This window comes from Dermacentor variabilis, chromosome 2 (genome assembly GCF_050947875.1).
Source record: "Dermacentor variabilis isolate Ectoservices chromosome 2, ASM5094787v1, whole genome shotgun sequence".
Lineage (NCBI taxonomy): Eukaryota > Metazoa > Arthropoda > Arachnida > Ixodida > Ixodidae > Dermacentor > Dermacentor variabilis.
This window is the reverse complement of record NC_134569.1, coordinates 219,149,341-219,221,429: the sequence shown is the minus strand read 5'-3', so window position 1 is coordinate 219,221,429 and position 72,089 is coordinate 219,149,341.

The following is a 72,089-nucleotide window of genomic DNA, read 5'->3' as shown; positions in this document are numbered from 1 at the left end:
TTTGGTGTGCCCACTTATGAAAGTTTTAGTGAGTTAGGTTGTTTGAAGAAAAGCGCATGGCAGTGGCACCTATGATGTGACCGACATTCACGTCAAAGATGTACATTGAATCTCGCACTAGCCTGCTTTCAGCTATTCAGTCATGCAAGTCTGGCGGAACCCGTTTTGTTGAAGAAAACCACATGAAAACTGTCTCCTTTTCAGTTACACTGATTCCCGTTATATACTTTCATTGAAATGTGGCGCACACCCAGCCTCGGCAACGCATTTAAAGCGCGGTTACATTGATTTTACGAAAGGTCCACATGTAATCAGCGAAATATAGCTAGTAAAACAGGTTCGCGTCAAATGGGTCAGCTGAGGAGAGCTGCACATGTGATGCCACATACCTAGGACACAACTTGTTCAGCCTATCGGCTAGTAATGCCGTTTCGCCATAAAAACAGCTCCTCATCATTGATATAGTGAGGGGATAGTGGACGACCCGATGGTACATGTAGGCGAGAAAGTTGACAAAGACCTCAAACTGCCATAATGATGTCAAACCGTCGCTATCATTACGACCCTCATATATCCAGCTACTAGCTCGACAACCTGGGTCAAATACACTTTCAACCTGCAGTGCTGGAGAATCGCAGCACACCTACCTGGACTCATCACATTCATATGCCTGTATAACCTTACTCTTATCACCCTTCGGGGTAGCCGAGTAGCTAAGGCGCTAGTATACTCGGCTCGAAATTGCGGGCTAATCCCCGGCTCCGGAGATTTGAGTTTGAATGGAGGCAACCTGCGAAGGCGCCCGTTTGCATCGTAGCGCACGTTAAAGATCCCCAGTTGGGCAAAATTCTCCGTAGACCTCCACTACGGCGTCCTTGGGACGTAACCCACTCCCCCAATTGGCTATAAAACTATCTTTAGTTTACCGCGTCTGTTCCTAGAAAATTCTTTTCCCGAACTTGTTAAAAAGACGCCTATTTTTTGCCACACCGATCGGCCCATGTGGCTAACAATTATCTTACGTACCAGTGAGAGCAGACAGAATAGTCAAATTATCAAGTTTGAACGAATGCCTTTCTCTTTTGTATAACTGACTACTTGACTGATCTTCCAATTTCACTACATTGAAGTGCTGCTCGTACGTAGCGGTACATGTTGGGGCCAGCAAGCTTTATTGAAGAGGGCCACATACCTCTTGGCCCATCTCCAGTGACGCAAATGCTCGTCACGGAAGTTCCTTGCAGATTGGTACACAACTAGTTTGGTATGCCCACTTATGCAAGTTTTAGTGAGTTAGGTTGTTTGAAGAAAAGCACATGGCAGTGGCACCTATGATGTGACCGACATTCCCGTCAAAGATGTACATTGAATCTCGCACTAGCCTGCTTTCAGCTATTCAGTCATGCAAGTCTGGCGGAACCCGTTTTGTTGAAGAAAACCACATGAAAACTGTCTCCTTTTCAGTTACACTGATTCCCGTTATATACTTTCATTGAAATGTGGCGCACACCCAGCCTCGGCAACGCATTTAAAGTGCGGTTACATTGATTTTACGAAAGGTCCACATGTATTAAGCGAAATATAGCCAGTAAAACAGGTTCGCGTCAAATGGGTCAGCTGAGGAGAGCTGTACATGTAATGCCACATACCTAGGACACAACCTGTTCAGCCTATCGGCTAGTAATGCCGTTTCGCCATAAAAACAGCCCCTCATCATTGATATAGTGAGGGGATAGTGGACGACGCGATGGTACATGTAGGCGAGAAAGTTGACAAAGTCCTGAAACTGCCATAATGATGTGAAACCGTCGCTATCATTACGACCCCCAGATATCCAGCTACTAGCTCGACAACCTGGGTCAAATACACTTTCAACCTGCAGTGCTGGAGAATCGCAGCACACCTACCTGGACTCATCACATTCATATGCCTGTATAACCTTACTCTTATCACCCTTCGGGGTAGCCGAGTAGCTAAGGCGCTAGTATACACGGCTCGAAATTGCGGGCTAATCCCCGGCTCCGGAGATTTCAGTTTGAATGGAGGCAAGCTGCGAAGGCGCCCGTGTGCATCCTAGCGCACGTTAAAGATCCCCAGTTGGGCAAAATTCTCCGTAGACCTCCACTACGGCGTCCTTGGGACGTAACCCACTCCCCCAATTGGCTATAAAACTATCTTTAGTTTACCGCGTCTGTTCCTAGAAAATTCTTTTCCCGAACTTGTTAAAAAGACGCCTATTTTTTGCCACACCGATCGGCCCATGTGGCTAACAATTATCTTACGTACCAGTGAGAGCAGACAGAATAGTCAAATTGTCAAGGTTGCACGAATGCCTTTCTTTTTTGTATAACTGACTACTTGACTGATCTTCCAATTTCACTACATTGAAGTGCGGCTCGTACGTAGCGGTACATGTTGGGGCCAGCAAGCTTTATTGAAGAGGGCCACATACCTCTTGGCCCATCTCCAGTGACGCAAATGCTCGTCACGGAAGTTCCTTGCACATTGGTACACAACTAGTTTGGTGTGCCCACTTATGAAAGTTTTAGTGAGTTAGGTTGTTTGAAGAAAAGCGCATGGCAGTGGCACCTATGATGTGACCGACATTCACGTCAAAGATGTACATTGAATCTTGCACTAGCCTGCTTTCAGCTATTCAGTCATGCAAGTCTGGCGGAACCCGTTTTGTTGAAGAAAACCACATGAAAACTGTCTCCTTTTCAGTTACACTGATTCCCGTTATATACTTTCATTGAAATGTGGCGCACACCCAGCCTCGGCAACGCATTTAAAGCGCGGTTACATTGATTTTACGAAAGGTCCACATGAAATCAGCGAAATATAGCTAGTAAAACAGGTTCGCGTCATATGGGTCAGCTGAGGAGAGCTGCACATGTAATGCCACATACCTAGGACACAACCTGTTCAGCCTATCGGCTAGTAATGCCGTTTCGCCACAAAAACAGCCCCTCATCATTGATATAGTGAGGGGATAGTGGACGACCCGATGGTACATGTAGGCGAGAAAGTTGACAAAGACCTCAAACTGCCATAATGATGTCAAATCGTCGCTATCATTACGACCCCCATATATCCAGCTACTAGCTCGACAACCTGGGTCAAATACACTTTCAACCTGCAGTACTGGAGAATCGCAGCACACCTACCTGGACTCATCACATTCATATGCCTGTATAACCTTACTCTTATCACCCTTCGGGGTAGCCGAGTAGCTAAGGCGCTAGTATACACGGCTCGAAATTGCGGGCTAATCCCCGGCTCCGGAGATTTCAGTTTGAATGGAGGCAAGCTGCGAAGGCGCCCGTGTGCATCCTAGCGCACGTTAAAGATCCCCAGTTGGGCAAAATTCTCCGTAGACCTCCACTACGGCGTCCTTGGGACGTAACCCACTCCCCCAATTGGCTATAAAACTATCGTTACTTTACCGCGTCTGTTCCTAGAAAATTCTTTTCCTGAACTTGTTAAAAAGACGCCTATTTTTTGCCACACCGATCGGCCCATGTGGCTAACAATTATCTTAGGTACCAGTGAGAGCAGACAGAATAGTCAAATTATCAAGTTTGAACGAATGCCTTTCTTTTTTGTATAACTGACTACTTGACTGATCTTCCAATTTCACTACATTGAAGTGCTGCTCGTACGTAGCGGTACATGTTGGGGCCAGCAAGCTTTATTGAAGAGGGCCACATACCTCTTGGCCCATCTCCAGTGACGCAAATGCTCGTCACGGAAGTTCCTTGCAGATTGGTACACAACTAGTTTGGTATGCCCACTTATGCAAGTTTTAGTGAGTTAGGTTGTTTGAAGAAAAGCACATGGCAGTGGCACCTATGATGTGACCGACATTCCCGTCAAAGATGTACATTGAATCTCGCACTAGCCTGCTTTCAGCTATTCAGTCATGCAAGTCTGGCGGAACCCGTTTTGTTGAAGAAAACCACATGAAAACTGTCTCCTTTTCAGTTACACTGATTCCCGTTATATACTTTCATTGAAATGTGGCGCACACCCAGCCTCGGCAACGCATTTAAAGTGCGGTTACATTGATTTTACGAAAGGTCCACATGTATTAAGCGAAATATAGCCAGTAAAACAGGTTCGCGTCAAATGGGTCAGCTGAGGAGAGCTGTACATGTAATGCCACATACCTAGGACACAACCTGTTCAGCCTATCGGCTAGTAATGCCGTTTCGCCATAAAAACAGCCCCTCATCATTGATATAGTGAGGGGATAGTGGACGACGCGATGGTACATGTAGGCGAGAAAGTTGACAAAGTCCTGAAACTGCCATAATGATGTGAAACCGTCGCTATCATTACGACCCCCAGATATCCAGCTACTAGCTCGACAACCTGGGTCAAATACACTTTCAACCTGCAGTGCTGGAGAATCGCAGCACACCTACCTGGACTCATCACATTCATATGCCTATATAACCTTACTCTTATCACCCTTCGGGGTAGCCGAGTAGCTAAGGCGCTAGTATACACGGCTCGAAATTGCGGGCTAATCCCCGGCTCCGGAGATTTCAGTTTGAATGGAGGCAAGCTGCGAAGGCGCCCGTGTGCATCCTAGCGCACGTTAAAGATCCCCAGTTGGGCAAAATTCTCCGTAGACCTCCACTACGGCGTCCTTGGGACGTAACCCACTCCCCCAATTGGCTATAAAACTATCTTTAGTTTACCGCGTCTGTTCCTAGAAAATTCTTTTCCCGAACTTGTTAAAAAGACGCCTATTTTTTGCCACACCGATCGGCCCATGTGGCTAACAATTATCTTACGTACCAGTGAGAGCAGACAGAATAGTCAAATTGTCAAGGTTGCACGAATGCCTTTCTTTTTTGTATAACTGACTACTTGACTGATCTTCCAATTTCACTACATTGAAGTGCGGCTCGTACGTAGCGGTACATGTTGGGGCCAGCAAGCTTTATTGAAGAGGGCCACATACCTCTTGGCCCATCTCCAGTGACGCAAATGCTCGTCACGGAGGTTCCTTGCACATTGGTACACAACTAGTTTGGTGTGCCCACTTATGAAAGTTTTAGTGAGTTAGGTTGTTTGAAGAAAAGCGCATGGCAGTGGCACCTATGATGTGACCGACATTCACGTCAAAGATGTACATTGAATCTCGCACTAGCCTGCTTTCAGCTATTCAGTCATGCAAGTCTGGCGGAACCCGTTTTGTTGAAGAAAACCACATGAAAACTGTCTCCTTTTCAGTTACACTGATTCCCGTTATATACTTTCATTGAAATGTGGCGCACACCCAGCCTCGGCAACGCATTTAAAGCGCGGTTACATTGATTTTACGAAAGGTCCACATGTAATCAGCGAAATATAGCTAGTAAAACAGGTTCGCGTCAAATGGGTCAGCTGAGGAGAGCTGCACATGTGATGCCACATACCTAGGACACAACTTGTTCAGCCTATCGGCTAGTAATGCCGTTTCGCCATAAAAACAGCTCCTCATCATTGATATAGTGAGGGGATAGTGGACGACCCGATGGTACATGTAGGCGAGAAAGTTGACAAAGACCTCAAACTGCCATAATGATGTCAAACCGTCGCTATCATTACGACCCTCATATATCCAGCTACTAGCTCGACAACCTGGGTCAAATACACTTTCAACCTGCAGTGCTGGAGAATCGCAGCACACCTACCTGGACTCATCACATTCATATGCCTGTATAACCTTACTCTTATCACCCTTCGGGGTAGCCGAGTAGCTAAGGCGCTAGTATACTCGGCTCGAAATTGCGGGCTAATCCCCGGCTCCGGAGATTTGAGTTTGAATGGAGGCAACCTGCGAAGGCGCCCGTTTGCATCGTAGCGCACGTTAAAGATCCCCAGTTGGGCAAAATTCTCCGTAGACCTCCACTACGGCGTCCTTGGGACGTAACCCACTCCCCCAATTGGCTATAAAACTATCTTTAGTTTACCGCGTCTGTTCCTAGAAAATTCTTTTCCCGAACTTGTTAAAAAGACGCCTATTTTTTGCCACACCGATCGGCCCATGTGGCTAACAATTATCTTACGTACCAGTGAGAGCAGACAGAATAGTCAAATTATCAAGTTTGAACGAATGCCTTTCTTTTTTGTATAACTGACTACTTGACTGATCTTCCAATTTCACTACATTGAAGTGCTGCTCGTACGTAGCGGTACATGTTGGGGCCAGCAAGCTTTATTGAAGAGGGCCACATACCTCTTGGCCCATCTCCAGTGACGCAAATGCTCGTCACGGAAGTTCCTTGCAGATTGGTACACAACTAGTTTGGTATGCCCACTTATGCAAGTTTTAGTGAGTTAGGTTGTTTGAAGAAAAGCACATGGCAGTGGCACCTATGATGTGACCGACATTCCCGTCAAAGATGTACATTGAATCTCGCACTAGCCTGCTTTCAGCTATTCAGTCATGCAAGTCTGGCGGAACCCGTTTTGTTGAAGAAAACCACATGAAAACTGTCTCCTTTTCAGTTACACTGATTCCCGTTATATACTTTCATTGAAATGTGGCGCACACCCAGCCTCGGCAACGCATTTAAAGTGCGGTTACATTGATTTTACGAAAGGTCCACATGTATTAAGCGAAATATAGCCAGTAAAACAGGTTCGCGTCAAATGGGTCAGCTGAGGAGAGCTGTACATGTAATGCCACATACCTAGGACACAACCTGTTCAGCCTATCGGCTAGTAATGCCGTTTCGCCATAAAAACAGCCCCTCATCATTGATATAGTGAGGGGATAGTGGACGACGCGATGGTACATGTAGGCGAGAAAGTTGACAAAGTCCTGAAACTGCCATAATGATGTGAAACCGTCGCTATCATTACGACCCCCAGATATCCAGCTACTAGCTCGACAACCTGGGTCAAATACACTTTCAACCTGCAGTGCTGGAGAATCGCAGCACACCTACCTGGACTCATCACATTCATATGCCTGTATAACCTTACTCTTATCACCCTTCGGGGTAGCCGAGTAGCTAAGGCGCTAGTATACACGGCTCGAAATTGCGGGCTAATCCCCGGCTCCGGAGATTTCAGTTTGAATGGAGGCAAGCTGCGAAGGCGCCCGTGTGCATCCTAGCGCACGTTAAAGATCCCCAGTTGGGCAAAATTCTCCGTAGACCTCCACTACGGCGTCCTTGGGACGTAACCCACTCCCCCAATTGGCTATAAAACTATCTTTAGTTTACCGCGTCTGTTCCTAGAAAATTCTTTTCCCGAACTTGTTAAAAAGACGCCTATTTTTTGCCACACCGATCGGCCCATGTGGCTAACAATTATCTTACGTACCAGTGAGAGCAGACAGAATAGTCAAATTGTCAAGGTTGCACGAATGCCTTTCTTTTTTGTATAACTGACTACTTGACTGATCTTCCAATTTCACTACATTGAAGTGCGGCTCGTACGTAGCGGTACATGTTGGGGCCAGCAAGCTTTATTGAAGAGGGCCACATACCTCTTGGCCCATCTCCAGTGACGCAAATGCTCGTCACGGAAGTTCCTTGCACATTGGTACACAACTAGTTTGGTGTGCCCACTTATGAAAGTTTTAGTGAGTTAGGTTGTTTGAAGAAAAGCGCATGGCAGTGGCACCTATGATGTGACCGACATTCACGTCAAAGATGTACATTGAATCTTGCACTAGCCTGCTTTCAGCTATTCAGTCATGCAAGTCTGGCGGAACCCGTTTTGTTGAAGAAAACCACATGAAAACTGTCTCCTTTTCAGTTACACTGATTCCCGTTATATACTTTCATTGAAATGTGGCGCACACCCAGCCTCGGCAACGCATTTAAAGCGCGGTTACATTGATTTTACGAAAGGTCCACATGAAATCAGCGAAATATAGCTAGTAAAACAGGTTCGCGTCATATGGGTCAGCTGAGGAGAGCTGCACATGTAATGCCACATACCTAGGACACAACCTGTTCAGCCTATCGGCTAGTAATGCCGTTTCGCCACAAAAACAGCCCCTCATCATTGATATAGTGAGGGGATAGTGGACGACCCGATGGTACATGTAGGCGAGAAAGTTGACAAAGACCTCAAACTGCCATAATGATGTCAAATCGTCGCTATCATTACGACCCCCATATATCCAGCTACTAGCTCGACAACCTGGGTCAAATACACTTTCAACCTGCAGTACTGGAGAATCGCAGCACACCTACCTGGACTCATCACATTCATATGCCTGTATAACCTTACTCTTATCACCCTTCGGGGTAGCCGAGTAGCTAAGGCGCTAGTATACACGGCTCGAAATTGCGGGCTAATCCCCGGCTCCGGAGATTTCAGTTTGAATGGAGGCAAGCTGCGAAGGCGCCCGTGTGCATCCTAGCGCACGTTAAAGATCCCCAGTTGGGCAAAATTCTCCGTAGACCTCCACTACGGCGTCCTTGGGACGTAACCCACTCCCCCAATTGGCTATAAAACTATCTTTAGTTTACCGCGTCTGTTCCTAGAAAATTCTTTTCCCGAACTTGTTAAAAAGACGCCTATTTTTTGCCACACCGATCGGCCCATGTGGCTAACAATTATCTTACGTACCAGTGAGAGCAGACAGAATAGTCAAATTGTCAAGGTTGCACGAATGCCTTTCTTTTTTGTATAACTGACTACTTGACTGATCTTCCAATTTCACTACATTGAAGTGCGGCTCGTACGTAGCGGTACATGTTGGGGCCAGCAAGCTTTATTGAAGAGGGCCACATACCTCTTGGCCCATCTCCAGTGACGCAAATGCTCGTCACGGAAGTTCCTTGCGCATTGGTACACAACTAGTTTGGTGTGCCCACTTATGAAAGTTTTAGTGAGTTAGGTTGTTTGAAGAAAAGCGCATGGCAGTGGCACCTATGATGTGACCGACATTCACGTCAAAGATGTACATTGAATCTTGCACTAGCCTGCTTTCAGCTATTCAGTCATGCAAGTCTGGCGGAACCCGTTTTGTTGAAGAAAACCACATGAAAACTGTCTCCTTTTCAGTTACACTGATTCCCGTTATATACTTTCATTGAAATGTGGCGCACACCCAGCCTCGGCAACGCATTTAAAGCGCGGTTACATTGATTTTACGAAAGGTCCACATGTAATCAGCGAAATATAGCTAGTAAAACAGGTTCGCGTCATATGGGTCAGCTGAGGAGAGCTGCACATGTAATGCCACATACCTAGGACACAACCTGTTCAGCCTATCGGCTAGTAATGCCGTTTCGCCACAAAAACAGCCCCTCATCATTGATATAGTGAGGGGATAGTGGACGACCCGATGGTACATGTAGGCGAGAAAGTTGACAAAGACCTCAAACTGCCATAATGATGTCAAATCGTCGCTATCATTACGACCCCCATATATCCAGCTACTAGCTCGACAACCTGGGTCAAATACACTTTCAACCTGCAGTACTGGAGAATCGCAGCACACCTACCTGGACTCATCACATTCATATGCCTGTATAACCTTACTCTTATCACCCTTCGGGGTAGCCGAGTAGCTAAGGCGCTAGTATACTCGGCTCGAAATTCCGGGCTAATCCCCGGCTCCGGAGATTTGAGTTTGAATGGAGGCAACCTGCGAAGGCGCCCGTTTGCATCGTAGCGCACGTTAAAGATCCCCAGTTGGGCAAAATTCTCCATAGACCTCCACTACGGCGTCCTTGGGACGTAACCCACTCCCCCAATTGGCTATAAAACTATCTTTAGTTTACCGCGTCTGTTCCTAGAAAATTCTTTTCCTGAACTTGTTAAAAAGACGCCTATTTTTTGCCACACCGATCGGCCCATGTGGCTAACAATTATCTTACGTACCAGTGAGAGCAGACAGAATAGCCAAATTATCAAGTTTGAACGAATGCCTTTCTTTTTTGTATAACTGACTACTTGACTGATCTTCCAATTTCACTACATTGAAGTGCTGCTCTTACGTAGCGGTACATGTTGGGGCCAGCAAGCTTTATTGAAGAGGGCCACATACCTCTTGGCCCATCTCCAGTGACGCAAATGCTCGTCACGGAAGTTCCTTGCAGATTGGTACACAACTAGTTTGGTATGCCCACTTATGCAAGTTTTAGTGAGTTAGGTTGTTTGAAGAAAAGCACATGGCAGTGGCACCTATGATGTGACCGACATTCACGTCAAAGATGTACATTGAATCTCGCACTAGCCTGCTTTCAGCTATTCAGTCATGCAAGTCTGGCGGAACCCGTTTTGTTGAAGAAAACCACATGAAAACTGTCTCCTTTTCAGTTACACTGATTCCCGTTATATACTTTCATTGAAATGTGGCGCACACCCAGCCTCGGCAACGCATTTAAAGCGCGGTTACATTGATTTTACGAAAGGTCCACATGTAATCAGCGAAATATAGCTAGTAAAACAGGTTCGCGTCAAATGGGTCAGCTGAGGAGAGCTGCACATGTGATGCCACATACCTAGGACACAACTTGTTCAGCCTATCGGCTAGTAATGCCGTTTCGCCATAAAAACAGCTCCTCATCATTGATATAGTGAGGGGATAGTGGACGACCCGATGGTACATGTAGGCGAGAAAGTTGACAAAGACCTCAAACTGCCATAATGATGTCAAACCGTCGCTATCATTACGACCCCCATATATCCAGCTACTAGCTCGACAACCTGGGTCAAATACACATTCAACCTGCAGTGCTGGAGAATCGCAGCACACCTACCTGGACTCATCACATTCATATGCCTGTATAACCTTACTCTTATCACCCTTCGGGGTAGCCGAGTAGCTAAGGCGCTAGTATACTCGGCTCGAAATTGCGGGCTAATCCCCGGCTCCGGAGATTTGAGTTTGAATGGAGGCAACCTGCGAAGGCGCCCGTTTGCATCGTAGCGCACGTTAAAGATCCCCAGTTGGGCAAAATTCTCCGTAGACCTCCACTACGGCGTCCTTGGGACGTAACCCACTCCCCCAATTGGCTATAAAACTATCTTTAGTTTACCGCGTCTGTTCCTAGAAAATTCTTTTCCCGAACTTGTTAAAAAGACGCCTATTTTTTGCCACACCGATCGGCCCATGTGGCTAACAATTATCTTACGTACCAGTGAGAGCAGACAGAATAGTCAAATTATCAAGTTTGAACGAATGCCTTTCTTTTTTGTATAACTGACTACTTGACTGATCTTCCAATTTCACTACATTGAAGTGCGGCTCGCTCATAACCGTACATGTTGGGGCCAGCAAGCTTTATTGAAGAGGGCAACATACCTCTTGGCCCATCTCCAGTGACGCAAATGCTCGTCGCGGAAGTTCCTTGCAGATTGGCACACAACTAGTTTGGTATGCCCACTTATGAAAGCTTTAGTGAGTTAGGTTGTTTGAAGAAAAGCACATGGCAGTGGCACCTATGATGTGACCGACATTCACGTCAAAGATGTACATTGAATCTGGCACTAGCCTGCTTTCAGCTATTCAGTCATGCAAGTCTGGCGGAACCCGTTTTGTTGAAGAAAACCACATGAAAACTGTCTTCTTTTCCGTTACACTGATTCCCGTTATATACATTCATTGAATTGTGGCGCACACCCAGCCTCGGCAAGGCATTTAAAGTGCGGTTACATTGATTTTACGAAAGGTCCACATGTAATAAGCGAAATATAGCCAGTAAAACAGGTTCGCGTCAAATGGGTCAGCTGAGGAGAGCTGCACATGTAATGCCACATACCTAGGACACAACCTGTTCAGCCTATCGGCTAGTAATGCCGTTTCGCCATAAAAACAGCCCCTCATCATTGATATAGTGAGGGGATAGTGGACGACCCGATGGTACATGTAGGCGAGAAAGTTGAGAAAGTCCTCAAACTGCCATATTGATGTCAAACCGTCGCTATCATTACGACCCCCATATATCCAGCTACTAGCTCGACAACCTGGGTCAAATACACTTTCAACCTGCAGTGCTGGAGAATCGCAGCACACCTACCTGGACTCATCACATTCATATGCCTGTATAACCTTACTCTTATCACCCTTCGGGGTAGCCGAGTAGCTAAGGCGCTAGTATACACGGCTCGAAATTGCGGGCTAATCCCCGGCTCCGGAGATTTCAGTTTGAATGGAGGCAAGCTGCGAAGGCGCCCGTGTGCATCGTAGCGCACGTTAAAGATCCCCAGTTGGGCAAAATTCTCCGTAGACCTCCACTACGGCGTCCTTGGGACGTAACCCACTCCCCCCAATTGGCTGTAAAACTATCGTTACATTAACGCGTCAGTTCCTAGAAAATTCTTTTCCCGAACTTGTTAAAAAGACGCCTATTTTTTGCCACAGCGATCGGCCCATGTGGCTAACAATTATATTACGTACCAGTGAGAGCAGACAGAATAGTCAAATTGTCAAGGTTGCACGAATGCCTTTCTTTTTTGTATAACTGACTACTTGACTGATCTTCCAATTTCACTACATTGAAGTGCGGCTCGTACGTAGCGGTACATGTTGGGGCCAGCAAGCTTTATTGAAGAGGGCCACATACCTCTTGGCCCATCTCCAGTGACGCAAATACTCGTCACGGAAGTTCCTTACAGATTTGTACACAACTAGTTTGGTGTGCCCACTTATGAAAGTTTTAGTGAGTTAGGTTGTTTGAAGAAAAGCGCATGGCAGTGGCACCTATGATGTGACCGACATTCACGTCAAAGATGTACATTGAATCTCGCACTAGCCTGCTTTCAGCTATTCAGTCGTGCAAGTCTGGCGGAACCCGTTTTGTTGAAGAAAACCACATGAAAACTGTCTCCTTTTCAGTTACACTGATTCCCGTTATATACTTTCATTGAAATGTGGCGCACACCCAGCCTCGGCAACGCATTTAAAGTGCGGTTACATTGATTTTACGAAAGGTCCACATGTAATCAGCGAAATATAGCAAGTAAAACAGGTTCGCGTCATATGGGTCAGCTGAGGAGAGCTGCACATGTAATGCCACATACCTAGGACACAACCTGTTCAGCCTATCGGCTAGTAATGCCGTGTCGCCATAAAGACAGTCCCTCATCATTGATATAGTGAGGGGAGAGTGGACGACCCGATGGTACATGTAGGCGAGAAAGTTGACAAAGTCCTCAAACTGCCATAATGATGTCAAACCGTCGCTATCATTACGACCCCCATATATCCAGCTACTAGCTCGACAACCTGGGTCAAATACACTTTCAACCTGCAGTGCTGGAGAATCGCAGAACACCTACCTGGACTCATCACATTCATATGCCTGTATAACCTTACTCTCTCACCCTTCGGGGTAGCCGAGTAGCTAAGGCGCTAGTATACTCGGCTCGAAATTGCGGGCTAATCCCCGGCTCCGGAGATTTCAGTTTGAATGGAGGCAAGCTGCGAAGGCGCCCGTGTGCATCCTAGCGCACGTTAAAGATCCCCAGTTGGGCAAAATTCTCCGTAGACCTCCACTACGGCGTCCTTGGGACGTAACCCACTCCCCCCAATTGGCTGTAAAACTATCGTTACAATACCACGTCTGTTCCTAGAAAATTCTTTTCCCGAACTTGTTAAAAAGACGCCTATTTTTTGCCACAGCGATCGGCCCATGTGGCTAACAATTATCTTACGTACCAGTGAGAGCAGACAGAATAGTCAAATTCTCAAGGTTGCACGAATGCCTTTCTTTTTTGTATAACTGACTACTTGACTGATCTTCCAATTTCACTACATTGAAGTGCGGCTCGTACGTAGCGGTACATGTTGGGGCCAGCAAGCTTTATTGAAGAGGGCCACATACCTCTTGGCCCATCTCCAGTGACGCAAATGCTCGTCACGGAAGTTCCTTGCAGATTTGTACACAACTAGTTTGGTGTGCCCACTTATGAAAGTTTTAGTGAGTTAGGTTGTTTGAAGAAAAGCGCATGGCAGTGGCACCTATGATGCGACCGACATTCACGTCAAAGATGTACATTGAATCTCGCACTAGCCTGCTTTCAGCTATTCAGTCATGCAAGTCTGGCGGAACCCGTTTTGTTGAAGAAAACCACATGAAAACTGTCTTCTTTTCCGTTACACTGATTCCCGTTATATACTTTCATTGAATTGTGGCGCACACCCAGTCTCGGCAACGCATGTAAAGTGCGGTTACATTGATTTTACGAAAGGTCCACATGTAATCAGCGAAATATAGCTAGTAAAACAGGTTCGCGTCATATGGGTCAGCTGAGGAGAGCTGCACATGTAATGCCACATACCTAGGACACAACCTGTTCAGGCTATCGGCTAGTAATGCCGTGTCGCCATAAAGACAGTCCCTCATCATTGATATAGTGAGGGGAGAGTGGACGACCCGATGGTACATGTAGGCGAGAAAGTTGACAAAGTCCTCAAACTGCCATAATGATGTCAAACCGTCGCTATCATTACGACCCCCATATATCCAGCTACTAGCTCGACAACCTGGGTCAAATACACTTTCAACCTGCAGTGCTGGAGAATCGCAGAACACCTACCTGGACTCATCACATTCATATGCCTGTATAACCTTACTCTCTCACCCTTCGGGGTAGCCGAGTAGCTAAGGCGCTAGTATACTCGGCTCGAAATTGCGGGCTAATCCCCGGCTCCGGAGATTTCAGTTTGAATGGAGGCAAGCTGCGAAGGCGCCCGTGTGCATCCTAGCGCACGTTAAAGATCCCCAGTTGGGCAAAATTCTCCGTAGACCTCCACTACGGCGTCCTTGGGACGTAACCCACTCCCCCCAATTGGCTGTAAAACTATCGTTACATTACCGCGTCTGTTCCTAGAAAATTCTTTTCCCGAACTTGTTAAACAGACGCCTACTTTTTGCCACAGCGATCGGCCCATGTGGCTAACAATTATCTTACGTACCAGTGAGAGCAGACAGAATAGTCAAATTGTCAAGGTTGCACGAATGCCTTTCTTTTTTGTATAACTGACTACTTGGCTGATCTTCCAATTTCACTACATGGAAGTGCGGCTCGTACGTAGCGGTACATGTTGGGGCCAGCAAGCTTTATTGAAGAGGGCCACATACCTCTTGGCCCATCTCCAGTGACGCAAATGCTCGTCACGGAAGTTCCTTGCAGATTTGTACACAACTAGTTTGGTGTGCCCACTTATGAAAGTTTTAGTGGGTTAGGTTGTTTGAAGAAAAGCGCATGGCAGTGGCACCTATGATGCGACCGACATTCACGTCAAAGATGTACATTGAATCTCGCACTAGCCTGCTTTCAGCTATTCAGTCATGCAAGTCTGGCGGAACCCGTTTTGTTGAAGAAAACCACATGAAAACTGTCTTCTTTTCCGTTACACTGATTCCCGTTATATACTTTCATTGAATTGTGGCGCACACCCAGCCTCGGCAACGCATGTAAAGTGCGGTTACATTGATTTTACGAAAGGTCCACATGTAATCAGCGAAATATAGCCAGTAAAACAGGTTCGCGTCAAATGGGTCAGCTGAGGACAGCTGCACATGTAATGCCACATACCTAGGACACAACCTGTTCAGCCTATCGGCTAGTAATGCCGTTTCGCCACAAAAACAGCCCCTCATCATTGATATAGTGAGGGGATAGTGGACGACCCGATGGTACATGTAGGCGAGAAAGTTGACAAAGACCTCAAACTGCCATAATGATGTCAAATCGTCGCTATCATTACGACCCCCATATATCCAGCTACTAGCTCGACAACCTGGGTCAAATACACTTTCAACCTGCAGTACTGGAGAATCGCAGCACACCTACCTGGACTCATCACATTCATATGCCTGTATAACCTTACTCTTATCACCCTTCGGGGTAGCCGAGTAGCTAAGGCGCTAGTATACTCGGCTCGAAATTGCGGGCTAATCCCCGGCTCCGGAGATTTGAGTTTGAATGGAGGCAACCTGCGAAGGCGCCCGTTTGCATCGTAGCGCACGTTAAAGATCCCCAGTTGGGCAAAATTCTCCATAGACCTCCACTACGGCGTCCTTGGGACGAAACCCACTCCCCCAATTGGCTATAAAACTATCTTTAGTTTACCGCGTCTGTTCCTAGAAAATTCTTTTCCTGAACTTGTTAAAAAGACGCCTATTTTTTGCCACACCGATCGGCCCATGTGGCTAACAATTATCTTACGTACCAGTGAGAGCAGACAGAATAGTCAAATTATCAAGTTTGAACGAATGCCTTTCTTTTTTGTATAACTGACTACTTGACTGATCTTCCAATTTCACTACATTGAAGTGCTGCTCGTACGTAGCGGTACATGTTGGGGCCAGCAAGCTTTATTGAAGAGGGCCACATACCTCTTGGCCCATCTCCAGTGACGCAAATGCTCGTCACGGAAGTTCCTTGCAGATTGGTACACAACTAGTTTGGTATGCCCACTTATGCAAGTTTTAGTGAGTTAGGTTGTTTGAAGAAAAGCACATGGCAGTGGCACCTATGATGTGACCGACATTCCCGTCAAAGATGTACATTGAATCTCGCACTAGCCTGCTTTCAGCTATTCAGTCATGCAAGTCTGGCGGAACCCGTTTTGTTGAAGAAAACCACATGAAAACTGTCTCCTTTTCAGTTACACTGATTCCCGTTATATACTTTCATTGAAATGTGGCGCACACCCAGCCTCGGCAACGCATTTAAAGTGCGGTTACATTGATTTTACGAAAGGTCCACATGTAATAAGCGAAATATAGCCAGTAAAACAGGTTCGCGTCAAATGGGTCAGCTGAGGAGAGCTGTACATGTAATGCCACATACCTAGGACACAACCTGTTCAGCCTATCGGCTAGTAATGCCGTTTCGCCATAAAAACAGCCCCTCATCATTGATATAGTGAGGGGATAGTGGACGACGCGATGGTACATGTAGGCGAGAAAGTTGACAAAGTCCTGAAACTGCCATAATGATGTGAAACCGTCGCTATCATTACGACCCCCAGATATCCAGCTACTAGCTCGACAACCTGGGTCAAATACACTTTCAACCTGCAGTGGTGGAGAATCGCAGCACACCTACCTGGACTCATCACATTCATATGCCTGTATAACCTTACTCTTATCACCCTTCGGGGTAGCCGAGTAGCTAAGGCGCTAGTATACTCGGCTCGAAATTGCGGGCTAATCCCCGGCTCCGGAGATTTGAGTTTGAATGGAGGCAACCTGCGAAGGCGCCCGTTTGCATCGTAGCGCACGTTAAAGATCCCCAGTTGGGCAAAATTCTCCGTAGACCTCCACTACGGCGTCCTTGGGACGTAACCCACTCCCCCAATTGGCTATAAAACTATCTTTAGTTTACCGCGTCTGTTCCTAGAAAATTCTTTTCCCGAACTTGTTAAAAAGACGCCTATTTTTTGCCACACCGATCGGCCCATGTGGCTAACAATTATCTTACGTACCAGTGAGAGCAGACAGAATAGTCAAATTATCAAGTTTGAACGAATGCCTTTCTTTTTTGTATAACTGACTACTTGACTGATCTTCCAATTTCACTACATTGAAGTGCGGCTCGCTCATAACCGTACATGTTGGGGCCAGCAAGCTTTATTGAAGAGGGCCACATACTTCTTGGCCCATCTCCAGTGACGCAAATGCTCGTCACGGAAGTTCCTTGCAGATTGGTACACAACTAGTTTGGTATGCGCACTTATGCAAGTTTTAGTGAGTTAGGTTGTTTGAAGAAAAGCACATGGCAGTGGCACCTATGATGTGACCGACATTCACGTCAAAGATGTACATTGAATCTCGCACTAGCCTGCTTTCAGCTATTCAGTCATGCAAGTCTGGCGGAACCCGTTTTGTTGAAGAAAACCACATGAAAACTGTCTCCTTTTCAGTTACACTGATTCCCGTTATATACTTTCATTGAAATGTGGCGCACACCCAGCCTCGGCAACGCATTTAAAGTGCGGTTACATTGATTTTACGAAAGGTCCACATGTAATCAGCGAAATATAGCTAGTAAAACAGGTTCGCGTCATATGGGTCAGCTGAGGAGAGCTGCACATGTAATGCCACATACCTAGGACACAACCTGTTCAGCCTATCGGCTAGTAATGCCATGTCGCCATAAAGACAGTCCCTCATCATTGATATAGTGAGGGGAGAGTGGACGACCCGATGGTACATGTAGGCGAGAAAGTTGACAAAGTCCTGAAACTGCCTTAATGATGTCAAACCGTCGCTATCATTACGACCCCCATATATCCAGCTACTAGCTCGACAACCTGGGTCAAATACACTTTCAACCTGCAGTGCTGGAGAATCGCAGCACACCTACCTGGACTCATCACATTCATATGCCTGTATAACCTTACTCTATCACCCTTCGGGGTAGCCGAGTAGCTAAGGCGCTAGTATACTCGGCTCGAAATTGCGGGCTAATCCCCGGCTCCGGAGATTTCAGTTTGAATGGAGGCAAGCTGCGAAGGCGCCCGTGTGCATCCTAGCGCACGTTAAAGATCCCCAGTTGGGCAAAATTCTCCGTAGACCTCCACTACGGCGTCCTTGGGACGTAACCCACTCCCCCCAATTGGCTATAAAACTATCGTTACTTTACCGCGTCTGTTCCTAGAAAATTCTTTTCCCGAACTTGTTCAAAAGACGCATATTTTTTGCCACAGCGATCGGCCCATGTGGCTAACAATTATCTTACGAACCAGTGAGAGCAGACAGAATAGTCAAATTATCAAGGTTCCACGAATGCCTTTCTTTTTTGTATAACTGACTACTTGACTGATCTTCCAATTTCACTACATTGAAGTGCGGCTCGTACATAGCGGTACATGTTGGGGCCAGCAAGCTTTATTGAAGAGGGGCACATACCTCTTGGCCTATCTCCAGTGACGCAAATGCTCGTCACTCACGGAAGTTCCTTGCAGATTGGTACACAACTAGTTTCGTATGCCCACTTGTGCAAGTTTTAGTGACTTAGGTTGTTTGAAGAAAAGCACATGGCAGTGGCACGTATGATGCGACCGACATTCACGTCAAAGATGTACATTGAATCTGGCACTAGCCTGCTTTCATCTATTCAGTCATGCAAGTCTGACGGAGCCCGTTTTGTTCAAGAAAACCACATGAAAACTGTCTCCTTTTCAGTTACACTGATTCCCGTTATATACTTTCATTGAATTGTGGCACACACGCAGCCTCGGCAACGCATTTAAAGTGCGGTTACATTTTTTTTGTGACAGGTCTACGTGTAATCAGCGAAATATAACCAGCAAAACAGGTTCGGGTCAAATGGGTCAGCTGAGGAGAGCTGCACATGCAATGCCACATACCTAGGACACAACCTGTTCAGCCTATCGGCTAGTAATGCCGTTTCGCCATAAAAACAGCCCCTCATCATTGATATAGTGAGGGGATAGTGGACGACCCGATGGTACATGTAGGCGAGAAAGTTGACAAAGTCCTCAAACTGCCATAATGATGTCAAACCGTCGCTATCATTACGACCCCCATATACCCAGCTACTAGCTCGACAACCTGGGTCAAATACACTTTCAAACTGCAGTGCTGGAGAATCGCAGCACACCTACCTGGACTCCTCACATTCATATGCCTGTATAACCTTATCTTATCACCCTTCGGGGTAGCCGAGTAGCTAAGGCGCTAGTATACTCGGCTCGAAATTGCGGGCTAATCCCCGGCTCCGGAGATTTCAGTTTGAATGGAGGCAAGCTGCGAAGGCGCCCGTGTGCATCGTAGCGCACGTTAAAGATCCCCAGTTGGGCAAAATTCCCCGTAGACCTCCACTACGGCGTCCTTGGGACGTAACCCACTCCCCCCAATTGGCTATAAAACTATCGTTACATTACCGCGTCTGTTCCTAGAAAATTCCTTTCCCGAACTTGTTAAAAAGACGCCTATTTTTGCCACAGCGATCGGCCCATGTGGCTAACAATTATCTTACGTACCAGTGAGAGCAGACAGAATAGTCAAATTGTCAAGGTTGCACGAATGCCTTTCTTTTTTGTATAACTGACTACTCGACTGATCTTCCAATTTCACTACATTGAAGTGCGGCTCGCTCATAACCGTACATGTTGGGGCCAGCAAGCTTTATTGAAGAGGGCCACATACCTCTTGGCCCATCTCCAGTGACGCAAATGCTCGTCGCGGAAGTTCCTTGCAGATTGGTACACAACTAGTTTGGTATGCCCACTTATGAAAGTTTTAGTGAGTTAGGTTGTTTGAAGAAAAGCACATGGCAGTGGCACCTATGATGTGACCGACATTCACGTCAAAGATGTACATTGAATCTGGCACTAGCCTGCTTTCAGCTATTCAGTCATGCAAGTCTGGCGGAACCCGTTTTGTTGAAGAAAACCACATGAAAACTGTCTTCTTTTCCGTTACACTAATTCCCGTTATATACTTTCATTGAATTGTGGCGCACACCCAGCCTCGGCAAGGCATTTAAAGTGCGGTTACATTGATTTTACGAAAGGTCCACATGTAATCAGCGAAATATAGCCAGTAAAACAGGTTCGCGTCAAATGGGTCAGCTGAGGAGAGCTGCACATGTAATGCCACATACCTAGGACACAACCTGTTCAGCCTATCGGCTAGTAATGCCGTTTCGCCATAAAAACAGCCCCTCATCATTGATATAGTGAGGGGATAGTGGACGACCCGATGGTACATGTAGGCGAGAAAGTTGAGAAAATCCTCAAACTGCCATATTGATGTCAAACCGTCGCTATCATTACGACCCCCATATATCCAGCTACTAGCTCGACAACCTGGGTCAAATACACTTTCAACCTGCAGTGCTGGAGAATCGCAGCACACCTACCTGGACTCATCACATTCATATGCCTGTATAACCTTACTCTTATCACCCTTCGGGGTAGCCGAGTAGCTAAGGCGCTAGTATACTCGGCTCGAAATTGCGGGCTAATCCCCGGCTTCGGAGATTTCAGTTTGAATGGAGGCAAGCTGCGAAGGCGCCCGTGTGCATCGTAGCGCACGTTAAAGATCCCCAGTTGGGCAAAATTCTCCGTAGACCTCCACTACGGCGTCCTTGGGACGTAACCCACTCCCCCCAATTGGCTATAAAACTATCGTTACATTACCGCGTCTGTTCCTAGAAAATTCTTTTCCCGAACTTGTTAAAAAGACGCCTATTTTTTGCCACAGCGATCGGCCCATGTGGCTAACAATTATCTTACGTACCAGTGAGAGCAGACAGAATAGTCAAATTGTCAAGGTTGCACGAATGCCTTTCTTGTTTGTATAACTGACTACTTGACTGATCTTCCGATTTCACTACATTGAAGTGCGGCTCGCTCATAACCGTACATGTTGGGGCCAGCAAGCTTTATTGAAGAGGGCCACATACCTCTTGGCCCATCTCCAGTGACGCAAATGCTCGTCACGGAAGTTCCTTGCAGATTGGTACACAACTAGTTTGGTATGCCCACTTATGAAAGTTTTAGTGAGTTAGGTTGTTTGAAGAAAAGCACATGGCAGTGGCACCTATGATGTGACCGACATTCACGTCAAAGGTGTACATTGAATCTGGCACTAGCCTGCTTTCAGCTCTTCAGTCATGCAAGTCTGGCGGAACCCGTTTTGTTGAAGAAAACCACATGAAAACTGTCTTCTTTTCCGTTACACTGATTCCCGTTATATACTTTCATTGAATTGTGGCGCACACCCAGCCTCGGCAACGCAGTTAAAGTGCGGTTACATTGATTTTACGAAAGGTCCACATGTAATCAGCGAAATATAGCCAGTAAAACAGGTTCGCGTCAAATGGGTCAGCTGAGGAGAGCTGCACATGTAATGCCACATACCTAGGACACAACCTGTTCAGCCTATCGGCTAGTAATGCCGTTTCGCCATGAAAACAGCCCCTCATCATTGATATAGTGAGGGTATAGTGGACGACCCGATGGTACATGTAGGCGAGAAAGTTGACAAAGTCCTCAAACTGCCATAACGATGTCAAACCGTCGCTATCATTACGACCCCCATATATCCAGCTACTAGCTCGACAACCTGGGTCAAATACACTTTCAACCTGCAGTGCTGGAGAATCGCAGCACACCTACCTGGACTCATCACATTCATATGCCTGTATAACCTTACTCTTATCACCCTTCGGGGTAGCCGAGTAGCTAAGGCGCTAGTATACTCGGCTCGAAATTGCGGGCTAATCCCCGGCTCCGGAGATTTCAGTTTGAATGGAGGCAAGCTGCGAAGGCGCCCGTGTGCGTCGTAGCGCACGTTAAAGATCCCCAGTTGGGCAAAATTCTCCGTAGACCTCCACTACGGCATCCTTGGGACATAACCCACTCCCCCCAATTGGATATAAAACTATCCTTACATTACCGCGTCTGTTCCTAGAAAATTCTTTTCCCGAACTTGTTAAAAAGACGCCTATTTTTTGCCACAGCGATCGGCCCATGTGGCTAACAATTATCTTACGTACCAGTGAGAGCAGACAGAATAGTCAAATTGTCAAGGTTGCACGAATGCCTTTCTTTTTTGTATAACTGACTACTTGACTGATCTTCCAATTTCACTACATTGAAGTGCGGCTCGCTCATAACCGTACATGTTGGGGCCAGCAAGCTTTATTGAAGAGGGCCACATACCTCTTGGCCCATCTCCATTGACGCAAATGCTCGTCACGGAAGTTCCTTGCAGATTGGTACACAACTAGTTTGGTATGCCCACTTATGAAAGTTTTAGTGAGTTAGGTTGTTTGAAGAAAAGCACATGGCAGTGGCACCTATGATGTGACCGACATTCACGTCAAAGATGTACATTGAATCTGGCACTACCCTGCTTTCATCTATTGAGTCATGGAACTTGGCGGAACCCATTTTGTTGAAGAAAACCACATGAAAACTGTCTTCTTTTCCGTTACACTGATTCCCGTTATATACTTTCATTGAGTTGTGGCAAACACCCAGCCTCGGCAACGCATTTAAAGTGCGGTTACATTGATTTTACGAAAGGTCCACATGTAATCAGAGAAATATAGCCAGTAAAACAGGTTCGCGTCAAATGGGTCAGCTGAGGAGAGCTGCACATGCAATGCCACATACCTAGGACACAACCTGTTCCTCCTATCGGCTAGTAATGCCGTTTCGCCATGAAAACAGCCCTTCATAATTGATATAGTGAGGGGATAGTGGACGACCCGATGTTACATGTAGGCGAGAAAGTTGACAAAGTCCTCAAACTGCCATAATGATGTCAAACCGTCGCTATCATTACGACCCCTATATATCCAGCTACTAGCTCGACAACCTGGGTCAAATACACTTTCAACTTGCAGTGCTTGAGAATCGATGCACACCTACCTGGACTCATCACATTCATATGCCTGTATAACCTTACTCTATCACCCTTCGGGGTAGCCGAGTACCTAAGGCGCTAGTATACTCGGCTCGAAATTGCGGGCTAATCCCCGGCTCCGGAGATTTGAGTTTGAATGGAGGCGAGCTGCGAAGGCGCCCGTGTGCATCGTAGCGCACGTTAAAGATCCCCAGTTGGGCAAAATTCTCCGTAGACCTCCACTACGGCGTCCTTGGGACGTAACCCACTCCCCCAATTGGCTATAAAACTATATTTAGTTTACCGCGTCTGTTCCTAGAAAATTCTTTTCCCGAACTTGTTAAAAAGACGCCTATTTTTTGCCACACCGATCGGCCCATGTGGCTAACAATTATCTTACGTACCAGTGAGAGCAGACAGAATAGTCAAATTATCAAGTTTGAACGAATGCCTTTCTTTTTTGTATAACTGACTACTTGACTGATCTTCCAATTTCACTACATTGAAGTGCGGCTCGTACGTAGCGGTACATGTTGGGGCCAGCAAGCTTTATTGAAGAGGGCCACATACCTCTTGGCCCATCTCCAGTGACGCAAATGCTCGTCACGGAAGTTCCTTGTAGATTGGTACACAACTAGTTTGGTATGCCCACTTATGCAAGTTTTAGTGAGTTAGGTTGTTTGAAGAAAAGCACATGGCAGTGGCACCTATGATGAGACCGACATTCACGTCAAAGATGTACATTGAATCTCGCACTAGCCTGCTTTCAGCTATTCAGTCATGCAAGTCTGGCGGAACCCGTTTTGTTGAAGAAAACCACATGAAAACTGTCTCCTTTTCAGTTACACTGATTCCCGTTATATACTTTCATTGAAATGTGGCGCACACCCAGCCTCGGCAATGCATTTAAAGTGCGCTTACATTGATTTTACGAAAGGTCCACATGTAATCTGCGAAATATAGCTAGTAAAACAGGTTCGCGTCATATGGGTCAGCTGAGGAGAGCTGCACATGTAATGCCACATACCTAGGACACAACCTGTTCAGCCTATCGGCTGGCAATGCCGTGTCGCCATAAAGACAGTCCCTCATCATTGATATAGTGAGGGGAGAGTGGACGACCCGATGGTACATGTAGGCGAGAAAGTCGACAAAGTCCTCAAACTGCCATAATGATGTCAAACCGTCGCTATCATTACGACCCCCATATATCCAGCTACTAGCTCGACAACCTGGGTCAAATACACTTTCAACCTGCAGTGCTGGAGAATCGCAGAACACCTACCTGGACTCATCACATTCATATGCCTGTATAACCTTACTCTATCACCCTTCGGGGTAGCCGAGTAGCTAAGGCGCTAGTATACTCGGCTCGAAATTGCGGGCTAATCCCCGGCTCCGGAGATTTCAGTTTGAATGGAGGCAAGCTGCGAAGGCGCCCGTGTGCATCCTAGCGCACGTTAAAGATCCCCAGTTGGGCAAAATTCTCCGTAGACCTCCACTACGGCGTCCTTGGGACGTAACCCACTCCCCCCAATTGGCTATAAAACTATCGTTACTTTACCGCGTCTGTTCCTAGAAAATTCTTTTCCCGAACTTGTTCAAAAGACGCATATTTTTTGCCACAGCGATCGGCCCATGTGGCTAACAATTATCTTACGAACCAGTGAGAGCAGACAGAATAGTCAAATTATCAAGGTTCCACGAATGCCTTTCTTTTTTGTATAACTGACTACTTGACTGATCTTCCAATTTCACTACATTGAAGTGCGGCTCGTACATAGCGGTACATGTTGGGGCCAGCAAGCTTTATTGAAGAGGGGCACATACCTCTTGGCCCATCTCCAGTGACGCAAATGCTCGTCACTCACGGAAGTTCCTTGCAGATTGGTACACAACTAGTTTCGTATGCCCACTTGTGCAAGTTTTAGTGACTTAGGTTGTTTGAAGAAAAGCACATGGCAGTGGCACCTATGATGCGACCGACATTCACGTCAAAGATGTACATTGAATCTGGCATAAGCCTGCTTTCATCTATTCAGTCATGCAAGTCTGACGGAGCCCGTTTTGTTCAAGAAAACCACATGAAAACTGTCTTCTTTTCCGTTACACTGATTCCCGTTATATACTTTCATTGAATTGTGGCGCACACCCAGCCTCGGCAACGCAGTTAAAGTGCGGTTACATTGATTTTACGAAAGGTCCACATGTAATCAGCGAAATATAGCCAGTAAAACAGGTTCGCGTCAAATGGGTCAGCTGAGGAGAGCTGCACATGTAATGCCACATACCTAGGACACAACCTGTTCAGCCTATCGGCTAGTAATGCCGTTTCGCCATGAAAACAGCCCCTCATCATTGATATAGTGAGGGTATAGTGGACGACCCGATGGTACATGTAGGCGAGAAAGTTGACAAAGTCCTCAAACTGCCATAACGATGTCAAACCGTCGCTATCATTACGACCCCCATATATCCAGCTACTAGCTCGACAACCTGGGTCAAATACACTTTCAACCTGCAGTGCTGGAGAATCGCAGCACACCTACCTGGACTCATCACATTCATATGCCTGTATAACCTTACTCTTATCACCCTTCGGGGTAGCCGAGTAGCTAAGGCGCTAGTATACTCGGCTCGAAATTGCGGGCTAATCCCCGGCTCCGGAGATTTCAGTTTGAATGGAGGCAAGCTGCGAAGGCGCCCGTGTGCGTCGTAGCGCACGTTAAAGATCCCCAGTTGGGCAAAATTCTCCGTAGACCTCCACTACGGCATCCTTGGGACATAACCCACTCCCCCCAATTGGATATAAAACTATCCTTACATTACCGCGTCTGTTCCTAGAAAATTCTTTTCCCGAACTTGTTAAAAAGACGCCTATTTTTTGCCACAGCGATCGGCCCATGTGGCTAACAATTATCTTACGTACCAGTGAGAGCAGACAGAATAGTCAAATTGTCAAGGTTGCACGAATGCCTTTCTTTTTTGTATAACTGACTACTTGACTGATCTTCCAATTTCACTACATTGAAGTGCGGCTCGCTCATAACCGTACATGTTGGGGCCAGCAAGCTTTATTGAAGAGGGCCACATACCTCTTGGCCCATCTCCATTGACGCAAATGCTCGTCACGGAAGTTCCTTGCAGATTGGTACACAACTAGTTTGGTATGCCCACTTATGAAAGTTTTAGTGAGTTAGGTTGTTTGAAGAAAAGCACATGGCAGTGGCACCTATGATGTGACCGACATTCACGTCAAAGATGTACATTGAATCTGGCACTACCCTGCTTTCATCTATTGAGTCATGGAACTTGGCGGAACCCATTTTGTTGAAGAAAACCACATGAAAACTGTCTTCTTTTCCGTTACACTGATTCCCGTTATATACTTTCATTGAGTTGTGGCAAACACCCAGCCTCGGCAACGCATTTAAAGTGCGGTTACATTGATTTTACGAAAGGTCCACATGTAATCAGAGAAATATAGCCAGTAAAACAGGTTCGCGTCAAATGGGTCAGCTGAGGAGAGCTGCACATGCAATGCCACATACCTAGGACACAACCTGTTCCTCCTATCGGCTAGTAATGCCGTTTCGCCATGAAAACAGCCCTTCATAATTGATATAGTGAGGGGATAGTGGACGACCCGATGTTACATGTAGGCGAGAAAGTTGACAAAGTCCTCAAACTGCCATAATGATGTCAAACCGTCGCTATCATTACGACCCCTATATATCCAGCTACTAGCTCGACAACCTGGGTCAAATACACTTTCAACTTGCAGTGCTTGAGAATCGATGCACACCTACCTGGACTCATCACATTCATATGCCTGTATAACCTTACTCTATCACCCTTCGGGGTAGCCGAGTACCTAAGGCGCTAGTATACTCGGCTCGAAATTGCGGGCTAATCCCCGGCTCCGGAGATTTGAGTTTGAATGGAGGCGAGCTGCGAAGGCGCCCGTGTGCATCGTAGCGCACGTTAAAGATCCCCAGTTGGGCAAAATTCTCCGTAGACCTCCACTACGGCGTCCTTGGGACGTAACCCACTCCCCCAATTGGCTATAAAACTATATTTAGTTTACCGCGTCTGTTCCTAGAAAATTCTTTTCCCGAACTTGTTAAAAAGACGCCTATTTTTTGCCACACCGATCGGCCCATGTGGCTAACAATTATCTTACGTACCAGTGAGAGCAGACAGAATAGTCAAATTATCAAGTTTGAACGAATGCCTTTCTTTTTTGTATAACTGACTACTTGACTGATCTTCCAATTTCACTACATTGAAGTGCGGCTCGTACGTAGCGGTACATGTTGGGGCCAGCAAGCTTTATTGAAGAGGGCCACATACCTCTTGGCCCATCTCCAGTGACGCAAATGCTCGTCACGGAAGTTCCTTGTAGATTGGTACACAACTAGTTTGGTATGCCCACTTATGCAAGTTTTAGTGAGTTAGGTTGTTTGAAGAAAAGCACATGGCAGTGGCACCTATGATGAGACCGACATTCACGTCAAAGATGTACATTGAATCTCGCACTAGCCTGCTTTCAGCTATTCAGTCATGCAAGTCTGGCGGAACCCGTTTTGTTGAAGAAAACCACATGAAAACTGTCTCCTTTTCAGTTACACTGATTCCCGTTATATACTTTCATTGAAATGTGGCGCACACCCAGCCTCGGCAATGCATTTAAAGTGCGCTTACATTGATTTTACGAAAGGTCCACATGTAATCTGCGAAATATAGCTAGTAAAACAGGTTCGCGTCATATGGGTCAGCTGAGGAGAGCTGCACATGTAATGCCACATACCTAGGACACAACCTGTTCAGCCTATCGGCTGGCAATGCCGTGTCGCCATAAAGACAGTCCCTCATCATTGATATAGTGAGGGGAGAGTGGACGACCCGATGGTACATGTAGGCGAGAAAGTCGACAAAGTCCTCAAACTGCCATAATGATGTCAAACCGTCGCTATCATTACGACCCCCATATATCCAGCTACTAGCTCGACAACCTGGGTCAAATACACTTTCAACCTGCAGTGCTGGAGAATCGCAGAACACCTACCTGGACTCATCACATTCATATGCCTGTATAACCTTACTCTATCACCCTTCGGGGTAGCCGAGTAGCTAAGGCGCTAGTATACTCGGCTCGAAATTGCGGGCTAATCCCCGGCTCCGGAGATTTCAGTTTGAATGGAGGCAAGCTGCGAAGGCGCCCGTGTGCATCCTAGCGCACGTTAAAGATCCCCAGTTGGGCAAAATTCTCCGTAGACCTCCACTACGGCGTCCTTGGGACGTAACCCACTCCCCCCAATTGGCTATAAAACTATCGTTACTTTACCGCGTCTGTTCCTAGAAAATTCTTTTCCCGAACTTGTTCAAAAGACGCATATTTTTTGCCACAGCGATCGGCCCATGTGGCTAACAATTATCTTACGAACCAGTGAGAGCAGACAGAATAGTCAAATTATCAAGGTTCCACGAATGCCTTTCTTTTTTGTATAACTGACTACTTGACTGATCTTCCAATTTCACTACATTGAAGTGCGGCTCGTACATAGCGGTACATGTTGGGGCCAGCAAGCTTTATTGAAGAGGGGCACATACCTCTTGGCCCATCTCCAGTGACGCAAATGCTCGTCACTCACGGAAGTTCCTTGCAGATTGGTACACAACTAGTTTCGTATGCCCACTTGTGCAAGTTTTAGTGACTTAGGTTGTTTGAAGAAAAGCACATGGCAGTGGCACCTATGATGCGACCGACATTCACGTCAAAGATGTACATTGAATCTGGCATAAGCCTGCTTTCATCTATTCAGTCATGCAAGTCTGACGGAGCCCGTTTTGTTCAAGAAAACCACATGAAAACTGTCTCCTTTTCAGTTACACTGATTCCCGTTATATACTTTCATTGAATTGTGGCACACACGCAGCCTCGGCAACGCATTTAAAGTGCGGTTACATTTTTTTTGTGACAGGTCTACGTGTAATCAGCGAAATATAACCAGCAAAACAGGTTCGGGTCAAATGGGTCAGCTGAGGAGAGCTGCACATGCAATGCCACATACCTAGGACACAACCTGTTCAGCCTATCGGCTAGTAATGCCGTTTCGCCATAAAAACAGCCCCTCATCATTGATATAGTGAGGGGATAGTGGACGACCCGATGGTACATGTAGGCGAGAAAGTTGACAAAGTCCTCAAACTGCCATAATGATGTCAAACCGTCGCTATCATTACGACCCCCATATATCCAGCTACTAGCTCGACAACCTGGGTCAAATACACTTTCAAACTGCAGTGCTGGAGAATCGCAGCACACCTACCTGGACTCCTCACATTCATATGCCTGTATAACCTTATCTTATCACCCTTCGGGGTAGCCGAGTAGCTAAGGCGCTAGTATACTCGGCTCGAAATTGCGGGCTAATCCCCGGCTCCGGAGATTTCAGTTTGAATGGAGGGAAGCTGCGAAGGCGCCCGTGTGCATCGTAGCGCACGTTAAAGATCCCCAGTTGGGCAAAATTCCCCGTAGACCTCCACTACGGCGTCCTTGGGACGTAACCCACTCCCCCCAATTGGCTATAAAACTATCGTTACATTACCGCGTCTGTTCCTAGAAAATTCCTTTCCCGAACTTGTTAAAAAGACGCCTATTTTTTGCCACAGCGATCGGCCCATGTGGCTAACAATTATCTTACGTACCAGTGAGAGCAGACAGAATAGTCAAATTGTCAAGGTTGCACGAATGCCTTTCTTTTTTGTATAACTGACTACTCGACTGATCTTCCAATTTCACTACATTGAAGTGCGGCTCGCTCATAACCGTACATGTTGGGGCCAGCAAGCTTTATTGAAGAGGGCCACATACCTCTTGGCCCATCTCCAGTGACGCAAATGCTCGTCGCGGAAGTTCCTTGCAGATTGGTACACAACTAGTTTGGTATGCCCACTTATGAAAGTTTTAGTGAGTTAGGTTGTTTGAAGAAAAGCACATGGCAGTGGCACCTATGATGTGACCGACATTCACGTCAAAGATGTACATTGAATCTGGCACTAGCCTGCTTTCAGCTATTCAGTCATGCAAGTCTGGCGGAACCCGTTTTGTTGAAGAAAACCACATGAAAACTGTCTTCTTTTCCGTTACACTGATTCCCGTTATATACTTTCATTGAATTGTGGCGCACACCCAGCCTCGGCAAGGCATTTAAAGTGCGGTTACATTGATTTTCCGAAAGGTCCACATGTAATCAGCGAAATATAGCCAGTAAAACAGGTTCGCGTCCAATGGGTCAGCTGAGGAGAGCTGCACATGTAATGCCACATACCTAGGACACAACCTGTTCAGCCTATCGGCTAGTAATGCCGTTTCGCCATAAAAACAGCCCCTCATCATTGATATAGTGAGGGGATAGTGGACGACCCGATGGTACATGTAGGCGAGAAAGTTGAGAAAGTCCTCAAACTGCCATATTGATGTCAAACCGTCGCTATCATTACGACCCCCATATATCCAGCTACTAGCTCGACAACCTGGGTCAAATACACTTTCAACCTGCAGTGCTGGAGAATCGCAGCACACCTACCTGGACTCATCACATTCATATGCCTGTATAACCTTACTCTTATCACCCTTCGGGGTAGCCGAGTAGCTAAGGCGCTAGTATACTCGGCTCGAAATTGCGGGCTAATCCCCGGCTTCGGAGATTTCAGTTTGAATGGAGGCAAGCTGCGAAGGCGCCCGTGTGCATCGTAGCGCACGTTAAAGATCCCCAGTTGGGCAAAATTCTCCGTAGACCTCCACTACGGCCTCCTTGGGACGTAACCCACTCCCCCCAATTGGCTATAAAACTATCGTTACATTACCGCGTCTGTTCCTAGAAAATTCTTTTCCCGAACTTGTTAAAAAGACGCCTATTTTTTGCCACAGCGATCGGCCCATGTGGCTAACAATTATCTTACGTACCAGTGAGAGCAGACAGAATAGTCAAATTGTCAAGGTTGCACGAATGCCTTTCTTGTTTGTATAACTGACTACTTGACTGATCTTCCGATTTCACTACATTGAAGTGCGGCTCGCTCATAACCGTACATGTTGGGGCCAGCAAGCTTTATTGAAGAGGGCCACATACCTCTTGGCCCATCTCCAGTGACGCAAATGCTCGTCACGGAAGTTCCTTGCAGATTGGTACACAACTAGTTTGGTATGCCCACTTATGAAAGTTTTAGTGAGTTAGGTTGTTTGAAGAAAAGCACATGGCAGTGGCACCTATGATGTGACCGACATTCACGTCAAAGGTGTACATTGAATCTGGCACTAGCCTGCTTTCAGCTCTTCAGTCATGCAAGTCTGGCGGAACCCGTTCTGATGAAGAAAACCACATGAAAACTGTCTTCTTTTCCGTTACACTGATTCCCGTTATATACTTTCATTGAATTGTGGCGCACACCCAGCCTCGGCAACGCATTTAAAGTGCGGTTACATTGATTTTACGAAAGGTCCACATGTAATCAGCGAAATATAGCCAGTAAAACAGGTTCGCGTCAAATGGGTCAGCTGAGGAGAGCTGCACATGTAATGCCACATACCTAGGACACAACCTGTTCAGCCTATCGGCTAGTAATGCCGTTTCGCCATGAAAACAGCCCCTCATCATTGATATAGTGAGGGTATAGTGGACGACCCGATGGTACATGTAGGCGAGAAAGTTGACAAAGTCCTCAAACTGCCATAACGATGTCAAACCGTCGCTATCATTACGACCCCCATATATCCAGCTACTAGCTCGACAACCTGGGTCAAATACACTTTCAACCTGCAGTGCTGGAGAATCGCAGCACACCTACCTGGACTCATCACATTCATATGCCTGTATAACCTTACTCTTATCACCCTTCGGGGTAGCCGAGTAGCTAAGGCGCTAGTATACTCGGCTCGAAATTGCGGGCTAATCCCCGGCTCCGGAGATTTCAGTTTGAATGGAGGCAAGCTGCGAAGGCGCCCGTGTGCGTCGTAGCGCACGTTAAAGATCCCCAGTTGGGCAAAATTCTCCGTAGACCTCCACTACGGCCTCCTTGGGACGTAACCCACTCCCCCCAATTGGCTATAAAACTATCGTTACATTACCGCGTCTGTTCCTAGAAAATTCTTTTCCCGAACTTGTTAAAAAGACGCCTATTTTTTGCCACAGCGATCGGCCCATGTGGCTAACAATTATCTTACGTACCAGTGAGAGCAGACACAATAGTCAAATTGTCAAGGTTGCACGAATGCCTTTCTTGTTTGTATAACTGACTACTTGACTGATCTTCCGATTTCACTACATTGAAGTGCGGCTCGCTCATAACCGTACATGTTGGGGCCAGCAAGCTTTATTGAAGAGGGCCACATACCTCTTGGCCCATCTCCAGTGACGCAAATGCTCGTCACGGAAGTTCCTTGCAGATTGGTACACAACTAGTTTGGTATGCCCACTTATGAAAGTTTTAGTGAGTTAGGTTGTTTGAAGAAAAGCACATGGCAGTGGCACCTATGATGTGACCGACATTCACGTCAAAGGTGTACATTGAATCTGGCACTAGCCTGCTTTCAGCTCTTCAGTCATGCAAGTCTGGCGGAACCCGTTTTGTTGAAGAAAACCACATGAAAACTGTCTTCTTTTCCGTTACACTGATTCCCGTTATATACTTTCATTGAATTGTGGCGCACACCCAGCCTCGGCAACGCATTTAAAGTGCGGTTACATTGATTTTACGAAAGGTCCACATGTAATCAGCGAAATATAGCCAGTAAAACAGGTTCGCGTCAAATGGGTCAGCTGAGGAGAGCTGCACATGTAATGCCACATACCTAGGACACAACCTGTTCAGCCTATCGGCTAGTAATGCCGTTTCGCCATGAAAACAGCCCCTCATCATTGATATAGTGAGGGTATAGTGGACGACCCGATGGTACATGTAGGCGAGAAAGTTGACAAAGTCCTCAAACTGCCATAACGATGTCAAACCGTCGCTATCATTACGACCCCCATATATCCAGCTACTAGCTCGACAACCTGGGTCAAATACACTTTCAACCTGCAGTGCTGGAGAATCGCAGCACACCTACCTGGACTCATCACATTCATATGCCTGTATAACCTTACTCTTATCACCCTTCGGGGTAGCCGAGTAGCTAAGGCGCTAGTATACTCGGCTCGAAATTGCGGGCTAATCCCCGGCTCCGGAGATTTCAGTTTGAATGGAGGCAAGCTGCGAAGGCGCCCGTGTGCGTCGTAGCGCACGTTAAAGATCCCCAGTTGGGCAAAATTCTCCGTAGACCTCCACTACGGCCTCCTTGGGACGTAACCCACTCCCCCCAATTGGCTATAAAACTATCGTTACATTACCGCGTCTGTTCCTAGAAAATTCTTTTCCCGAACTTGTTAAAAAGACGCCTATTTTTTGCCACAGCGATCGGCCCATGTGGCTAACAATTATCTTACGTACCAGTGAGAGCAGACAGAATAGTCAAATTGTCAAGGTTGCACGAATGCCTTTCTTGTTTGTATAACTGACTACTTGACTGATCTTCCGATTTCACTACATTGAAGTGCGGCTCGCTCATAACCGTACATGTTGGGGCAAGCAAGCTTTATTGAAGAGGGCCACATACCTCTTGGCCCATCTCCAGTGACGCAAATGCTCGTCACGGAAGTTCCTTGCAGATTGGTACACAACTAGTTTGGTATGCCCACTTATGAAAGTTTTAGTGAGTTAGGTTGTTTGAAGAAAAGCACATGGCAGTGGCACCTATGATGTGACCGACATTCACGTCAAAGGTGTACATTGAATCTGGCACTAGCCTGCTTTCAGCTCTTCAGTCATGCAAGTCTGGCGGAACCCGTTTTGTTGAAGAAAACCACATGAAAACTGTCTTCTTTTCCGTTACACTGATTCCCGTTATATACTTTCATTGAATTGTGGCGCACACCCAGCCTCGGCAACGCATTTAAAGTGCGGTTACATTGATTTTACGAAAGGTCCACATGTAATCAGCGAAATATAGCCAGTAAAACAGGTTCGCGTCAAATGGGTCAGCTGAGGAGAGCTGCACATGTAATGCCACATACCTAGGACACAACCTGTTCAGCCTATCGGCTAGTAATGCCGTTTCGCCATGAAAACAGCCCCTCATCATTGATATAGTGAGGGTATAGTGGACGACCCGATGGTACATGTAGGCGAGAAAGTTGACAAAGTCCTCAAACTGCCATAACGATGTCAAACCGTCGCTATCATTACGACCCCCATATATCCAGCTACTAGCTCGACAACCTGGGTCAAATACACTTTCAACCTGCAGTGCTGGAGAATCGCAGCACACCTACCTGGACTCATCACATTCATATGCCTGTATAACCTTACTCTTATCACCCTTCGGGGTAGCCGAGTAGCTAAGGCGCTAGTATACTCGGCTCGAAATTGCGGGCTAATCCCCGGCTCCGGAGATTTCAGTTTGAATGGAGGCAAGCTGCGAAGGCGCCCGTGTGCGTCGTAGCGCACGTTAAAGATCCCCAGTTGGGCAAAATTCTCCGTAGACCTCCACTACGGCATCCTTGGGACATAACCCACTCCCCCCAATTGGATATAAAACTATCCTTACATTACCGCGTCTGTTCCTAGAAAATTCTTTTCCCGAACTTGTTAAAAAGACGCCTATTTTTTGCCACAGCGATCGGCCCATGTGGCTAACAATTATCTTACGTACCAGTGAGAGCAGACAGAATAGTCAAATTGTCAAGGTTGCACGAATGCCTTTCTTTTTTGTATAACTGACTACTTGACTGATCTTCCAATTTCACTACATTGAAGTGCGGCTCGCTCATAACCGTACATGTTGGGGCCAGCAAGCTTTATTGAAGAGGGCCACATACCTCTTGGCCCATCTCCATTGACGCAAATGCTCGTCACGGAAGTTCCTTGCAGATTGGTACACAACTAATTTGGTATGCCCACTTATGAAAGTTTTAGTGAATTAGGTTGTTTGAAGAAAAGCACATGGCAGTGGCACCTATGATGTGACCGACATTCACGTCAAAGATGTACATTGAATCTGGCACTACCCTGCTTTCATCTATTGAGTCATGCAAGTTGGCGGAACCCATTTTGTTGAAGAAAACCACATGAAAACTGTCTTCTTTTCCGTTACACTTATTCCCGTTATATACTTTCATTGAGTTGTGGCAAACACCCAGCCTCGGCAACGCATTTAAAGTGCGGTTACATTGATTTTACGAAAGGTCCACATGTAATCAGCGAAATATAGCCAGTAAAACAGGTTCGCGTCAAATGGGTCAGCTGAGGAGAGCTGCACATGTAATGCCACATACCTAGGACACAACCTGTTCAGCCTATCGGCTAGTAATGCCGTTTCGCCATGAAAACAGCCCCTCATCATTGATATAGTGAGGGTATAGTGGACGACCCGATGGTACATGTAGGCGAGAAAGTTGACAAAGTCCTCAAACTGCCATAACGATGTCAAACCGTCGCTATCATTACGACCCCCATATATCCAGCTACTAGCTCGACAACCTGGGTCAAATACACTTTCAACCTGCAGTGCTGGAGAATCGCAGCACACCTACCTGGACTCATCACATTCATATGCCTGTATAACCTTACTCTTATCACCCTTCGGGGTAGCCGAGTAGCTAAGGCGCTAGTATACTCGGCTCGAAATTGCGGGCTAATCCCCGGCTCCGGAGATTTCAGTTTGAATGGAGGCAAGCTGCGAAGGCGCCCGTGTGCGTCGTAGCGCACGTTAAAGATCCCCAGTTGGGCAAAATTCTCCGTAGACCTCCACTACGGCCTCCTTGGGACGTAACCCACTCCCCCCAATTGGCTATAAAACTATCGTTACATTACCGCGTCTGTTCCTAGAAAATTCTTTTCCCGAACTTGTTAAAAAGACGCCTATTTTTTGCCACAGCGATCGGCCCATGTGGCTAACAATTATCTTACGTACCAGTGAGAGCAGACAGAATAGTCAAATTGTCAAGGTTGCACGAATGCCTTTCTTGTTTGTATAACTGACTACTTGACTGATCTTCCGATTTCACTACATTGAAGTGCGGCTCGCTCATAACCGTACATGTTGGGGCAAGCAAGCTTTATTGAAGAGGGCCACATACCTCTTGGCCCATCTCCAGTGACGCAAATGCTCGTCACGGAAGTTCCTTGCAGATTGGTACACAACTAGTTTGGTATGCCCACTTATGAAAGTTTTAGTGAGTTAGGTTGTTTGAAGAAAAGCACATGGCAGTGGCACCTATGATGTGACCGACATTCACGTCAAAGGTGTACATTGAATCTGGCACTAGCCTGCTTTCAGCTCTTCAGTCATGCAAGTCTGGCGGAACCCGTTTTGTTGAAGAAAACCACATGAAAACTGTCTTCTTTTCCGTTACACTGATTCCCGTTATATACTTTCATTGAATTGTGGCGCACACCCAGCCTCGGCAACGCATTTAAAGTGCGGTTACATTGATTTTACGAAAGGTCCACATGTAATCAGCGAAATATAGCCAGTAAAACAGGTTCGCGTCAAATGGGTCAGCTGAGGAGAGCTGCACATGTAATGCCACATACCTAGGACACAACCTGTTCAGCCTATCGGCTAGTAATGCCGTTTCGCCATGAAAACAGCCCCTCATCATTGATATAGTGAGGGTATAGTGGACGACCCGATGGTACATGTAGGCGAGAAAGTTGACAAAGTCCTCAAACTGCCATAACGATGTCAAACCGTCGCTATCATTACGACCCCCATATATCCAGCTACTAGCTCGACAACCTGGGTCAAATACACTTTCAACCTGCAGTGCTGGAGAATCGCAGCACACCTACCTGGACTCATCACATTCATATGCCTGTATAACCTTACTCTTATCACCCTTCGGGGTAGCCGAGTAGCTAAGGCGCTAGTATACTCGGCTCGAAATTGCGGGCTAATCCCCGGCTCCGGAGATTTCAGTTTGAATGGAGGCAAGCTGCGAAGGCGCCCGTGTGCGTCGTAGCGCACGTTAAAGATCCCCAGTTGGGCAAAATTCTCCGTAGACCTCCACTACGGCATCCTTGGGACATAACCCACTCCCCCCAATTGGATATAAAACTATCCTTACATTACCGCGTCTGTTCCTAGAAAATTCTTTTCCCGAACTTGTTAAAAAGACGCCTATTTTTTGCCACAGCGATCGGCCCATGTGGCTAACAATTATCTTACGTACCAGTGAGAGCAGACAGAATAGTCAAATTGTCAAGGTTGCACGAATGCCTTTCTTTTTTGTATAACTGACTACTTGACTGATCTTCCAATTTCACTACATTGAAGTGCGGCTCGCTCATAACCGTACATGTTGGGGCCAGCAAGCTTTATTGAAGAGGGCCACATACCTCTTGGCCCATCTCCATTGACGCAAATGCTCGTCACGGAAGTTCCTTGCAGATTGGTACACAACTAATTTGGTATGCCCACTTATGAAAGTTTTAGTGAGTTAGGTTGTTTGAAGAAAAGCACATGGCAGTGGCACCTATGATGTGACCGACATTCACGTCAAAGATGTACATTGAATCTGGCACTACCCTGCTTTCATCTATTGAGTCATGCAAGTTGGCGGAACCCATTTTGTTGAAGAAAACCACATGAAAACTGTCTTCTTTTCCGTTACACTGATTCCCGTTATATACTTTCATTGAGTTGTGGCAAACACCCAGCCTCGGCAACGCATTTAAAGTGCGGTTACATTGATTTTACGAAAGGTCCACATGTAATCAGAGAAATATAGCCAGTAAAACAGGTTCGCGTCAAATGGGTCAGCTGAGGAGAGCTGCACATGCAATGCCACATACCTAGGACACAACCTGTTCCTCCTATCGGCTAGTAATGCCGTTTCGCCATGAAAACAGCCCTTCATCATTGATATAGTGAGGGGATAGTGGACGACCCGATGTTACATGTAGGCGAGAAAGTTGACAAAGTCCTCAAACTGCCATAATGATGTCAAACCGTCGCTATCATTACGACCCCTATATATCCAGCTACTAGCTCGACAACCTGGGTCAAATACACTTTCAACTTGCAGTGCTTGAGAATCGATGCACACCTACCTGGACTCATCACATTCATATGCCTGTATAACCTTACTCTATCACCCTTCGGGGTAGCCGAGTACCTAAGGCGCTAGTATACTCGGCTCGAAATTGCGGGCTAATCCCCGGCTCCGGAGATTTGAGTTTGAATGGAGGCGAGCTGCGAAGGCGCCCGTGTGCATCGTAGCGCACGTTAAAGATCCCCAGTTGGGCAAAATTCTCCGTAGACCTCCACTACGGCGTCCTTGGGACGTAACCCACTCCCCCAATTGGCTATAAAACTATATTTAGTTTACCGCGTCTGTTCCTAGAAAATTCTTTTCCCGAACTTGTTAAAAAGACGCCTATTTTTTGCCACACCGATCGGCCCATGTGGCTAACAATTATCTTACGTACCAGTGAGAGCAGACAGAATAGTCAAATTATCAAGTTTGAACGAATGCCTTTCTTTTTTGTATAACTGACTACTTGACTGATCTTCCAATTTCACTACATTGAAGTGCGGCTCGTACGTAGCGGTACATGTTGGGGCCAGCAAGCTTTATTGAAGAGGGCCACATACCTCTTGGCCCATCTCCAGTGACGCAAATGCTCGTCACGGAAGTTCCTTGCAGATTGGTACACAACTAGTTTGGTATGCCCACTTATGCAAGTTTTAGTGAGTTAGGTTGTTTGAAGAAAAGCACATGGCAGTGGCACCTATGATGAGACCGACATTCACGTCAAAGATGTACATTGAATCTCGCACTAGCCTGCTTTCAGCTATTCAGTCATGCAAGTCTGGCGGAACCCGTTTTGTTGAAGAAAACCACATGAAAACTGTCTCCTTTTCAGTTACACTCATTCCCGTTATATACTTTCATTGAAATGTGGCGCACACCCAGCCTCGGCAACGCATTTAAAGTGCGCTTACATTGATTTTACGAAAGGTCCACATGTAATCTGCGAAATATAGCCAGTAAAACAGGTTCGCGTCATATGGGTCAGCTGAGGAGAGCTGCACATGTAATGCCACATACCTAGGACACAACCGGTTCAGCCTATCGGCTAGTAATGCCGTGTCGCCATAAAGACAGTCCCTCATCATTGATATAGTGAGGGTATAGTGGACGACCCGATGGTACATGTAGGCGAGAAAGTTGACAAAGTCCTCAAACTGCCATAACGATGTCAAACCGTCGCTATCATTACGACCCCCATATATCCAGCTACTAGCTCGACAACCTGGGTCAAATACACTTTCAACCTGCAGTGCTGGAGAATCGCAGCACACCTACCTGGACTCATCACATTCATATGCCTGTATAACCTTACTCTTATCACCCTTCGGGGTAGCCGAGTAGCTAAGGCGCTAGTATACTCGGCTCGAAATTGCGGGCTAATCCCCGGCTCCGGAGATTTCAGTTTGAATGGAGGCAAGCTGCGAAGGCGCCCGTGTGCGTCGTAGCGCACGTTAAAGATCCCCAGTTGGGCAAAATTCTCCGTAGACCTCCACTACGGCGTCCTTGGGACGTAACCCACTCCCCCAATTGGCTATAAAACTATATTTAGTTTACCGCGTCTGTTCCTAGAAAATTCTTTTCCCGAACTTGTTAAAAAGACGCCTATTTTTTGCCACACCGATCGGCCCATGTGGCTAACAATTATCTTACGTACCAGTGAGAGCAGACAGAATAGTCAAATTATCAAGTTTGAACGAATGCCTTTCTTTTTTGTATAACTGACTACTTGACTGATCTTCCAATTTCACTACATTGAAGTGCGGCTCGTACGTAGCGGTACATGTTGGGGCCAGCAAGCTTTATTGAAGAGGGCCACATACCTCTTGGCCCATCTCCAGTGACGCAAATGCTCGTCACGGAAGTTCCTTGCAGATTGGTACACAACTAGTTTGGTATGCCCACTTATGCAAGTTTTAGTGAGTTAGGTTGTTTGAAGAAAAGCACATGGCAGTGGCACCTATGATGTGACCGACATTCACGTCAAAGATGTACATTGAATCTGGCACTAGCCTGCTTTCAGCTATTCAGTCATGCAAGTCTGGCGGAACCCGTTTTGTTGAAGAAAACCACATGAAAACTGTCTTCTTTTCCGTTACACTGATTCCCGTTATATACATTCATTGAATTGTGGCGCACACCCAGCCTCGGCAAGGCATTTAAAGTGCGGTTACATTGATTTTACGAAAGGTCCACATGTAATCAGCGAAATATAGCCAGTAAAACAGGTTCGCGTCAAATGGGTCAGCTGAGGAGAGCTGCACATGCAATGCCACATACCTAGGACACAACCTGTTCCTCCTATCGGCTAGTAATGCCGTTTCGCCATGAAAACAGCCCTTCATCATTGATATAGTGAGGGGATAGTGGACGACCCGATGTTACATGTAGGCGAGAAAGTTGACAAAGTCCTCAAACTGCCATAATGATGTCAAACCGTCGCTATCATTACGACACCTATATATCCAGCTACTAGCTCGACAACCTGGGTCAAATACACTTTCAACTTGCAGTGCTTGAGAATCGATGCACACCTACCTGGACTCATCACATTCATATGCCTGTATAACCTTACTCTATCACCCTTCGGGGTAGCCGAGTACCTAAGGCGCTAGTATACTCGGCTCGAAATTGCGGGCTAATCCCCGGCTCCGGAGATTTGAGTTTGAATGGAGGCAAGCTGCGAAGGCGCCCGTGTGCATCGTAGCGCACGTTAAAGATCCCCAGTTGGGCAAAATTCTCCGTAGACCTCCACTACGGCGTCCTTGGGACGTAACCCACTCCCCCAATTGGCTATAAAACTATATTTAGTTTACCGCGTCTGTTCCTAGAAAATTCTTTTCCCGAACTTGTTAAAAAGACGCCTATTTTTTGCCACACCGATCGGCCCATGTGGCTAACAATTATCTTACGTACCAGTGAGAGCAGACAGAATAGTCAAATTATCAAGTTTGAACGAATGACTTTCTTTTTTGTATAACTGACTACTTGACTGATCTTCCAATTTCACTACATTGAAGTGCGGCTCGTACGTAGCGGTACATGTTGGGGCCAGCAAGCTTTATTGAAGAGGGCCACATACCTCTTGGCCCATCTCCAGTGACGCAAATGCTCGTCACGGAAGTTCCTTGCAGATTGGTACACAACTAGTTTGGTATGCCCACTTATGCAAGCTTTAGTGAGTTAGGTTGTTTGAAGAAAAGCACATGGCAGTGGCACCTATGATGTGACCGACATTCACGTCAAAGATGTACATTGAATCTCGCACTAGCCTGCTTTCAGCTATTCAGTCATGCAAGTCTGGCGGAACCCGTTTTGTTGAAGAAAACCACATGAAAACTGTCTCCTTTTCAGTTACACTGATTCCCGTTATATACTTTCATTGAAATGTGGCGCACACCCAGCCTCGGCAACGCATTTAAAGTGCGGTTACATCGATTTTACGAAAGGTCCACATGTAATCAGCGAAATATAGCCAGTAAAACAGGTTCGCGTCAAATGGGTCAGCTGAGGAGAGCTGCACATGTAATGCCACATACCTAGGACACAACCTGTTCAGCCTATCGGCTAGTAATGCCGTTTCGCCATGAAAACAGCCCCTCATCATTGATATAGTGAGGGTATAGTGGACGACCCGATGGTACATGTAGGCGAGAAAGTTGACAAAGTCCTCAAACTGCCATAACGATGTCAAACCGTCGCTATCATTACGACCCCCATATATCCAGCTACTAGCTCGACAACCTGGGTCAAATACACTTTCAACCTGCAGTGCTGGAGAATCGCAGCACACCTACCTGGACTCATCACATTCATATGCCTGTATAACCTTACTCTTATCACCCTTCGGGGTAGCCGAGTAGCTAAGGCGCTAGTATACTCGGCTCGAAATTGCGGGCTAATCCCCGGCTCCGGAGATTTCAGTTTGAATGGAGGCAAGCTGCGAAGGCGCCCGTGTGCGTCGTAGCGCACGTTAAAGATCCCCAGTTGGGCAAAATTCTCCGTAGACCTCCACTACGGCCTCCTTGGGACGTAACCCACTCCCCCCAATTGGCTATAAAACTATCGTTACATTACCGCGTCTGTTCCTAGAAAATTCTTTTCCCGAACTTGTTAAAAAGACGCCTATTTTTTGCCACAGCGATCGGCCCATGTGGCTAACAATTATCTTACGTACCAGTGAGAGCAGACAGAATAGTCAAATTGTCAAGGTTGCACGAATGCCTTTCTTGTTTGTATAACTGACTACTTGACTGATCTTCCGATTTCACTACATTGAAGTGCGGCTCGCTCATAACCGTACATGTTGGGGCAAGCAAGCTTTATTGAAGAGGGCCACATACCTCTTGGCCCATCTCCAGTGACGCAAATGCTCGTCACGGAAGTTCCTTGCAGATTGGTACACAACTAGTTTGGTATGCCCACTTATGAAAGTTTTAGTGAGTTAGGTTGTTTGAAGAAAAGCACATGGCAGTGGCACCTATGATGTGACCGACATTCACGTCAAAGGTGTACATTGAATCTGGCACTAGCCTGCTTTCAGCTCTTCAGTCATGCAAGTCTGGCGGAACCCGTTTTGTTGAAGAAAACCACATGAAAACTGTCTTCTTTTCCGTTACACTGATTCCCGTTATATACTTTCATTGAATTGTGGCGCACACCCAGCCTCGGCAACGCATTTAAAGTGCGGTTACATTGATTTTACGAAAGGTCCACATGTAATCAGCGAAATATAGCCAGTAAAACAGGTTCGCGTCAAATGGGTCAGCTGAGGAGAGCTGCACATGTAATGCCACATACCTAGGACACAACCTGTTCAGCCTATCGGCTAGTAATGCCGTTTCGCCATGAAAACAGCCCCTCATCATTGATATAGTGAGGGTATAGTGGACGACCCGATGGTACATGTAGGCGAGAAAGTTGACAAAGTCCTCAAACTGCCATAACGATGTCAAACCGTCGCTATCATTACGACCCCCATATATCCAGCTACTAGCTCGACAACCTGGGTCAAATACACTTTCAACCTGCAGTGCTGGAGAATCGCAGCACACCTACCTGGACTCATCACATTCATATGCCTGTATAACCTTACTCTTATCACCCTTCGGGGTAGCCGAGTAGCTAAGGCGCTAGTATACTCGGCTCGAAATTGCGGGCTAATCCCCGGCTCCGGAGATTTCAGTTTGAATGGAGGCAAGCTGCGAAGGCGCCCGTGTGCGTCGTAGCGCACGTTAAAGATCCCCAGTTGGGCAAAATTCTCCGTAGACCTCCACTACGGCATCCTTGGGACATAACCCACTCCCCCCAATTGGATATAAAACTATCCTTACATTACCGCGTCTGTTCCTAGAAAATTCTTTTCCCGAACTTGTTAAAAAGACGCCTATTTTTTGCCACAGCGATCGGCCCATGTGGCTAACAATTATCTTACGTACCAGTGAGAGCAGACAGAATAGTCAAATTGTCAAGGTTGCACGAATGCCTTTCTTTTTTGTATAACTGACTACTTGACTGATCTTCCAATTTCACTACATTGAAGTGCGGCTCGCTCATAACCGTACATGTTGGGGCCAGCAAGCTTTATTGAAGAGGGCCACATACCTCTTGGCCCATCTCCATTGACGCAAATGCTCGTCACGGAAGTTCCTTGCAGATTGGTACACAACTAATTTGGTATGCCCACTTATGAAAGTTTTAGTGAGTTAGGTTGTTTGAAGAAAAGCACATGGCAGTGGCACCTATGATGTGACCGACATTCACGTCAAAGATGTACATTGAATCTGGCACTACCCTGCTTTCATCTATTGAGTCATGCAAGTTGGCGGAACCCATTTTGTTGAAGAAAACCACATGAAAACTGTCTTCTTTTCCGTTACACTTATTCCCGTTATATACTTTCATTGAGTTGTGGCAAACACCCAGCCTCGGCAACGCATTTAAAGTGCGGTTACATTGATTTTACGAAAGGTCCACATGTAATCAGCGAAATATAGCCAGTAAAACAGGTTCGCGTCAAATGGGTCAGCTGAGGAGAGCTGCACATGTAATGCCACATACCTAGGACACAACCTGTTCAGCCTATCGGCTAGTAATGCCGTTTCGCCATGAAAACAGCCCCTCATCATTGATATAGTGAGGGTATAGTGGACGACCCGATGGTACATGTAGGCGAGAAAGTTGACAAAGTCCTCAAACTGCCATAACGATGTCAAACCGTCGCTATCATTACGACCCCCATATATCCAGCTACTAGCTCGACAACCTGGGTCAAATACACTTTCAACCTGCAGTGCTGGAGAATCGCAGCACACCTACCTGGACTCATCACATTCATATGCCTGTATAACCTTACTCTTATCACCCTTCGGGGTAGCCGAGTAGCTAAGGCGCTAGTATACTCGGCTCGAAATTGCGGGCTAATCCCCGGCTCCGGAGATTTCAGTTTGAATGGAGGCAAGCTGCGAAGGCGCCCGTGTGCGTCGTAGCGCACGTTAAAGATCCCCAGTTGGGCAAAATTCTCCGTAGACCTCCACTACGGCCTCCTTGGGACGTAACCCACTCCCCCCAATTGGCTATAAAACTATCGTTACATTACCGCGTCTGTTCCTAGAAAATTCTTTTCCCGAACTTGTTAAAAAGACGCCTATTTTTTGCCACAGCGATCGGCCCATGTGGCTAACAATTATCTTACGTACCAGTGAGAGCAGACAGAATAGTCAAATTGTCAAGGTTGCACGAATGCCTTTCTTGTTTGTATAACTGACTACTTGACTGATCTTCCGATTTCACTACATTGAAGTGCGGCTCGCTCATAACCGTACATGTTGGGGCAAGCAAGCTTTATTGAAGAGGGCCACATACCTCTTGGCCCATCTCCAGTGACGCAAATGCTCGTCACGGAAGTTCCTTGCAGATTGGTACACAACTAGTTTGGTATGCCCACTTATGAAAGTTTTAGTGAGTTAGGTTGTTTGAAGAAAAGCACATGGCAGTGGCACCTATGATGTGACCGACATTCACGTCAAAGGTGTACATTGAATCTGGCACTAGCCTGCTTTCAGCTCTTCAGTCATGCAAGTCTGGCGGAACCCGTTTTGTTGAAGAAAACCACATGAAAACTGTCTTCTTTTCCGTTACACTGATTCCCGTTATATACTTTCATTGAATTGTGGCGCACACCCAGCCTCGGCAACGCATTTAAAGTGCGGTTACATTGATTTTACGAAAGGTCCACATGTAATCAGCGAAATATAGCCAGTAAAACAGGTTCGCGTCAAATGGGTCAGCTGAGGAGAGCTGCACATGTAATGCCACATACCTAGGACACAACCTGTTCAGCCTATCGGCTAGTAATGCCGTTTCGCCATGAAAACAGCCCCTCATCATTGATATAGTGAGGGTATAGTGGACGACCCGATGGTACATGTAGGCGAGAAAGTTGACAAAGTCCTCAAACTGCCATAACGATGTCAAACCGTCGCTATCATTACGACCCCCATATATCCAGCTACTAGCTCGACAACCTGGGTCAAATACACTTTCAACCTGCAGTGCTGGAGAATCGCAGCACACCTACCTGGACTCATCACATTCATATGCCTGTATAACCTTACTCTTATCACCCTTCGGGGTAGCCGAGTAGCTAAGGCGCTAGTATACTCGGCTCGAAATTGCGGGCTAATCCCCGGCTCCGGAGATTTCAGTTTGAATGGAGGCAAGCTGCGAAGGCGCCCGTGTGCGTCGTAGCGCACGTTAAAGATCCCCAGTTGGGCAAAATTCTCCGTAGACCTCCACTACGGCATCCTTGGGACATAACCCACTCCCCCCAATTGGATATAAAACTATCCTTACATTACCGCGTCTGTTCCTAGAAAATTCTTTTCCCGAACTTGTTAAAAAGACGCCTATTTTTTGCCACAGCGATCGGCCCATGTGGCTAACAATTATCTTACGTACCAGTGAGAGCAGACAGAATAGTCAAATTGTCAAGGTTGCACGAATGCCTTTCTTTTTTGTATAACTGACTACTTGACTGATCTTCCAATTTCACTACATTGAAGTGCGGCTCGCTCATAACCGTACATGTTGGGGCCAGCAAGCTTTATTGAAGAGGGCCACATACCTCTTGGCCCATCTCCATTGACGCAAATGCTCGTCACGGAAGTTCCTTGCAGATTGGTACACAACTAATTTGGTATGCCCACTTATGAAAGTTTTAGTGAGTTAGGTTGTTTGAAGAAAAGCACATGGCAGTGGCACCTATGATGTGACCGACATTCACGTCAAAGATGTACATTGAATCTGGCACTACCCTGCTTTCATCTATTGAGTCATGCAAGTTGGCGGAACCCATTTTGTTGAAGAAAACCACATGAAAACTGTCTTCTTTTCCGTTACACTGATTCCCGTTATATACTTTCATTGAGTTGTGGCAAACACCCAGCCTCGGCAACGCATTTAAAGTGCGGTTACATTGATTTTACGAAAGGTCCACATGTAATCAGAGAAATATAGCCAGTAAAACAGGTTCGCGTCAAATGGGTCAGCTGAGGAGAGCTGCACATGCAATGCCACATACCTAGGACACAACCTGTTCCTCCTATCGGCTAGTAATGCCGTTTCGCCATGAAAACAGCCCTTCATCATTGATATAGTGAGGGGATAGTGGACGACCCGATGTTACATGTAGGCGAGAAAGTTGACAAAGTCCTCAAACTGCCATAATGATGTCAAACCGTCGCTATCATTACGACCCCTATATATCCAGCTACTAGCTCGACAACCTGGGTCAAATACACTTTCAACTTGCAGTGCTTGAGAATCGATGCACACCTACCTGGACTCATCACATTCATATGCCTGTATAACCTTACTCTATCACCCTTCGGGGTAGCCGAGTACCTAAGGCGCTAGTATACTCGGCTCGAAATTGCGGGCTAATCCCCGGCTCCGGAGATTTGAGTTTGAATGGAGGCGAGCTGCGAAGGCGCCCGTGTGCATCGTAGCGCACGTTAAAGATCCCCAGTTGGGCAAAATTCTCCGTAGACCTCCACTACGGCGTCCTTGGGACGTAACCCACTCCCCCAATTGGCTATAAAACTATATTTAGTTTACCGCGTCTGTTCCTAGAAAATTCTTTTCCCGAACTTGTTAAAAAGACGCCTATTTTTTGCCACACCGATCGGCCCATGTGGCTAACAATTATCTTACGTACCAGTGAGAGCAGACAGAATAGTCAAATTATCAAGTTTGAACGAATGCCTTTCTTTTTTGTATAACTGACTACTTGACTGATCTTCCAATTTCACTACATTGAAGTGCGGCTCGTACGTAGCGGTACATGTTGGGGCCAGCAAGCTTTATTGAAGAGGGCCACATACCTCTTGGCCCATCTCCAGTGACGCAAATGCTCGTCACGGAAGTTCCTTGCAGATTGGTACACAACTAGTTTGGTATGCCCACTTATGCAAGTTTTAGTGAGTTAGGTTGTTTGAAGAAAAGCACATGGCAGTGGCACCTATGATGAGACCGACATTCACGTCAAAGATGTACATTGAATCTCGCACTAGCCTGCTTTCAGCTATTCAGTCATGCAAGTCTGGCGGAACCCGTTTTGTTGAAGAAAACCACATGAAAACTGTCTCCTTTTCAGTTACACTCATTCCCGTTATATACTTTCATTGAAATGTGGCGCACACCCAGCCTCGGCAACGCATTTAAAGTGCGCTTACATTGATTTTACGAAAGGTCCACATGTAATCTGCGAAATATAGCCAGTAAAACAGGTTCGCGTCATATGGGTCAGCTGAGGAGAGCTGCACATGTAATGCCACATACCTAGGACACAACCGGTTCAGCCTATCGGCTAGTAATGCCGTGTCGCCATAAAGACAGTCCCTCATCATTGATATAGTGAGGGTATAGTGGACGACCCGATGGTACATGTAGGCGAGAAAGTTGACAAAGTCCTCAAACTGCCATAACGATGTCAAACCGTCGCTATCATTACGACCCCCATATATCCAGCTACTAGCTCGACAACCTGGGTCAAATACACTTTCAACCTGCAGTGCTGGAGAATCGCAGCACACCTACCTGGACTCATCACATTCATATGCCTGTATAACCTTACTCTTATCACCCTTCGGGGTAGCCGAGTAGCTAAGGCGCTAGTATACTCGGCTCGAAATTGCGGGCTAATCCCCGGCTCCGGAGATTTCAGTTTGAATGGAGGCAAGCTGCGAAGGCGCCCGTGTGCGTCGTAGCGCACGTTAAAGATCCCCAGTTGGGCAAAATTCTCCGTAGACCTCCACTACGGCGTCCTTGGGACGTAACCCACTCCCCCAATTGGCTATAAAACTATATTTAGTTTACCGCGTCTGTTCCTAGAAAATTCTTTTCCCGAACTTGTTAAAAAGACGCCTATTTTTTGCCACACCGATCGGCCCATGTGGCTAACAATTATCTTACGTACCAGTGAGAGCAGACAGAATAGTCAAATTATCAAGTTTGAACGAATGCCTTTCTTTTTTGTATAACTGACTACTTGACTGATCTTCCAATTTCACTACATTGAAGTGCGGCTCGTACGTAGCGGTACATGTTGGGGCCAGCAAGCTTTATTGAAGAGGGCCACATACCTCTTGGCCCATCTCCAGTGACGCAAATGCTCGTCACGGAAGTTCCTTGCAGATTGGTACACAACTAGTTTGGTATGCCCACTTATGCAAGTTTTAGTGAGTTAGGTTGTTTGAAGAAAAGCACATGGCAGTGGCACCTATGATGTGACCGACATTCACGTCAAAGATGTACATTGAATCTGGCACTAGCCTGCTTTCAGCTATTCAGTCATGCAAGTCTGGCGGAACCCGTTTTGTTGAAGAAAACCACATGAAAACTGTCTTCTTTTCCGTTACACTGATTCCCGTTATATACATTCATTGAATTGTGGCGCACACCCAGCCTCGGCAAGGCATTTAAAGTGCGGTTACATTGATTTTACGAAAGGTCCACATGTAATCAGCGAAATATAGCCAGTAAAACAGGTTCGCGTCAAATGGGTCAGCTGAGGAGAGCTGCACATGCAATGCCACATACCTAGGACACAACCTGTTCCTCCTATCGGCTAGTAATGCCGTTTCGCCATGAAAACAGCCCTTCATCATTGATATAGTGAGGGGATAGTGGACGACCCGATGTTACATGTAGGCGAGAAAGTTGACAAAGTCCTCAAACTGCCATAATGATGTCAAACCGTCGCTATCATTACGACACCTATATATCCAGCTACTAGCTCGACAACCTGGGTCAAATACACTTTCAACTTGCAGTGCTTGAGAATCGATGCACACCTACCTGGACTCATCACATTCATATGCCTGTATAACCTTACTCTATCACCCTTCGGGGTAGCCGAGTACCTAAGGCGCTAGTATACTCGGCTCGAAATTGCGGGCTAATCCCCGGCTCCGGAGATTTGAGTTTGAATGGAGGCAAGCTGCGAAGGCGCCCGTGTGCATCGTAGCGCACGTTAAAGATCCCCAGTTGGGCAAAATTCTCCGTAGACCTCCACTACGGCGTCCTTGGGACGTAACCCACTCCCCCAATTGGCTATAAAACTATATTTAGTTTACCGCGTCTGTTCCTAGAAAATTCTTTTCCCGAACTTGTTAAAAAGACGCCTATTTTTTGCCACACCGATCGGCCCATGTGGCTAACAATTATCTTACGTACCAGTGAGAGCAGACAGAATAGTCAAATTATCAAGTTTGAACGAATGACTTTCTTTTTTGTATAACTGACTACTTGACTGATCTTCCAATTTCACTACATTGAAGTGCGGCTCGTACGTAGCGGTACATGTTGGGGCCAGCAAGCTTTATTGAAGAGGGCCACATACCTCTTGGCCCATCTCCAGTGACGCAAATTCTCGTCACGGAAGTTCCTTGCAGATTGGTACACAACTAGTTTGGTATGCCCACTTATGCAAGCTTTAGTGAGTTAGGTTGTTTGAAGAAAAGCACATGGCAGTGGCACCTATGATGTGACCGACATTCACGTCAAAGATGTACATTGAATCTCGCACTAGCCTGCTTTCAGCTATTCAGTCATGCAAGTCTGGCGGAACCCGTTTTGTTGAAGAAAACCACATGAAAACTGTCTCCTTTTCAGTTACACTGATTCCCGTTATATACTTTCATTGAAATGTGGCGCACACCCAGCCTCGGCAACGCATTTAAAGTGCGGTTACATCGATTTTACGAAAGGTCCACATGTAATCAGCGAAATATAGCCAGTAAAACAGGTTCGCGTCAAATGGGTCAGCTGAGGAGAGCTGCACATGTAATGCCACATACCTAGGACACAACCTGTTCAGCCTATCGGCTAGTAATGCCGTTTCGCCATGAAAACAGCCCCTCATCATTGATATAGTGAGGGTATAGTGGACGACCCGATGGTACATGTAGGCGAGAAAGTTGACAAAGTCCTCAAACTGCCATAACGATGTCAAACCGTCGCTATCATTACGACCCCCATATATCCAGCTACTAGCTCGAACACCTGGGTCAAATACACTTTCAACCTGCAGTGCTGGAGAATCGCAGCACACCTACCTGGACTCATCACATTCATATGCCTGTGTAACCTTACTCTTATCACCCTTCGGGGTAGCCGAGTAGCTAAGGCGCTAGTATACTCGGCTCGAAATTGCGGGCTAATCCCCGGCTCCGGAGATTTCAGTTTGAATGGAGGCAAGCTGCGAAGGCGCCCGTGTGCATCCTAGCGCACGTTAAAGATCCCCAGTTGGGCAAAATTCTCCGTAGACCTCCACTACGGCGTCCTTTTGACGTAACCCAGTCCCCCCAATTGGCTATAAAACTATCGTTACTTTACCGCGTCTGTTCCTAGAAAATTCTTTTCCCGAACTTGTTAAAAAGACGCCTATTTTTGGCCACAGCGATCGGCCCATGTGGCTAACAATTATTTTACGTATCAGTGAGAGCAGACAGAATAGTCAAATTGTCAAGGTTGCACGAAGGCCTTTCTTTTTTGTAAAACTGACTACTTGACTGATCTTCCAATTTCACTACATTTAAGTGCGGCTCGCTCATAACCGTACATGTTGGGGCCAGCAAGCTTTATTGAACAGGGCCACATACCTCTTGGCCCATCTCCAGTGACGCAAATGCTCGTCACGGAAGTTCCTTGCAGATTGGTACACAACTAGTTTGGTATGCCCAATTATGAAAGTTTTAGTGAGTTAGGTTGTTTGAAGAAAAGCACATGGCAGTGGCACCTATGATGTGACCGACATTCACGTCAAAGATGTACATTGAATCTGGCACTAGCCTGCTTTCATCTATTGAGTCATGCAAGTTGGCGGAACCCATTTTGTTGAAGAAAACCACATCAAAACTGTCTTCTTTTCCGTTACACTGATTCCCGTTATATACTTTCATTGAATTGTGGCAAACACCCAGCCTCGGCAACGCATTTAAAGTGCGGTTACATTGATTTTACGAAAGGTCCACATGTAATCAGAGAAATATAGCCAGTAAAACAGGTTCGCGTCAAATGGGTCAGCTGAGGAGAGCTGCACATGCAATGCCACATACCTAGGACACAACCTGTTCCTCCTATCGGCTAGTAATGCCGTTTCGCCATGAAAACAGCCCTTCATCATTGATATAGTGAGGGGATAGTGGACGACCCGATGTTACATGTAGGCGAGAAAGTTGACAAAGTCCTCAAACTGCCATAATGATGTCAAACCGTCGCTATCATTACGACCCCTATATATCCAGCTACTAGCTCGACAACCTGGGTCAAATACACTTTCAACTTGCAGTGCTTGAGAATCGATGCACACCTACCTGGACTCATCACATTCATATGCCTGCATAACCTTACTCTATAACCCTTCGGGGTAGCCGAGTACCTAAGGCGCTAGTATACTCGGCTCGAAATTGCGGGCTAATCCCCGGCTCCGGAGAGTTGAGTTTGAATGGAGGCAAGCTGCGAAGGCGCCCGTGTGCATCGTAGCGCACGTTAAAGATCCCCAGTTGGGCAAAATTCTCCGTAGACCTCCACTACGGCGTCCTTTTGACGTAACCCAGTCCCCCCAATTGGCTATAAAACTATCGTTACTTTACCGCGTCTGTTCCTAGAAAATTCTTTTCCCGAACTTGTTAAAAAGACGCCTATTTTTGGCCACAGCGATCGGCCCATGTGGCTAACAATTATTTTACGTATCAGTGAGAGCAGACAGAATAGTCAAATTGTCAAGGTTGCACGAAGGCCTTTCTTTTTTGTAAAACTGACTACTTGACTGATCTTCCAATTTCACTACATTTAAGTGCGGCTCGCTCATAACCGTACATGTTGGGGCCAGCAAGCTTTATTGAAGAGGGGCACATACCTCTTGGCCCATCTCCAGTGACGCAAATGCTCGTCACGGAAGTTCCTTGCAGATTGGTACACAACTAGTTTGGTATGCCCACTTATGAAAGTTTTAGTGAGTTAGGTTGTTTGAAGAAAAGCATATGGCAGTGGCACCTATGATGTGACCGACATTCACGTCAAAGATGTACATTGAATCTGGCACTAGCCTGCTTTCAGCTATTCAGTCATGCAAGTCTGGCGGAACCCGTTTTGTTGAAGAAAACCACATGAAAACTGTCTTCTTTTCCGTTACACTGATTCCCGTTATATACTTTCATTGAATTGTGGCGCACACCCAGCCTCGGCAACGCATTTAAAGTGCGGTTACATTGATTTTACGAAAGGTCCACATGTAATCAGCGAAATATAGCCAGTAAAACAGGTTCGCGTCAAATGGGTCAGCTGAGGAGAGCTGCACATGTAATGCCACATACCTAGGACACAACCTGTTCAGCCTATCGGCTAGTAATGCCGTTTCGCCATAAAAACAGCCCCTCATCATTGATATAGTGAGGGGATAGTGGACGACCCGATGGTACATGTAGGCGAGAAAGTTGAGAAAGTCCTCAAACTGCCATATTGATGTCAAACCGTCGCTATCATTACGACCCCCATATATCCAGCTACTAGCTCGACAACCTGGGTCAAATACACTTTCAACCTGCAGTGCTGGAGAATCGCAGCACACCTACCTGGACTCATCACATTCATATGCCTGTATAACCTTACTCTTATCACCCTTCGGGGTAGCCGAGTAGCTAAGGCGCTAGTATACTCGGCTCGAAATTGCGGGCTAATCCCCGGCTTCGGAGATTTCAGTTTGAATGGAGGCAAGCTGCGAAGGCGCCCGTGTGCATCGTAGCGCACGTTAAAGATCCCCAGTTGGGCAAAATTCTCCGTAGACCTCCACTACGGCGTCCTTGGGACGTAACCCACTCCCCCCAATTGGCTATAAAACTATCGTTACATTACCGCGTCTGTTCCTAGAAAATTCTTTTCCCGAACTTGTTAAAAAGACGCCTATTTTTTGCCACAGCGATCGGCCCATGTGGCTAACAATTATCTTACGTACCAGTGAGAGCAGACAGAATAGTCAAATTGTCAAGGTTGCACGAATGCCTTTCTTTTTTGTATAACTGACTACTTGACTGATCTTCCGATTTCACTACATTGAAGTGCGGCTCGCTCATAACCGTACATGTTGGGGCCAGCAAGCTTTATTGAAGAGGGCCACATACCTCTTGGCCCATCTCCAGTGACGCAAATGCTCGTCACGGAAGTTCCTTGCAGATTGGTACACAACTAGTTTGGTATGCCCACTTATGAAAGTTTTAGTGAGTTAGGTTGTTTGAAGAAAAGCACATGGCAGTGGCACCTATGATGTGACCGACATTCACGTCAAAGGTGTACATTGACTCTGGCACTAGCCTGCTTTCAGCTCTTCAGTCATGCAAGTCTGGCGGAACCCGTTTTGTTGAAGAAAACCACATGAAAACTGTCTTCTTTTCCGTTACACTGATTCCCGTTATATACTTTCATTGAATTGTGGCGCACACCCAGCCTCGGCAACGCATTTAAAGTGCGGTTACATTGATTTTACGAAAGGTCCACATGTAATCAGCGAAATATAGCCAGTAAAACAGGTTCGCGTCAAATGGGTCAGCTGAGGAGAGCTGCACATGTAATGCCACATACCTAGGACACAACCTGTTCAGCCTATCGGCTAGTAATGCCGTTTCGCCATGAAAACAGCCCCTCATCATTGATATAGTGAGGGTATAGTGGACGACCCGATGGTACATGTAGGCGAGAAAGTTGACAAAGTCCTCAAACTGCCATAACGATGTCAAACCGTCGCTATCATTACGACCCCCATATATCCAGCTACTAGCTCGACAACCTGGGTCAAATACACTTTCAACCTGCAGTGCTGGAGAATCGCAGCACACCTACCTGGACTCATCACATTCATATGCCTGTATAACCTTACTCTTATCACCCTTCGGGGTAGCCGAGTAGCTAAGGCGCTAGTATACTCGGCTCGAAATTGCGGGCTAATCCCCGGCTCCGGAGATTTCAGTTTGAATGGAGGGAAGCTGCGAAGGCGCCCGTGTGCATCGTAGCGCACGTTAAAGATCCCCAGTTGGGCAAAATTCTCCGTAGACCTCCACTACGGCATCCTTGGGACATAACCCACTCCCCCAATTGGCTATAAAACTATATTTAGTTTACCGCGTTTGTTCCTAGAAAATTCTTTTCCCGAACTTGTTAAAAAGACGCCTATTTTTTGCCACACCGATCGGCCCATGTGGCTAACAATTATCTTACGTACCAGTGAGAGCAGACAGAATAGTCAAATTATCAAGTTTGAACGAATGACTTTCTTTTTTGTATAACTGACTACTTGACTGATCTTCCAATTTCACTACATTGAAGTGCGGCTCGTACGTAGCGGTACATGTTGGGGCCAGCAAGCTTTATTGAAGAGGGCCACATACCTCTTGGCCCATCTCCAGTGACGCAAATGCTCGTCACGGAAGTTCCTTGCAGATTGGTACACAACTAGTTTGGTATGCCCACTTATGCAAGCTTTAGTGAGTTAGGTTGTTTGAAGAAAAGCACATGGCAGTGGCACCTATGATGTGACCGACATTCACGTCAAAGATGTACATTGAATCTCGCACTAGCCTGCTTTCAGCTATTCAGTCATGCAAGTCTGGCGGAACCCGTTTTGTTGAAGAAAACCACATGAAAACTGTCTCCTTTTCAGTTACACTGATTCCCGTTATATACTTTCATTGAAATGTGGCGCACACCCAGCCTCGGCAACGCATTTAAAGTGCGGTTACATTGATTTTACGAAAGGTCCACATGTAATCAGCGAAATATAGCTTGTAAAACAGGTTCACGTCATATGGGTCAGCTGAGGAGAGCTGCACATGTAATGCCACATACCTAGGACACAACCTGTTCAACCTATCGGCTAGTAATGCCGTGTCGCCATAAAGACAGTCCCTCATCATTGATATAGTGAGGAGAGAGTGGACGACCCGATGGTACATGTAGGCGAGAAAGTTGACAAAGTCCTCAAACTGCCATAATGATGTCAAACCGTCGCAATCATTACGACCCCCATATATCCAGCTACTAGCTCGACAACCTGGGTCAAATACACTTTCAACCTGCAGTGCTGGCGAATCGCAGAACACCCACCTGGACTCATCACATTCATATGCCTGTATAACCTTACTCTATCACCCTTCGGGGTAGCCGAGTAGCTAAGGCGCTAGTATACTCGGCTCGAAATTGCGGGCTAATCCCCGGCTCCGGAGATTTCAGTTTGAATGGAGGCAAGCTGCGAAGGCGCCCGTGTGCATCCTAGCGCACGTTAAAGATCCCCAGTTGGGCAAAATTCTCCGTAGATCTCCACTACGGCGTCTTTGGGACGTAACCCACTCCCCCCAATTGGCTGTAAAACTATCGTTACATTACCGCGTCTGTTCCTAGAAAATTCTTTTCCCGAACTTCTTAAAAAGACGCCTATTTTTTGCCACAGCGATCGGCCCATGTGGCTAACAATTATCTTACGTACCAGTGAGAGCAGACAGAATAGTCAAATTGTCAAGGTTGCACGAATGCCTTTCTTTTTTGTATAACTGACTACTTGACTGATCTTCCAATTTCACTACATTGAAGTGCGGCTCGTACGTAGCGGTACATGTTGGGGCCAGCAAGCTTTATTGAAGAGGGCCACATACCTCTTGGCCCATCTCCAGTGACGCAAATGCTCGTCACGGAAGTTCCTTGCACATTGGTACACAACTAGTTTGGAGTGCCCACTTATGAAAGTTTTAGTGAGTTAGGTTGTTTGAAGAAAAGCGCATGGCAGTGGCACCTATGATGTGACCGACATTCACGTCAAAGATGTACATTGAATCTCGCACTAGCTTGCTTTCAGCTATTCAGTCATGCAAGTCTGGCGGAACCCGTTTTGTTGAAGAAAACCACATGAAAACTGTCTTCTTTTCCGTTACACTGATTCCCGTTATATACTTTCATTGAAATGTGGCGCACACCCAGCCTCGGCAACGCATTTAAAGTGCGGTTACATTGATTTTACGAAAGGTCCACATGTAATCAGCGAAATATAGCTAGTAAAACAGGTTCGCGTCGTATGGGTCAGCTGAGGAGAGCTGCACATGTAATGCCACATACCTAGGACACAACCTGTTCAGCCTATCGGCTAGTAATGCCGTGTCGCCATAAAGACCGTCCCTCATCATTGATATAGTGAGGGGAGAGTGGACGACCCGATGGTACATGTAGGCGAGAAAGTTGACAAAGTCCTCAAACTGCCATAATGATGTCAAACCGTCGCTATCATTACGACCCTCATATATCCAGCTACTAGCTCGACAACCTGGGTCAAATACACTTTCAACCTGCAGTGCTGGAGAATCGCAGAACACCTACCTGGACTCATCACATTCATATGCCTGTATGACCTTACTCTATCACCCTTCGGGGTAGCCGAGTAGCTAAGGCGCTAGTATACTCGGCTCGAAATTGCGAGCTAATACCCGGCTCCCGAGATTTCAGTTTGAATGGAGGTAAGCTGCGAAGGCGCCCGTGTGCATCCTAGCGCACGTTAAAGATCCCCAGTTGGGCAAAATTCTCCGTAGACCTCCACTACGGCGTCCTTTTGACGTAACCCAGTCCCCCCAATTGGCTATAAAACTATCGTTACTTTACCGCGTCTGTTCCTAGAAAATTCTTTTCCCGAACTTGTTAAAAAGACGCCTATTTTTTGGCACAGCGATCGGCCCATGTGGCTAACAATTATCTTACGTAGCAGTGAGAGCAGACAGAATAGTCAAATTATCAAGGTTCCACGAATGCCTTTCTTTTTTGTATAACTGACTACTTGACTGATCTTCCAATTTCACTACATTGAAGTGCGGCTCGTACATAGCGGTACATGTTGGGGCCAGCAAGCTTTATTGAAGGGGGCCACATACCTCTTGGCCCATCTCCAGTGACGCAAATGCTCGTCACGGAAGTTCCTTGCAGATTGGTACACAACTAGTTTGGTATGCCCACTTGTGCAAGTTTTAGTGAGTTAGGTTGTTTGAAGAAAAGCACATGGCAGTGGCACCTATGATGTGACCGACATTCACGTCAAAGATGTACATTGAATCTGGCACTAGCCTGCTTTCAGCTCTTCAGTCATGCAAGTCTGGCGGAACCCGTTTTGTTGAAGAAAACCACATGAAAACTGTCTTCTTTTCCGTTACACTGATTCCCGTTATATACTTTCATTGAATTGTGGCGCACACCCAGCCTCGGTAACGCATGTAAAGTGCGGTTACATTGATTTTACGAAAGGTCCACATCTAATCAGCGAAATATAGCCAGTAAAACAGGTTCGCGTCAAATGGGTCAGCTGAGGAGAGCTGCACATGTAATGCCACATACCTAGGACACAACCTGTTCCGCCTATCGGCTAGTAATGCCGTTTCGCCAGAAAAACAGCCCCTCATCATTGATATAGTGAGGGGATAGTGGACGACCCGATGGTACATGTAGGCGAGAAAGTTGACAAGGACCTCAAACTGCCATAATGATGTCAAATCGTCGCTATCATTACGACCCCCATATATCCAGCTACTAGCTCGACAACCTGGGTCAAATACACTTTCAACCTGCAGTGCTGGAGAATCGCAGCACACCTAACTGGACTCATCACATTCATATGCCTGTATAACCTTACTCTTATCACCCTTCGGGGTAGCCGAGTAGCTAAGGCGCTAATATACTCGGCTCGAAATTGCGGGCTAATCCCCGGCTCCGGAGATTTGAGTTTGAATGGAGGCAACCTGCGAAGGCGCCCGTTTGCATCGTAGCGCACGTTAAAGATCCCCAGTTGGGCAAAATTCTCCGTAGACCTCCACTACGGCGTCCTTGGGACGTAACCCACTCCCCCAATTGGCTATAAAACTATCTTTAGTTTACCGCGTCTGTTCCTAGAAAATTCTTTTCCCGAACTTGTTAAAAAGACGCCTATTTTTTGCGACACCGATCGGCCCATGTGGCTAACAATTATCTTACGTACCAGTGAGAGCAGACAGAATAGTCAAATTATCAAGTTTGAACGAATGCCTTTCTTTTTTGTATAACTGACTACTTGACTGATCTCCCAATTTCACTACATTGAAGTGCTGCTCGTACGTAGCGGTACATGTTGGGGCCAGCAAGCTTTATTGAAGAGGGCCACATACCTCTTGGCCCATCTCCAGTGACGCAAATGCTCGTCACGGAAGTTCCTTGCAGATTGGTACACAACTAGTTTGGTATGCCCACTTATGCAAGTTTTAGTGAGTTAGGTTGTTTGAAGAAAAGCACATGGCAGTGGCACCTATGATGTGACCGACATTCACGTCAAAGATGTACATTGAATCTCGCACTAGCCTGCTTTCAGCTATTCAGTCATGCAAGTCTGGCGGAACCCGTTTTGTTGAAGAAAACCACATGAAAACTGTCTCCTTTTCAGTTACACTGATTCTCGTTATATAGTTTCATTGAAATGTCGCGCACACCCAGCCTCGGCAACGCATTTAAAGTGCGGTTACATTGATTTTACGAAAGGTCCACATGTAATAAGCGAAATATAGCCAGTAAAACAGGTTCGCGTCAAATGGGTCAGCTGAGGAGAGCTGTACATGTAATGCCACATACCTAGGACACAACCTGTTCAGCCTATCGGCTAGTAATGCCGTTTCGCCATAAAAACAGCCCCTCATCATTGATATAGTGATGGGATAGTGGACGACGCGATGGTACATGTAGGCGAGAAAGTTGACAAAGTCCTCAAACTGCCATAATGATGTGAAACCGTCGCTATCATTACGACCCCCAGATATCCAGCTACTAGCTCGACAACCTGGGTCAAATACACTTTCAACCTGCAGTGCTGGAGAATCGCAGCACACCTACCTGGACTCATCACATTCATATGCCTGTATAACCTTACTCTTGTCACCATTCGGGGTAGCCGAGTAGCTAAGGCGCTAGTATACACGGCTCGAAATTGCGGGCTAATCCCCGGCTCCGGAGATTTCAGTTTGAATGGAGGCAAGCTGCGAAGGCGCCCGTGTGCATCCTAGCGCACGTTAAAGATCCCCAGTTGGGCAAAATTCTCCGTAGACCTCCACTACGGCTTCCTTGGGACGTAACCCACTCCCCCCAATTGGCTATAAAACTATCGTTACTTTACCGCGTCTGTTCCTAGAAAATTCTTTTCCCGAACTTGTTCAAAAGACGCCTATTTTTTGCCACAGCGATCGGCCCATGTGGCTAACAATTATCTTACGTATCAGTGAGAGCAGACACAATAGTCAAATTATAAAGCTTGCACGAATGCCTTTCTTTTTTGTATAACTGACTACTTGACTGATCTTCCAATTTCACTACATTGAAGTGCGGCTCGTTCATAGCGGTACATGTTGGGGCCAGCAAGCTTTATTGAAGAGGGACACACACCTCTTGGCCCATCTCCAGTGACGCAAATGCTCGTCACGGAAGTTCCTTGCAGATTGGTACACAACTAGTTTGGTATGCCCACCTATGCAAGTTTTAGTGAGTTAGGTTGTTTGAAGAAAAGCACATGGCAGTGGCACCTATGATGTGACCGACATTCACGTCAAAGATGTACATGGAATCTCGCACTAGCCTGCTTTCAGCTATTCAGTCATGCAAGTCTGGCGGAACCCGTTTTGTTGAAGAAGACCACATGAAAACTGTCTCCTTTTCAGTTACACTGATTCCCGTTATATACTTTCATTGAAATGTGGCGCACACCCAGCCTCGGCAACGCATTTAAAGTGCGGTTACATTGATTTTACGAAAGGTCCACATGTAATCAGCGAAATATAGCCAGTAAAACAGGTTCGCGTCAAATGGGTCAGCGGAGGAGAGCTGTACATGTAATGCCACATACCTAGGACACAACCTGTTCAGCCTATCGGCTAGTAATGCCGTTTCGCCATAATAACAGCCCCTCATCATTGATATAGTGAGGGGATAGTGGACGACCCGATGGTACATGTAGGCGAGAAAGTTGACAAAGTCCTCAAACTGCCATAATGATGTCAAACCGTCGCTATCATTACGACCCCCATATATCCAGCTACTAGCTCGACAACCTGGGTCAAATACACTTTCAACCTGCAGTGCTGGAGAATCGCAGCACACCTACCTGGACTCATCACATTCATATGCCTGTATAACCTTACTCTTATCACCCTTCGGGGTAGCCCAGTAGCTAAGGCGCTAGTATACTCGGCTCGAAATTGCGGGCTAATCCCCGGCTTCGGAGATTTCAGTTTGAATGGAGTTAAGCTGCGAAGGCGCCCGTGTGCATCGTAGCGCACGTTAAAGATCCCCAGTTGGGCAAAATTCTCCGTAGACCTCCACTACGGCGTCCTTGGGACGTAACCCACTCCCCCCAATTGGCTGTAAAAATATCGTTACATTACCGCGTCTGTTCCTAGAAAATTCTTTTCCCGAACTTGTTAAAAAGACGCCTATTTTTTGCCACAGCGATCGGCCCATGTGGCTAACAATTATCTTACGTACCAGTGAGAGCAGACAGAATAGTCAAATTGTCAAGGTTGCACGAATGCCTTTCTTTTTTGTAAAACTGACTACTTGACTGATCTTCCAATTTCACTACATTGAAGTGCGGCTCGTACGTAGTGGTACATGTTGGGGCCAGCAAGCTTTATTGAAGAGGGCCGCATACCTCTTGGCCCATCTCCAGTGACGCAAATGCTCGTCACGGAAGTTCCTTGCAGATTGGTACACAACTAGTTTGGTGTGCCCACTTATGAAAGTTTTAGTGAGTTAGGTTGTTTGAAGAAAAGCACATGGCAGTGGCACCTATGATGTGACCGACATTCACGTCAAAGATGTACATTGAATCTGGCACTAGCCTGCTTTCATCTATTGAGTCATGCAAGTTGGCGGAACCCATTTTGTTGAAGAAAACCACATGAAAACTGTCTTCTTTTCCGTTACACTGATTCCCGTTGTATACTTTCATTGAATTGTGGCAAACACCCAGCCTCGGCAACGCATTTAAAGTGCGGTTACATTGATTTTACGAAAGGTCCACATGTAATCAGAGAAATATAGCCAGTAAAACAGGTTCGCGTCAAATGGGTCAGCTGAGGAGAGCTGCACATGCAATGCCACATACCTAGGACACAACCTGTTCCTCCTATCGGCTAGTAATGCCGTTTCGCCATGAAAACAGCCCTTCATCATTAATATAGTGAGGGGATAGTGGACGACCCGATGTTACATGTAGGCGAGAAAGTTGACAAAGTCCTCAAACTGCCATAATGATGTCAAACCGTCGCTATCATTACGACCCCCATATATCCAGCTACTAGCTCGACAACCTGGGTCAAATACACTTTCAACCTGCAGTGCTGGAGAATCGCAGCACACCTACCTGGACTCATCACATTCATATGCCTGTAAAACCTTACTCTTATCACCCTTCGGGGTAGCCGAGTAGCTAAGGCGCTAGTATACTCGGCTCGAAATTGCGGGCTAATCCCCGGCTCCGGAGATTTGAGTTTGAATGGAGGCAAGCTGCGAAGGCGCCCGTGTGCATCGTAGCGCACGTTAAAGATCCCCAGTTGGGCAAAATTCTCCGTAGACCTCCACTACGGCGTCCTTGGGACGTAACCCACTCCCCCAATTGGCTATAAAACTATCTTTAGTTTACCGCGTCTGTTCCTAGAAAATTCTTTTCCCGAACTTGTTAAAAAGACGCCTATTTTTTGCCACACCGATCGGCCCATGTGGCTAACAATTATCTTACGTACCAGTGAGAGCAGACAGAATAGTCAAATTATCAAGTTTCAACGAATGCCTTTCTTTTTTGTATAACTGACTACTTGACTGATCTTCCAATTTCACTACATTGAAGTGCGGCTCGTACGTAGCGGTACATGTTGGGGCCAGCAAGCTTTATTGAAGAGGGCCACATACCTCTTGGCCCATCTCCAGTGACGCAAATGCTCGTCACGGAAGTTCCTTGCAGATTGGTACACAACTAGTTTGGTATGCCCACTTATGCAAGTTTTAGTGAGTTAGGTTGTTTGAAGAAAAGCACATGGCAGTGGCACCTATGATGTGACCGACATTCACGTCAAAGATGTACATTGAATCTCGCACTAGCCTGCTTTCAGCTATTCAGTCATGCAAGTCTGGCGGAACCCGTTTTGTTGAAGAAAACCACATGAAAACTGTCTCCTTTTCAGTTACACTGATTCCCGTTATATACTTTCATTGAAATGTGGCGCACACCCAGCCTCGGCAACGCATTTAAAGTGCGGTTACATTGATTTTACGAAAGGTCCACATGTAATCAGCGAAATATAGCTAGTAAAACAGGTTCGCGTCATATGGGTCAGCTGAGGAGAGCTGCACATGTAATGCCACATACCTAGGACACAACCTGTTCAGCCTATCGGCTAGTAATGCCGTGTCGCCATAAAGACAGTCCCTCATCATTGATATAGTGAGGGGAGAGTGGACGACCCGATGGTACATGTAGGTGAGAAAGTTGACAAAGTCCTCAAACTGCCATAATGATGTCAAACCATCGCTATCATTACGACCCCCATATATCCAGCTACTAGCTCGACAACCTGGGTCAAATACACTTTCAACCTGCAGTGCTGGAGAATCGCAGCACACCTACCTGGACTCATCACATTCATATGCCTGTATAACCTTACTCTTATCACCCTTCGGGGTAGCCGAGTAGCTAAGGCGCTAGTATACTCGGCTCGAAATTGCGGGCTAATCCCCGGCTTCGGAGATTTCAGTTTGAATGGAGTTAAGCTGCGAAGGCGCCCGTGTGCATCGTAGCGCACGTTAAAGATCCCCAGTTGGGCAAAATTCTCCGTAGACCTCCACTACGGCGTCCTTGGGACGTAACCCACTCCCCCCAATTGGCTGTAAAACTATCGTTACTTTACCGCCTCTGTTCCTAGAAAATTCTTTTCCCGAACTTGTTAAAAAGACGCCTATTTTGTACCACAGCGATCGGCCCATGTGGCTAACAATTATCTTACGTATCAGTGAGAGCAGACAGAATAGTCAAATTATCAAGGTTGCACGAATGCCTTTCTTTTTTGTATAACTGACTACTTGACTGATCTTCCAATTTCACTACATTGAAGTGCGGCTCGTTCATAGCGGTACATGTTGGGGCCAGCAAGCTTTATTGAAGAGGGTCACATACCTCTTGGCCCATCTCCAGTGACGCAAATGCTCGTCACGGAAGTTCCTTGCAGATTTGTACACAACTAGTTTGGTGTGCCCACTTATGAAAGTTTTAGTGAGTTAGGTTGTTTGAAGAAAAGCGCATGGCAGTGGCACCTATGATGCGACCGACATTCACGTCAAAGATGTACATTGAATCTCGCACTAGCCTGCTTTCAGCTATTCAGTCATGCAAGTCTGGCGGAACCCGTTTTGTTGAAGAAAACCACATGAAAACTGTCTTCTTTTCCGTTACACTGATTCCCGTTATATACTTTCATTGAATTGTGGCGCACACCCAGCCTCGGTAACGCATGTAAAGTGCGGTTACATTGATTTTACGAAAGGTCCACATGTAATCAGCGAAATATAGCCAGTAAAACAGGTTCGCGTCAAATGGGTCAGCTGAGGAGAGCTGCACATGCAATGCCACATACCTAGGACACAACCTGTTCCTCCTATCGGCTAGTAATGCCGTTTCGCCATGAAAACAGCCCTTCATCATTAATATAGTGAGGGGATAGTGGACGACCCGATGTTACATGTAGGCGAGAAAGTTGACAAAGTCCTCAAACTGCCATAATGATGTCAAACCGTCGCTATCATTACGACCCCCATATATCCAGCTACTAGCTCGACAACCTGGGTCAAATACACTTTCAACCTGCAGTGCTGGAGAATCGCAGCACACCTACCTGGACTCATCACATTCATATGCCTGTAAAACCTTACTCTTATCACCCTTCGGGGTAGCCGAGTAGCTAAGGCGCTAGTATACTCGGCTCGAAATTGCGGGCTATTCCCCGGCTCCGGAGATTTGAGTTTGAATGGAGGCAAGCTGCGAAGGCGCCCGTGTGCATCGTAGCGCACGTTAAAGATCCCCAGTTGGGCAAAATTCTCCGTAGACCTCCACTACGGCGTCCTTGGGACGTAACCCACTCCCCCAATTGGCTATAAAACTATCTTTAGTTTACCGCGTCTGTTCCTAGAAAATTCTTTTCCCGAACTTGTTAAAAAGACGCCTATTTTTTGCCACACCGATCGGCCCATGTGGCTAACAATTATCTTACGTACCAGTGAGAGCAGACAGAATAGTCAAATTATCAAGTTTCAACGAATGCCTTTCTTTTTTGTATAACTGACTACTTGACTGATCTTCCAATTTCACTACATTGAAGTGCGGCTCGTACGTAGCGGTACATGTTGGGGCCAGCAAGCTTTATTGAAGAGGGCCACATACCTCTTGGCCCATCTCCAGTGACGCAAATGCTCGTCACGGAAGTTCCTTGCAGATTGGTACACAACTAGTTTGGTATGCCCACTTATGCAAGTTTTAGTGAGTTAGGTTGTTTGAAGAAAAGCACATGGCAGTGGCACCTATGATGTGACCGACATTCACGTCAAAGATGTACATTGAATCTCGCACTAGCCTGCTTTCAGCTATTCAGTCATGCAAGTCTGGCGGAACCCGTTTTGTTGAAGAAAACCACATGAAAACTGTCTCCTTTTCAGTTACACTGATTCCCGTTATATACTTTCATTGAAATGTGGCGCACACCCAGCCTCGGCAACGCATTTAAAGTGCGGTTACATTGATTTTACGAAAGGTCCACATGTAATCAGCGAAATATAGCTAGTAAAACAGGTTCGCGTCATATGGGTCAGCTGAGGAGAGCTGCACATGTAATGCCACATACCTAGGACACAACCTGTTCAGCCTATCGGCTAGTAATGCCGTGTCGCCATAAAGACAGTCCCTCATCATTGATATAGTGAGGGGAGAGTGGACGACCCGATGGTACATGTAGGTGAGAAAGTTGACAAAGTCCTCAAACTGCCATAATGATGTCAAACCATCGCTATCATTACGACCCCCATATATCCAGCTACTAGCTCGACAACCTGGGTCAAATACACTTTCAACCTGCAGTGCTGGAGAATCGCAGCACACCTACCTGGACTCATCACATTCATATGCCTGTATAACCTTACTCTTATCACCCTTCGGGGTAGCCGAGTAGCTAAGGCGCTAGTATACTCGGCTCGAAATTGCGGGCTAATCCCCGGCTTCGGAGATTTCAGTTTGAATGGAGTTAAGCTGCGAAGGCGCCCGTGTGCATCGTAGCGCACGTTAAAGATCCCCAGTTGGGCAAAATTCTCCGTAGACCTCCACTACGGCGTCCTTGGGACGTAACCCACTCCCCCCAATTGGCTGTAAAACTATCGTTACTTTACCGCCTCTGTTCCTAGAAAATTCTTTTCCCGAACTTGTTAAAAAGACGCCTATTTTGTACCACAGCGATCGGCCCATGTGGCTAACAATTATCTTACGTATCAGTGAGAGCAGACAGAATAGTCAAATTATCAAGGTTGCACGAATGCCTTTCTTTTTTGTATAACTGACTACTTGACTGATCTTCCAATTTCACTACATTGAAGTGCGGCTCGTTCATAGCGGTACATGTTGGGGCCAGCAAGCTTTATTGAAGAGGGTCACATACCTCTTGGCCCATCTCCAGTGACGCAAATGCTCGTCACGGAAGTTCCTTGCAGATTTGTACACAACTAGTTTGGTGTGCCCACTTATGAAAGTTTTAGTGAGTTAGGTTGTTTGAAGAAAAGCGCATGGCAGTGGCACCTATGATGCGACCGACATTCACGTCAAAGATGTACATTGAATCTCGCACTAGCCTGCTTTCAGCTATTCAGTCATGCAAGTCTGGCGGAACCCGTTTTGTTGAAGAAAACCACATGAAAACTGTCTTCTTTTCCGTTACACTGATTCCCGTTATATACTTTCATTGAATTGTGGCGCACACCCAGCCTCGGTAACGCATGTAAAGTGCGGTTACATTGATTTTACGAAAGGTCCACATGTAATCAGCGAAATATAGCCAGTAAAACAGGTTCGCGTCAAATGGGTCAGCTGAGGAGAGCTGCACATGCAATGCCACATACCTAGGACACAACCTGTTCCTCCTATCGGCTAGTAATGCCGTTTCGCCATGAAAACAGCCCTTCATCATTAATATAGTGAGGGGATAGTGGACGGCCCGATGTTACATGTAGGCGAGAAAGTTGACAAAGTCCTCAAACTGCCATAATGATGTCAAACCGTCGCTATCATTACGACCCCCATATATCCAGCTACTAGCTCGACAACCTGGGTCAAATACACTTTCAACCTGCAGTGCTGGAGAATCGCAGCACACCTACCTGGACTCATCACATTCATATGCCTGTAAAACCTTACTCTTATCACCCTTCGGGGTAGCCGAGTAGCTAAGGCGCTAGTATACTCGGCTCGAAATTGCGGGCTAATCCCCGGCTCCGGAGATTTGAGTTTGAATGGAGGCAAGCTGCGAAGGCGCCCGTGTGCATCGTAGCGCACGTTAAAGATCCCCAGTTGGGCAAAATTCTCCGTAGACCTCCACTACGGCGTCCTTGGGACGTAACCCACTCCCCCAATTGGCTATAAAACTATCTTTAGTTTACCGCGTCTGTTCCTAGAAAATTCTTTTCCCGAACTTGTTAAAAAGACGCCTATTTTTTGCCACACCGATCGGCCCATGTGGCTAACAATTATCTTACGTACCAGTGAGAGCAGACAGAATAGTCAAATTATCAAGTTTCAACGAATGCCTTTCTTTTTTGTATAACTGACTACTTGACTGATCTTCCAATTTCACTACATTGAAGTGCGGCTCGTACGTAGCGGTACATGTTGGGGCCAGCAAGCTTTATTGAAGAGGGCCACATACCTCTTGGCCCATCTCCAGTGACGCAAATGCTCGTCACGGAAGTTCCTTGCAGATTGGTACACAACTAGTTTGGTATGCCCACTTATGCAAGTTTTAGTGAGTTAGGTTGTTTGAAGAAAAGCACATGGCAGTGGCACCTATGATGTGACCGACATTCACGTCAAAGATGTACATTGAATCTCGCACTAGCCTGCTTTCAGCTATTCAGTCATGCAAGTCTGGCGGAACCCGTTTTGTTGAAGAAAACCACATGAAAACTGTCTCCTTTTCAGTTACACTGATTCCCGTTATATACTTTCATTGAAATGTGGCGCACACCCAGCCTCGGCAACGCATTTAAAGTGCGGTTACATTGATTTTACGAAAGGTCCACATGTAATCAGCGAAATATAGCTAGTAAAACAGGTTCGCGTCATATGGGTCAGCTGAGGAGAGCTGCACATGTAATGCCACATACCTAGGACACAACCTGTTCAGCCTATCGGCTAGTAATGCCGTGTCGCCATAAAGACAGTCCCTCATCATTGATATAGTGAGGGGAGAGTGGACGACCCGATGGTACATGTAGGTGAGAAAGTTGACAAAGTCCTCAAACTGCCATAATGATGTCAAACCGTCGCTATCATTACGACCCCCATATATCCAGCTACTAGCTCGACAACCTGGGTCAAATACACTTTCAAACTGCAGTGCTGGAGAATCGCAGCACACCTACCTGGACTCCTCACATTCATATGCCTGTATAACCTTACTCTTATCACCCTTCGGGGTAGCCGAGTAGCTAAGGCGCTAGTATGCTCGGCTCGAAATTGCGGGCTAATCCCCGGCTCCGGAGATTTCAGTTTGAATGGAGGCAAGCTGCGAAGGCGCCCGTGTGCATCGTAGCGCACGTTAAAGATCCCCAGTTGGGCAAAATTCTCCGTAGACCTCCACTACGGCGACCTTGGGACGTAACCCACTCCCCCCAATTGGCTATAAAACTATCGTTACGTTACCGCGTCTGTTCCTAGAAAATTCCTTTCCCGAACTTGTTAAAAAGACGCCTATTTTTTGCCACAGCGATCGGCCCATGTGGCTAACAATTATCTTACGTACCAGTGAGAGCAGACAGAATAGTCAAATTGTCAAGGTTGCACGAATGCCTTTCTTTTTTGTATAACTGACTACTTGACTGATCTTCCAATTTCACTACATTGAAGTGCGGCTCGCTCATAACCGTACATGTTGGGGCCAGCAAGCTTTATTGAAGAGGGCCACATACCTCTTGGCCCATCTCCAGTGACGCAAATGCTCGTCACGGAAGTTCCTTGCAGATTGGTACACAACTAGTTTGGTATGCCCACTTATGAAAGTTTTAGTGAGTTAGGTTGTTTGAAGAAAAGCACATGGCAGTGGCACCTATGATGTGACCGACATTCACGTCAAAGATGTACATTGAATCTGGCACTAGCCTGCTTTCATCTATTCAGTCATGCAAGTCTGACGGAGCCCGTTTTGTTCAAGAAAACCACATGAAAACTGTCTCCTTTTCAGTTACACTGATTCCCGTTATATACTTTCATTGAATTGTGGCACACACGCAGCCTCGGCAACGCATTTAAAGTGCGGTTACATTTTTTTTGTGACAGGTCTACGTGTAATCAGCGAAATATAACCAGCAAAAGTGGTTCGGGTCAAATGGGCCAGCTGAGGCGAGCTGCACATGCAATGCCACATACCTAGGACACAACCTGTTCAGCCTATCGGCTAGTAATGCCGTTTCGCCATAAAAACAGCCCCTCATCATTGATATAGTGAGGGGATAGTGGACGACCCGATGGTACATGTAGGCGAGAAAGTTGACAAAGTCCTCAAACTGCCATAATGATGTCAAACCGTCGCTATCATTACGACCCCCATATACCCAGCTACTAGCTCGACAACCTGGGTCAAATACACTTTCAAACTGCAGTGCTGGAGAATCGAAGTACACCTACCTGGACTCCTCACATTCATATGCCTGTATAACCTTACTCTTATCACCCTTCGGGGTAGCCGAGTAGCTAAGGCGCTAGTATACTCGGCTCGAAATTGCGGGCTAATCGCCGGCTCCGGAGATTTCAGTTTGAATGGAGGCAAGCTGCGAAGGCGCCCGTGTGCATCGTAGCGCACGTTAAAGATCCCCAGTTGGGCAAAATTCTCCGTAGACCTCCACTACGGCGTCCTTGGGACGTAACCCACTCCCCCCAATTGGCTATAAAACTATCGTTACTTTACCGCGTCTGTTCCTAGAAAATTCTTTTCCCGAACTTGTTAAAAAGACGCCTATTTTTTGCCACAGCGATCGGCCCATGTGGCTAACAATTATCTTACGAACCAGTGAGAGCAGACAGAATAGTCAAATTATCAAGGTTCCACGAATGCCTTTCTTTTTTGTATAACTGACTACTTGACTGATCTTCCAATTTCACTACATTGAAGTGCGGCTCGTACATAGCGGTACATGTTGGGGCCAGCAAGCTTTATTGAAGAGGGGCACATACCTCTTGGCCCATCTCCAGTGACGCAAATGCTCGTCACTCACGGAAGTTCCTTGCAGATTGGTACACAACTAGTTTCGTATGCCCACTTGTGCAAGTTTTAGTGACTTAGGTTGTTTGAAGAAAAGCACATGGCAGTGGCACCTATGATGTGACCGACATTCACGTCGAAGATGTACATTGAATCTGGCACTAGCCTGCTTTCATCTATTCAGTCATGCAAGTCTGACGGAGCCCGTTTTGTTCAAGAAAACCACATGAAAACTGTCTCCTTTTCAGTTACACTGATTCCCGTTATATACTTTCATTGAATTGTGGCACACACGCAGCCTCGGCAACGCATTTAAAGTGCGGTTACATTTTTTTGTGACAGGTCTACGTGTAATCAGCGAAATATAACCAGTAAAACAGGTTCGGATCAAGTGGGTCAGCTGAGGAGAGCTGCACATGCAATGCCACATACCTAGGACACAACCTGTTCAGCCTATCGGCTAGTACTGCCGTTTCGCCATAAAAACAGCCCCTCATCATTGATATAGTGAGGGGATAGTGGACGACCCGATGGTACATGTAGGCGAGAAAGTTGACAAAGTCCTCAAACTGCCATAATGATGTCAAACCGTCGCTATCATTACGACCCCCCTATACCCAGCTACTAGCTCGACAACCTGGGTCAAATACACTTTCAAACTGCAGTGCTGGAGAATCGCAGCACACCTACCTGGACTCCTCACATTCATATGCCTGTATAACCTTACTCTTATCACCCTTCGGGGTAGCCGAGTAGCTAAGGCGCTAGTATACTCGGCTCGAAATTGCGGGCTAATCCCCGGCTCCGGAGATTTCAGTTTGAATGGAGGCAAGCTGCGAAGGCGCCCGTGTGCATCGTAGCGCACGTTAAAGATCCCCAGTTGGGCAAAATTCTCCGTAGACCTCCACTACGGCGTCCTTGGGACGTAACCCACTCCCCCCAATTGGCTATAAAACTATCGTTACATTACCGCGTCTGTTCCTAGAAAATTCCTTTCCCGAACTTGTTAAAAAGACGCCTATTTTTTGCCACAGCGATCGGCCCATGTGGCTAACAATTATCTTACGTACCAGTGAGAGCAGACAGAATAGTCAAATTGTCAAGGTTGCACGAATGCCTTTCTTTTTTGTATAACTGACTACTTGACTGATCTTCCAATTTCACTACATTGAAGTGCGACTCGCTCATAACCGTACATGTTGGGGCCAGCAAGCTTTATTGAAGAGGGCCACATACCTCTTGGCCCATCTCCAGTGACGCAAATGCTCGTCACGGAAGTTCCTTGCAGATTGGTACACAACTAGTTTGGTATGCCCACTTATGAAAGTTTTAGTGAGTTAGGTTGTTTGAAGAAAAGCACATGGCAGTGGCACCTATGATGTGACCGACATTCACGTCAAAGATGTACATTGAATCTGGCGCTAGCCTGCTTTTAGCTATTCAGTCATGCAAGTCTGGCGGAACCCGTTTTGTTGAAGAAAACCACATGAAAACTGTCTTCTTTTCCGTTACACTGATTCCCGTTATACACTTTCATTGAATTGTGGCGC